General features: G+C 36.8%; 1 protein-coding gene and 1 pseudogene across 1 annotated transcript; one reads left to right on the top strand and one right to left on the bottom strand.

Moving 5' to 3' along the window:
* Positions 1 to 4,645: 4,645 nt before the first annotated feature.
* LOC101285322 (ALG10 alpha-1,2-glucosyltransferase) lies at positions 4,646 to 18,026 on the bottom strand. Its single transcript, XM_033415073.2, has 3 exons — positions 17,595 to 18,026; positions 16,206 to 16,403; positions 4,646 to 14,298 (listed from the first exon to the last, which is right to left on the bottom strand). Exons 1-3 carry the CDS (start codon positions 17,892 to 17,894, stop codon positions 13,243 to 13,245), a joined length of 1,554 nt encoding a protein of 517 aa, XP_033270964.1. The 5' UTR covers positions 17,895 to 18,026; the 3' UTR covers positions 4,646 to 13,242.
* Positions 18,027 to 36,101: 18,075 nt separating this feature from the next.
* On the top strand, positions 36,102 to 37,571 carry LOC101285056 (glyceraldehyde-3-phosphate dehydrogenase-like; annotated as a pseudogene).
* The last annotated feature ends 27,563 nt before the right edge of the window (positions 37,572 to 65,134 follow it).

The following is a 65,134-nucleotide window of genomic DNA, read 5'->3' as shown; positions in this document are numbered from 1 at the left end:
AGAGCTGCAATGAATATTTTGGTACATGATTCTTTTTGAATTATGGTTTTCTCAGGGTATATGCCCAGTAGTGGGATTGCTGGGTCATATGGTAGTTCTATTTGTAGTTTTTTTAGGAACCTCCATACTGTTCTCCATAGTGGCTGTATCAATTTACATTCCCACCAACAGTGCAAGAGTGTTCCCTTTTCTCCACACTTTGTCCAGCATTTGTTGTTTCTAGATTTTTTGATGATGGCCATTCTGACTGGTGTGACATGATATCTCATTGTAGTTTTGATTTGCATTTCTCTAATGATTAATGATGTTGAGCATTCTTTCATATGTTTGTTGGAAGTCTGTATATCTTCTTTGGAGAAATGTCTATTTATGTCTTCTGCCCATTCAGGATTGTGTTGTTTGTTATTTTGTTATTGAGCTGCATGAGCTGCTTATAAATTTTGGAGATTACTCCTTTGTCATTTGCTTCATTTGCAAATATTTTCTCCCATTCTGAGTGTTGTCTTTTGGTCTTGTTTATGGTTTCCTTTGCTGTGCAAAAGCTTTGAAGTTTCATTAGGTCCCATTTGTTTATTTTTGTTTTTATTTCCATTTCTCTAGGAGGTGGGTCAAAAAGGATCTTGCTGTGATTTATGTCATAGAGGTTCTGCCTATGTTTTCCTCTAAGAGTTTGATAGTGTCTCGCCTTACATTTAGGTCTTTAATCCATTTTGAGTTTATTTTTGTGTATGGTGTTAGATAGTGTTGTAATTTCATGCTTTTACATGTACCTGTCCAGTTCTCCCAGCACCACTTATTGAAAAGGCTGTCTTTTCTCCACTGTATATTCTTGCCTCCTTTATCAAAGATATGGTGACTATATGTGCATGGGTTTATCTCTGGGTTCATATGCTGAAAGCCCAGTCTTTAAGAAACTTTGTTCCTCTGGTGTGTAGGACTCATATTCACTTTCTGTATGGGAAAGAAAACTTCACCTGGATTTGAAAGGCCTTCACAATAGATATGCCGTTGGAACACAGAGCTTTGCTTAGCTTTCAAAATACCTCCCCAAAGGGCAGTCTCACAGGTCTCTTACACACACAGTGATAGTCCCTTCTTCGCACTTCAAGGATGCCTTCCACCGAGTGAAAAGACTCAGCGCGGAGTCGTTTTTTCTTAAGTACGGCAAGAAATAATGGGCCACATTCCTCACATGAGAAACATGCTTAACGATGCCGTCCTCATGCCTTTGCCTTCTAATAGATTTGGGCGCGCCTGGTTTAGCTCCACAGAGCATGGAAAACACAAAGGCTAGATTAACATGTCTTGGGAGCCAATCACTACATACGGCACACAAAAGGGATAAATTCCCTTCCCAGAAGGAGGACTGTTAGAGAAAATTTGTGCTGGTGCGAACGATCGCCTGCTGACTAAGGGGATACTTTTCCTTGTATACGTTTAGGGAGGACTTCGCTACTGTTACAGAGTCCAAGCTCGCTTTGCTTGCCGCACAACATGCCAATAAATTGTAGACGAGGCGTTGAGGCAAGGAATACGACTTTATTCAGAAAGCTGGCAGAGTGAGAAGCTTGCAGACTAATGTCTCAAAGTAACCATCTTATCAGGGTTTGGATTCCAGTTTTTATTATAGCCCAGAGAGTGGGAGGAAATGAGGAAGTAAAGTAAAATGGCCTTAAGTTTTGCAAATATCCCCTGGAATGGCCAGCCTCGGGGAGGGGATGTGTTAATTTCTTTCTTGTAGCCATCCACAGGTGGACAGGGTCTGGATGTTTCCCTGAACATAGGCACTTTGGTTTAACATTCAGGCAGAGGGGCAGGGTTCCACAAGGCAGGCTATTATGTATAAACAGTGTCTTTTTAGTGAACAACCGCAGTGGGAAGCAAATCTTAAAGTAAAATAAACAGATCCTACATGTAGTCAGATTTGGCTCTTCCCTGTTACACTACTATTCTCCATGAGGGATGCATTCTTGAAGAAAGCCTCAACATCACCTACCCCAACTCTAGTGGTTCTAGTCTGTGAAGCAAACCCCTCCCTGCTTCAGGCACTTCGGTTAAGTTCCAGGCATGGAAACCACTCTGTGCTCTCACCCAGCTTGTGAGCAACACAACCATTTCCTAAACGGGAGCCCAGCCTTTCCATGCAGTCGGGCAGGCCATCCCCTCCTATTTGGCTGTGGAACACAGAGCCTCCATCCAGCATTCCACTCGACGTGAGAACTCTTATTTGTTCATGGCTCTCTCGCACTGCATGAGGTACTCTAAATCCTCTGTCAATATCCCATTCCCTGAGAGCATCAGGGAGGTGACTCGTCCAGCATAGAAGGAACATGTACTTTTTCCTTATGGGAAAGAAGCCTTAGCCTGTACCTGAAATGCTTTCAATCTGCTTCACCTTTACAACTCAGAGCTTAACGTCCCTGGAATGTACATCTAGAAACAGCAGTATGACAGAGCTCTAAAACAAGATACCACAAGCTTCACCCTTCATGTACCTACCTCTTCCACTCAGTGAAAGAACAGATTCCATCCTTGTCCTATCTTATGTGAATAAACTGGTTAAATTTCATAGGTAAGAAACATGTTTCAATGGGCCCTCTCAAAGGCTTCGCCACCCAATTCCATGGAGTACCTTCGGCATAAGATCACCATCACATAAGAACGGCCAAAGCTAGGTTTAAAATTTTGCCGTACACATTGCTACTGACTATGGTTCACACACCAGTCCTCCTTTCCCTTCACAGAGAGAACCCTGTTAGAAACCTCGTGTGCCAGTTACTTTGTGGCAAAGAGATCTGATGGCAAAGGGGAAACTCGTCATTTTGTACGGGTTACTGGGTACATTGCTTGGATTCACTCGTGTGTACCTGTTTGGAAGAGTGACGCAGAGGCACCTGTACAAACACTCGTGTTACTAGCCTAAGAAATAAAACCTTAGGGGTTTCAGACAGAGGGTGAAGTCCAGGGCATTGCAACTTTGCTGTAGAGAAAAGTGCTCCCATGTAGCTTGTGAGATACATGTGTTTCCTAAATGGGAAACAAGCCTTCCCATACACTCTGAGAGGCTTTACTAATCTTGAGCTTTGGCACACAGTGCTACAGGAGTAGCTTTCCATGAACTGTCAGAAAGATTCCTTTTGCATGTCCCTCCCCCATTACCCTAGATACTCCTAACCCCTCGGGACAAGTTCCCCAGCTGCACGAACAATCAGTCCCTAGAAACCCACATCCCTCTACCTTGCAAGAAGCACATACATTTGCTGTCGGGGAAGGAAGTCTCATCTTTAGCTGAAAGACCAGGAATCCCTTTCACCTTTAGAAGACAGGAGCTAACCTACCATCAGGACCCTCTGGAAAGAGCAATATCCCAGAGCTCCTCAACAATATACCCCATGCTGCCACTTCCAGCACATCTTCCCCTGAGTGAAATCAGGCCATAAGAGTCGTTTCCTGAGGTAAGCAACAACAGTGTCCATTATCTATCTTGAAACACGTTTAACCATGCCATTGCAAAAGCTTTCCCTTCGAGTTGAAGGGAGCACACCTCGTTTAGCTCATCACCACGTGGGATGGTTCATGCTTGATTTACAAGTTAATGGACAGGTCATGCTACCTCTATATAGATGACACTCAAGTGAGAACTTCCTGTCACACAAAGAACACTGAAAGGCTCTGTGCTGGTGACTTGTTAAAAAGATCTTCTGGTGCATGCAGACAATCTTCATGGTATACAGGTGACAGAGGCCTGATTGCTTCCATTCTCATGTGGTTGTTTCTCCAACAGGTTTCAAAGCAGCCTATGCCAGCACTAGTGGTACTAGTCTGTGAAATGGTTATTGGACCGCTTAGAGTGCTCAGGTTGAAGACAGGGAGACATTCCAGACAGGGAAACAACCCCATGCCTAAAAGTTGTCTCATCCCAGCTTGTGAGAAACAGAACCATTTTCTAAACGTGATACTAGACTTTCCATGTCCTCTGATAAGGCTTCACTTCTCTCCATCCTCCAACCCGGAGAGAGCTCCACAGAGCTACTGGTAATATATACAATGGTAAGGGTGTGGGTCTCTCCCCCATTTAATGAGCTCCTTCACCTGTTTGGTATGTGACAAGTTCCATGCCCTGAAAGCCCAATCTCTTTGAAACTTTGTTCCTCTGGCTTGTAGGACACACATACATTTTCTCTATGTGAAAAAAGCCTTAACCTGTATTTGAAAGGCTTTTACATCCAATTCACCTTTCAAACACAGAGCTTCACTTGGCTTTCAAATACCTCTACAAAATGCAGTATCAGAGATCTGTAATACTTCCTGCTTCACACTTCATGGACACCTTCCACTTAGTGAATGGACATACTGTGGAGTAGTTTTTTTCTTATGTACCATAAGAAACACTCCTTACAGGAGACGCATGCTTAGCAATACCATCTACAAATCTTTAACTTCCAGTGGTTGTTGGCTCACGTTATTTAGCTCAACAGCACACTGGTAGTACAAGTGTCAGATTTACAGCTTTTGGGATCAAATCACTTCATACATCATAGAAAACGTTTAAATTCCCTTCACAAAAGGAACACTATTAGAGAAACTTTGTGTTTGTGGTATGTTGAAAGATCTTCTGCTGACTAAGGGGAAACTGTTGTATACATTTTTTTTTTGATGTGGACCATTTTTAGTCTTTATTGAATTTGTTACAATATTGCTTCTGTTTTTTATGTTTGGGGTTTTGGGCTGTGAGGCATGTGAGATCTTAGCTCCCCATCCAGGGATTGAATCTGTACCCCCTGCATTGTAAGACAAAGTCTTAACCACCGGACTGCCAGGGAAGTCCCTCGTTGTATACATTTTAATGAGGACTTTGCTACTACTATCCGTTAGCGACTCATTCTTGAAAAAAGACTCAACGTAGCTTACCCCAACTCTAGTGGTACTAGTCTGTGAAGTAACCCACGACCTGCTTCAGGTCCTTGGGTTAAGTCCCAGACATGGAAACAACCCTGTGCTCTCATCCATCTTGTGATAAACACTTTCATTTCCTAAAAGGGAAACCAGCCTTTCCATGCACTCTAGCAGGCCATTCCCTCCTATTTGGCCGTTGAACACAGAGCAACCATCCATCATTCCAATTGACGTGGGAAAGCTTTTTTTTCCAAAGACTTCTCAGTTGGAAGGTGAGCTCTTCTTGCCTGGAAGTCTGTTTCTTTTGTATTTCTTGATAACATTTTCACATAAGAGACCCTTAAAAGGTCATTGGATTTAATTACAAATACTATGATTTACTATATTAGAGGACTATATTAGAAGTCAATATTCTAAAAACTTACTGCCCCCACCTAAACTTATTTTAGGAACGCTTTTTTAGCTCTTCAAAAGTAACAACCCCAACTTCCTATACATAAACAGAGAGACTATACAACTATAATCAAGATGATTCCTAGGCAGGTAATGGCAGAGGAACTTTTATCATATTAACTGTTCCACAGATTGTTTAACTTAAAAAGAAAAAAAAGCGCTTCCCTGGTGGCACAGTGGTTGGGAGTCCGCCTGCCGATGCAGGGGACACGGGTTCGTGCCCTGGTCCGGGAGGATCCCACATGCTGCGGAGCGCCTGGGCCTGTGGGCCATGGCCGCTGAGCCTGCGCGTCCGGAGCCTGTGCTCCGCAACGGGAGGGGCCGCGACAGTGAGAGGCCCGCATACCACAAAAAAAAAAAAAAAAAAAAAAGTCTATTTAAAGGCCCTGAAGAACAAACAAAAGGAGTCAAGAACTGGACAGGATTTAATCACTGAAAGATCTCACTGGGTGCTATCCACATTTATAATGACTTTTCCCCTGAGGACACACCCTAGTCAGAAAACTGCAATATCATTGATTTGAGGTGTGAGAGAATGCAGTTTAGGGCTGTTAGAGTAGTTATAAATTAAGAAGGGAAATCCCAAGAAGGAGGGAGTCAAAGAGGAGAAACTCCCAAATCTGTGTGTAAGTCCTCAGCTGATCTCTGAGATGCATATAAGCAGCGGAAACTCCAAGAAGCCCAGTGGAAAGCAAGAGCTGGAAGTCTGAAAACAGAGCAGGGATCTCTTCTCCTTAACAGAAGGGATCAAAATTTGGGATTTCAGTCCTGCCAAGTTAAAAGTGTTTCGCAAACACTTTGAGCTTTCTACAGACCTGGACTAGAAGAAATACAAGCCTCCACATGTTCAAGATGATCAGCCAGTAATTTAACTGCCTTCCACTATTATTAGAATGAAGATAGTCATCCAGGTTAATGATGGGCACTTATTATACTTAAAAATATTATTCAGTGCTATTATTTCAAGAAGACTTATAAAGTGTGAAAAGAATCTAAAAAAGAATGAATATATGTATAACTGAATCATTTTTCTGTACACCTGAAACTAACACAACATGGTAAATCAAGTATACACCAATACAATTTAAAAAAAAAAAAAAGAAGACTTACAAAGCATAGAATTGGTAGGTGGTAGACAGGGTAAAATGGCTACTAGCACAGAGTGAATGAAAGAAAAAAGCCACTGGCACCCAGTCTAGAGTAAGAGAATGTGTTAAACAGACATAATAAGCTTTAAAATATTATAAAACATGAATTTATTTACAAACAAAATGAAACTATAATATTTGAACAAACTTTTTAAAAAGGTCTATCTTTCATTCTTATAAAGAACAGGATTACTTAAAAATCAGTTTTAAATGACATGAACCACAACATAATTTTAGAAGTAAAAAACATTTTACAGAATGGTATCTGACAAAAACAAAACTTAAAAGCATCTAGAATATATATTGATAGAGTTTTTTAAAAGATCAAACTTTTCCAGTCACATTGTTTTGAAAAATTCCGAAGTATGCCATGTTTAACCAACAGTTTGCTTCCAAATAGGAGTCTCCTTGGAGAAACTAAGTATCAATTTTCAAACAACTATGCTCCCCCATTTGGTTGCTGGAATCATTCCGATTAAAACACAGATCTTTACTTCAATGTAAATTAATATGGCTAAAGACGCCAATCCTGAGTTGTTTTCTTTTTTCTCCATTAAATTCACTAGTACACATACATATCACTTTGAAGCACCATCAAAAAGAGAAATGGAAGACACAATAGCAGATGGAAGATTATCTGCCTCTGGAAGAGCCAAAATTAACGCAGACTTCATTTTCCTGATCTATAAAGGAGTATAACCACATCCTCCATGATTATTTCTCTTTCTAAAATGCTACATATTTGAAGGCAGACTTTGTGCCCTTCCTCCTGTCCCCTACATCCCCCCACCAATTGATAGTAATTAACATGGATTCTGGAGTCGGCTTGCCCAGGTTTGAATCCCAGCTCAGCCAGTTATTTTGTGATCTTGGACAAAATACTTAAACTCTACTCAGTTTCCTAATGTGTAGAGTGGGGATATTAACAACAGTACTGATCCACAGAGTTGTTATGAGGCATAAACAAGATAATGTGGGTAAAGCACTTAAAACAGTGACTGATACAATGTATATAAGTTTTCAAATCTGTCTTCACCATCATTCACTGCTTATGGGAAGAGATCTTGACTATGCCATATGAAGAAAAGAATGTCATATGGGAAGATATATTAGGTTAAATCACCAAATATATGAATACAAAACACAAAAATTACTTTTTAAACATTTACCTTAGCTTCATACAATTCGGGAAACATTTTAAAAAATATTTTAATAAACAGACATGGATGCTATAAAATACTTTGTGGACCAAAACTTAAAACTCTAGAGAAAAGTTAACTCAGACAATAAGTTTAAGTACAAAAACACCTGGAAATGTAGCACAGTATCACCACCTAGTGGATACTGCATTAAAAAATCTTACAGATGGTGCTTGCCCTACTTATTTGTAAGGCGAAAAGCCTTTTCAAATAAAAGCACATTCTATTTACGAATGTAACGGGTATTACAAAATAGAAAATAAATTATTTTAATAGCAGTACTGTCCAGCACTATAGCTAAAATACCTCATACTAAGTCTGTATCTCGAATTTGTTTCTAAAACAAGGGAACAGAGTTAAAAGTAGTTTTTTTTTTCAGAAATTTAAAATGTCAGTCACCATACAAGCCACCAGATATACTTCACCATGACTTCGCAATTAATGCAGAAAATATTACCCATAAAAAACTTAGGAATTTCAAACCACAGTGTTGTAAGGTATCTTAAAAAGTCATTTTATTCTACCTACTTGCTATCTGAATCTCTTCTGAAGCATCCTTGATAAACAGAATCTTGGCTCCAGAAAGTATAGGTAAACTTACTTTTTTTCTGGGCCCGTTCCCCTGCAGAGACTAAACAATTAGAAAATGTATGTTTTTCATGAGTTGAAATCTGTTGGCCTTTGATTTACAGGTGTGAATAGTCCAATCCTTCCAAAGAATTATTCCTCAACTATGAGATCTTACAAAGTTATGGGATCTCTGCTCTTCCAAGTTAAACATCTATATATTCTTTTAGCTATTTCTCTTCAACAGAACTATAAACACTCATCATCTGTTCATGCTCCTTTAAACAGTTCTATCATTTCTAAAAATGACTGCATCCAATATAAAAAATAATATGCCATGAATGGTCTGGCTATTGAAGAGCAAGGACAGATTACCACCTCTCTCTCCATATTCTACTTCTCTTAAGGAAAAACTTTCATGGTGAGGCAGAGTAGCAGCCAAAAACTCAAGGCTTGGAAGTCAGACCAATCTGTGTTATTAAGTAGTTAACTGATGCAAGTTACCTGATGTGTTTGACTTTTAGTTTCTCCAGCAGTCAAACAGAAATCAACATCTGCCTCATATAAATAAGATCAAATGAGACAGCATTTGTAAATCAGCCAGTATAATGCCTAGCACACTATAGGTGTTCAATAAATAATAGCAATTATCATTATTACTTTTCCTCCCTCTTCTTCATTTTGCATATGCCATACACACACATATATGGTTCAACTGAACTGAAATGACTTAAGTTTCAGTGAAAAATCAATGCAATGTGTAATATTTTTCTCATCAGAAAAATACAGTATCTCTATTGGTCTGATGGTGGTGCAGAGTTCAAATTAAAGTAATATTAAATTCAACAAATGCTCATTTTTTTAAAAGCACAATATAAGGATATTTTGGATTACTTCACTGTGACAAAATTTCTTATCCTAGAAATAATTTCCAAATAGTAAAGAATTTAGTGTTGGATTTAGGAATATGTGTTAACAAATATATCCTCCATTTATCCATTTTTTATAATTTTCTCAGCTATACAGGTTTTAGTATATTGGAAATGTTGTCTTGTTGTCAACATTTAAATACATTAAAAAGTACCCTAAATAACAGTTATCCCTAAAGTAGCAAAATTCAGCATAAGTAAAACAACATAAACTATTCATAATTGGTTGAAATCTCTTTGCCCTTAAAAGTTTGATAATGATCAAGAATTCTGCTGCTATTATAATGGTAGATAGTAACTTATTTTTCTTATTTTAAATAAACAGCAATAGTTTTGAAATCACATCCTATTAGAAAAACAACACATATTTTCAAGTAAATACATGTGTAAGTATTAAACACTAGAGTAAATTAAAAATTTTAAAACTAGGTCAGGAAGCTTAGGCACAAAAGGGTTAGAATGTCTCATTATCAAATATGTGATTTATTTCCTGAAATTAGTTTATGGTTATATATCATACTTCTTCTAGGATGTTCACTTCATTCCATACTAAAAAAACTTCATTCAGCATACATTTACTTAATATTTATTATATGACATATTTATGAACTTTATGGATATACAGCAGGGGTTGAGTTCTTTTTGAAATAAGGCTAGATGGCACTGACTTAAGACAAATACTATTCTCATTTGAAGGGAGGACCAAAGGTTAAACCACTTGCTTTATCGATTCCAAAACCACAATCAAATACAGAACTCCTATGCTTTTTCTAGTCCATGGTTAAGTCATATTTAAATTTCCATTAAATAAAACTTATTCATATTATTTGCATGATGCTTCTTTCTTGTTTTTAACGAAATTCTAATTATTTTTAAAATAATAAATGCTCTCTAACCTAATGAACTTGCATTGATTTCTTTATAGAAATATTTTACTTGAAAGTGAGCCTAAAGTAATAGTCCACTATTTAGAGGGTACAGATAAAAATTGCGTATCTCTTTTCTTTTCCTTTCCTGGTCGTCAAACAATTATAAAGAAAAAGAAATGTCAAGCCCAGTGGCGGTTGAATTCAAACTAGAAATACACTATATTATTTATTTATTAGAAATAAACTGAATTAAGCCATTTTTATTAAGGTACGTTGTGACAGGCTAAGCACATTCCTGAAATAACTCTAAGAAGGAGGAAGAGACCAGAAAGCTAACATAATTTCTCTTGCCAAAATGACATGCTATGCTTAAACTGAGAAATGACTGTATCAATATTTCCAAATAATTTACATACATAGATGCATTAGAAAAGATTTCTAGGTATCCACTAAAAGAAAATATAAATGTGAGGAAACACAACACATTGGAACCTTCCTAATGCTATATAGAGATAATACTCTATATCTACAGAATTTCATACAAGGTAGAAAAAGTCCAAAAAGATGTATTACTGGGCCTAAAAAACTTACGGACCAAATCTTATGATATTCTTTAAAATAACCCCATTTAGGGCTTCCCTGGTGGCGCAGTGGTTGAGAGTTCGCCTGCCGATGCAGGGAACACGGGTTCATGCCCCGGTCCGGGAAGATCCCACATGCCGCGGAGCGGCTGGGCCCGTGAGCCATGGCCGCTGAGCCTGTGCGTCCGGAGCCTGTGCTCCGCAACGGGGGAGGCCACAACAGTGAGAGGCCCGCGTACCGCAAAAAACAAAAAACAAAAAAAACCCCAAAACCCATTTATAGACTTTAATAACAATAACTGCAAGGCCCCACAGGGTCTCTAGCTTATCAATACTTTTTTTTTTTTTTAAGAATTACCTTCTAATCATTAAGTCTAATTTTTTAAAAAATAATATCAAACATATCTATTTGGTAACTCTTGAAAAAGAGTCAAAACACATATAACTTCAGGATGTTTCTAAAAGCAGCTCTGTAGAGCACCTTTTAATTCACAGCATTCCAAAAGATCTCTTAAAAGGGCAGGGACTCAACACTTAAAAATGAATTAGAACAATGATTCCTTTAATACATGGAGTAGAATAGTTTCCTCCTTCTTGCCAGACTAGAGAGAAAAAGGTTTTTTTTTGTCTCAGAAATATGCCTAAAAAACAAAAGCCTTGCACCAATGGCATCAGATAAGAAATTTCTTTTTCCTAAATTGCACATTTGGGGGAGAATTTTGACTTCATATCTCCATTATAAAATAATTATTTGAGTGTGCTTTCTTGTCTAATTAAAGAAAAGTTTCGGTAAAAACATTTGTCCTACAGTCACTGTTATAACTAAAGAGTCAATCTACTTTCTAAGCACTAAATAGAGTACAGCTTGGCCCCAAAGAGTGTGTAAAACCAGACTTTGCATTTATTACTCAAGACTACACTTGTATTTTTACCTGTGCATAATTTTATATTGCAAATGAACAGTACCTTCCAAATCCACTCATTATTTAAAACCCAGAGAAAGCATAATCCAACACTTAAGACAGTTCACACAGTTATTGAAAAGTTTACAAATGTAAAACTGGATTAAAAAATGAATTCTAGTTACAGTTCTAAGTTTACATGTCAATGTTAGCATATCCAAATAATACTTCTCTATTAGGGAATGACAACCCAATGAATGTACTCCAAATAGCAGACACAGAATCCAAAATTAATCCCACCAAATCCTACCCAAGCATTTGTTCCCTAATCTACAAAATAAGACTAGATCAAATAATTTCTAAACTTCCTTTAAATTCTAACGTTTTTTGGATAATGGAATCAAATACCAGTTACTTTTAGTTTTATAATTATGTGACCCTGCAAGTCACTTGTTTTTAACCTCTCTGAAAAGATGCAATTTTATTTAAAATATCTCATCAAAAATTTATTTCCTACAAGTTTTATGAAATTTATTGTAAAATCTCCTTTGGTAACTTTGGTGGGTTAAAAAGTGCCCCACAAAAAGATAGGTCAACTTGGAACCTGTAAATATGACCTTATATGGAAAAAGAGTCTTTGTAGACATAATTAAGTTAAAGATCTGAACACACAATTATCCTGGATTAGGGTGGGCCCTAAATCCACAGACATTGTCCTTGTAAGAGAAAGAAGATGGGAGGAAGGCCATGTGAAGACAAAGGCAGATACTGGAGTGATACATCTATAAACCAAGGAACACCATGGACTGCAGAAGGTAGGAGAGAAGCATGGAATGGATTCTCTTTTACAGCCTCCAAAAGCAACCAACACTGCTGACATCTTAATTTTAGGCTTCCAGCCTCCAGAATTCTGAAATTTTTTTTAAGCCACCAAACTTGTGGTAATTTGTTACGGCAGCCAAAGGAAACTGATAAAGTAGTGTATTTCAGAAAGAAAAGCCCTTTTAAAAGGTATTATTATCAATACAATTTATCTTTGCTCATGATATATTTCATATTAGGAACGGTGAAAGGACTTCATCATTTCTAGATTTTTAATAAAAATCAACAATTTGATTCCTAGATAAACACAGAAAAGCCTCTATTTTACAACATTTACTATCTATGTGAGTCTATTTTACCTTATGATTGAAATTATATTTACTAAAATGCTAAACAACTTTTCAATCAATAATATTACCTAATCATTTGTAAATATTTTTCAAAGACTTTGCTACTTTTTCTGAAGAGAATTAATAAATAAACTTGTATACAAAAAAGTTTCCAAGCTTTTTGAGTGGCCAACAGTATCAAAGAAATATCATGAGATAGCTATGAATAATTTTACTTTCCCATCATTATTCAGGCTTATGGAGCAAGTCTTAAACTTTTCTCAGTTCTTTACCATTTAACTTCCTTGGGTCATAGATAGATAGATAGATAAATATACATATATATATATATATATGTATATATATATACATATTTCACATATATATATTTAAAATACATATTTCTGATATTTAAAGCACAAAAAATCTGATGTGATCTGCGGATCACCATGGTGCCTAAAAGAAATTTAAAAATTTCTACGTAGTTTTCATTATGGAAATAGTCTAAATAATAAGTCTATTTTTAGAGTTCAACATGTTTCTGATATTACCACATAAACCTCTGAATGTCCTGACTATTTGGCCACTGAAAAGTTTTATTCAGAAAGATATAAAAAGTTAGGAAATTCACAACTGCATAGCAACCCAGCTCACAAACAAGTCTGGATGTAGGTGGCAGAGGTATGTTAAGCCTATAAATAACATAGGGTAAAATGAAGTAACGAAATTCTAGCAGTTTCTGAGGTACTATAACGGTGAATAAGCATATGAAAAACATTAAATTCCAGAATATCGACTTTGATTTCAATGAGTCAGCGATACTCCAACCGGCAAATATATAAACTGGAACTAACAAATATTTCACAATTTCATATCTTTGAAAAACTCTTTTCCACACATAGAATGTATAATGTCTATTATCTGCTAGCAAGTATTTATGAGCATAAGTAAATTTCCAAACTAAAAATATGGAGACTAAAGTAATCACAAAAAACTGAATTCTCCGTTTCCAAACTAAGCAAAGAAAAGACCTGATTTTCTTAAGAGACAGTAGGTGAGGAAAGGAAAAAAAGAGAGTAAAAGAGAAAAAGTAGAATAGCTGAGGAAAGTGTAGGCAGGCTTCATGACTACTCCGGTCACCAATAACAATTCCACCATTAACTACCACAAAAGCACAAAACAGAAACATTAGAAGGATGTAGGGCCAAGTCAAAAGGAAAAGCATACTCAAGTTCTTAAAGGACATGGAATAAGCCAAAAGGAACTGAAGAATTTTCCTGAATTCTGAAAATGGTCCTTTAATAGAGGGAAGCTTCTCTTCTTTCTTCTTTTGTAGCTCGGTTTTCCAAGCTTCAGTCAACTTTTGTGCAATGACGTTTCCTGCGCAGAAGATAGCCCAGATGATATTTGTTTGACGAAACATGAAGCCACAAAATCCAAGCAAGGCTGAAGTTTTATGATTTCCATAAAGACACATCAAGTAGGCAAAAAGAGTAAAAAACATGGATCCTGCTTCTGTATAATAAAGGAAGTTAAAAAAATAGAGTGTGGGAAATACTGCTAATGTTAATGTTGACAAGATTCTCTGGATACTTGAGGCAGCCTACAAGAAGAGAAAACATAGTTCACAATAAAACAAATAGGCTGTTTCTGCTGAGCTAATGAACTAAAAAACAAAAAACTGCCTGACTCTTATTCAAAAAAAATATTCAACATTAATGTTATTTCTGGCTTTGCAAAAACACAGTATGTATTTATAAGGGCACTTTCTGATACTTTTTAGTTACACCTAGCAGTTTGGAAAGCAGTAAGACAATACATGTGTGTGTCAAAGCCTACAATACTTTGAATCATTCAACAAATAGTTAAGGAGTTATTGTGTGCAAGACAATGACCTCAGTTCTATGGGGAACACGGAGACAAATGGAACACAGTGCAGGTGGTTCCATTTCAGTGAGCTTATCTTCGTGCCTTCCATAAGCATTCACTTAGCCATCATCACCAATTTCTTTTAAAGATATCCCTTCAAAACTGTGCACTAGAGAGAATATAAATATGTATATAACATTTATACCACTATACACAATGATCTTACTATTTTATGATGAAATTACAGGGATCTTCCTGAAAATAGTGGGCCTAGTCTAAAGTTTTAGACATCTTCTTTTGGGCTGATAGTCTCAGGTAGAATTTGAAAGTATTCTTATCTCCTTGAATTCTATCATCCAGTTAATCTAAATCACCAAGCCAAACCATGCCATTACCTTGATTAAAATTAAGGGCTGTCCATCACCTATTAGATAAAGTTTAAAATGCTTTCCATGACATAAAAATATATTTGTGACTTCTCCCCTACCTTCTTCTACAGACTTCTGCAGCCTCACATCCCTGTACTTTATAATCTTATAATTCCAAATAGCAATTCCCTGCATCTTGTTGTTTAATGCCTTTCTACTTTTGCTTATGCTGTTAATCCTGTCAGGATTCATTCCCATCCTACAGTCCTATCTGTCATCAAGATTCAGCTCAGGTACCATCTTCTCTGTGAAGCCTTATCCAATGCCACCCACACCTCTCCCTCCCAGTCAGGGTGCAACAAGTGCTCCTCTGCTCCTTCTCTGTATCCTCATAGCGTTTTATAGCTATTGCTCTCTCATAATTTACACTATTGAAATCATCTCTTTAAGCTAAAAGTAACTATTATAATTAATATTTATTGATTCCTTACTATATACCAGGCAATATTCTAAGCACCTTCCATTTATTAAGCTCTTCTACTCTTTAGAACAGTCCTATGAGGCACAGTCTATATTTTTCCTATTTAACTGACGAAAACAAGGAGTCACTAAGGGGTAACCTGCAAAGTAACACAATTAGTAAGTGGATAGAATTCAAACCCAGGTAATCCACCTCCAAGGCTTGCATTCTTAAATCATAAAAAATTGCTTGGGGGCTTCCCTAGTGGCGCAGTGGTTGAGAGTCCGCCTGCCGATGCAGGGGACTCGGGTTCGTGCCCCGGTCTGGGAAGATCCCACATGCCGCGGAGCGGCTGGACCCGTGAGCCACGGCCACTGAGCCTGAGTGTCCGGAGTCTGTGCTCCGCAACGGGATAGGCCACAACAGTGAGAGGCCTGCGTATCGCAAAAAAAAAAATAAATAAAAAAAAATTGCTTGGTAACCTCTGTTTCCCCTAATGAAGATATAAGTTTTATAAGAAAAAGACTGTGTCATTTACCTCTGTAATCTCAGCGCTTAGCATACTGAGATATTTACTGAACTGGTTTAATTCATGAAAATTTATAGATTTTATAAATAAATAAGAGTAATTCAAGTATTTAAACACAAGTATCTTCTAAAATGGGGGTAGGGGACTTGCTTTATCTTTACAAAAGATACACAAATATTAAATGTTAAATACATTTTTCACCAAATTTCATAAAACAAATTCACCATAATTGTGGAATTGACTGTACATAAACTTAAATATAATAAATTATTTTGAAAACAAACCTTGTGCCTGGGTTGCACCTTGTGGAGAAGCAAATATAGTAAATAGAAGTTGCCAACACTGAAGAGAAGATTAACAAATCTGAGCATTCCAATGGAGCAGACAACGTGTTCTGACCATCCGAAGATCCAACTGGCAGGTTTGACCACTCCAACTGACAGCAGGTATAAGCCAGGTAATGTAGTAATCATGGGGTCCCACTTAAAAAAAAAGGTCAACAATGAAGCAAAGCAAGAGGTAATACTGATAGGACTGACACAGAGATGTCATCTTTACCAATAATCAGGCATTTTGGGAAGTTATCCTAAGTCACAGTTAAATGAGCAAATCAGATGCCTCCTCTAAAGAAAAGTTTATCTTATGTTTTGTCCCTGTACCTGCTTTGTGATTGTTAAGGTACAAGCAACCAGCAGACAACAACTTAAACTCAGTTTCTATTTTCCAAGATATACTCTTTGGAGGGCCTGTAATTTGGTGATTGAATTGCAAATGCTCCAGTTTTAAAAAGCCTGGAATCACCCTCTGGAACTCGGATGGATTTAGAGAAAAAAATGTTTAAAGAGATTAAAGCACAGGATCCATAATGACAACTACAATGTAGAGAGCCATGAATTGTGCTAAATCCTCTGTATATAATCCTGCAACAAGCTCTATAGTAGATACAATTTTACTGTCATTTTCAGATGAGTAACCTGAAACTCAGAAAATTTCCAAGCGACATGACTAGTAAATAACAGTGCCAAGATTTAAAATCAGGTCTTCTCTAACTATAGACTTTATATTTCTAACCACTACTCTACAATGACTTCACCAGAAGAGAAGGATATGTCTGTTTTTGTACCCATATCTACACAACTATGTAGCCAAATATATACTCAAACATGCTGGCACTTCACTGGTTGCCAGTTTATCTAGTTAACAGAAGGTTGCTAAAAACACCAAGGATGGAATTAATGTAACTTGTCACTTCTTAGTAGCTGAAGATTCCCCCCTCCCCCTCCTATCCGACTCCCAAAATACACAGTGAGATGCTTGACAGGTGAGCTAAAGTGAAATTTTCTGACATTTCCTAGAAGCAATCCAATGCCTCTAATCCCGGGACTGGCAAAGAAAAACTAGGATAGCTTTCATCATTAGCCAAAAAGAGGGGCAGTAACTCAGTTCCCCATTAGTTAATCTCCCAGAGCTTTTCTTGCTAGGAGACAGATCTGCTGTTTATTCATTCATTTAGCAAATATTTTACAGATCTCAGAGACAGGAACAAAAGATTACCCAGTTCCTTTCCTGTTTGGAGTGGAGGGAGCTAAGGATAAAGGTAGGAGAAATTAGAACTGGGGCCAGCTCTTCCCTTTCTAGCCTGTCCGAGGGTGCAGACAGGTTGAGGATCCCACCTGCGAGAGGGAGAAATGGCCCTCACAGTAGCGCTGTGCCTGCGGCAGGTGGAAGATCTCGTCCATGTAGGGCTCTCGCAGCGCCCGACTGAAAGCAGAGAAAAGGAGGCAGGACACTAAAAAGGTACAGCTCAGGGCTGCCGAGAAATAGTAACCCTCCAGCTGCGCCATTCCTGCCCGCATAGCCAAGAATCTAGTCCTGGAAAATATGTGCTGGATTCTCAGGTCCCCAAAGTCGAGTCTGACATTCGGGCTCGAAATGGGCGCGCAAGGAGGGACTGGCCGGAGGGAACTGAGCATAGCCGGAAGGCAAAGGATGCTGGGAAGAGCGGACCCTGAGCTTCCGGAAGGGTCGGGTCACTGTTTTCCGAGCGAGGAGTTTAGGTAACGCACCGGACCGTTGCCCTGTCAATCACGTTGCGCAGGGCGCACTGAGTGGTCAGAGCAGCCGGAAGGGGCAGACCTCGGGGTATCTGAGGGCGCTGGAGTTGCGCAGCTTGTTGCTTTGAAATGAAAGCAGCTGCTTATCCTGAAGGTCTTTGTTGGCTTTTTTCCTGCTGGTCCCATTTCTCACCAGAAGGTGGCGGCATTTCCACACGTTTGCAATCTCCAAGCTCTAAAAATTTGCACATTCCCCCGCCCAGGTTATTTTTTTCTCTCAAGTGATCTGAATTACTAAAACATTCAGTTCCAAGGCATTTGATTTCATCAACTTTGGAGGGTGGGAGGGGGAGCGTTGGTTGTGGAAGTTTCAGATTAAAACTTGAAGGTCCAGAGAGACCCTTTACTGATGAATGAACTTTACTAAGTCATTTTTAGATTAAAAGAGAGCTCTTTCAAAATGTCGGTACTCTGAACGAGGATTTATTTACATCATCACTCATAGTGCATTCGGATAGGCAGATCACAGTACTCTACGGCAGTTGAGGAAAGCAGTATTTTAGAAATTGGTGTGTTTTAGTTAAGGAAGGCGTCTCTGTGCCTGTAAGTTTGATTGTTCTTAACATCTCTATTGCAGCGTTCTGTTTTTCCTACTAAATAATAAGCATGAGCATCTTAATGGTTGGCACTATGTAGCATTTATATTTGTAGTCCCCAGAATGGCTTTCATATATTAGACACTTAAATTCGAAGACTTTTATAGTTTGCGTTGACTTCCCACAATTCCAATATTGGGGGTTGGAGGCTGGAGGTGAGAGAAAGTATTTGAAGAATGCTGGAGATAAATTATGTTTTGTAATTTTACCTTGTGCTAGCAGGCAATGTTTTGTAGAAAAATGATCTCTTGGATAACCTCAGTCACTGTTGTCTTTGGTGGGAATAAATAAAAATGAGTCAGGATATTTTTAGAGTTGCAAACCTCAGGGTTTTCAGTTCAACTCTTTCTCTGGGTCAAAGTTAATTCACACTCTCCAATTTAAGAAACTTTCTCAAATTAAGCTGACTGCCTCTCTATTCAGTCTCTGCAATTTCCTTATTAATAAGAGGGGTATGAAGTGAATATGTGGTGGAATAAGAACATGTATAAACCACTGGAATAAAATCATGTCAGGATCCTACTGTGATACATAGTTTTGTTTCCCCTATTCTCTCCCATTTTATTATTTAGTCCATGCTGTACTTAATCTATTTGAAATCATGTTCAGATGATCTAGGCTTCAAGAGGTTGATATGATCTACAAGTAACTGACTCCAGAACCCATGACTTTCTCAATTATGATATACATACTGTAGGGGCAGAAAAATATCTTTTTCCTCTACTCTTGTTACTGAACTCAGGTCTGGCTGCTTGCAGCCCCAAATCAATACTTGAGAGAAGACAAACGCTGGTAGAAAGGAAAGCTGTTTTTAATCAGAATGGTGGCAGTCTGGGGAGATGGTGGCCTCAGTGTCCCCCCAAAAGAATCTCCAAAGATTCTGCTTGGCCGTTAAAGTTTTTAGAGGGAAAAAAGGAAGTAAACTCATTTATCATTGAGATAGGGGGTCAGAGTCATCACCATCCCCCGCTGTGTGCAGGTTAAGGTGCAGGCTTGTCGACTTCTTGTGATTTTTCTTTAAATGCTATCTTGTTCACACAGTTAATTCACGAGTTTACTAAAGGGGAAGCTAGGGAAGAGAGCTGGTCATCTGTTAATTACTTATTCTTCATTTCCACTTCTTTGATCTATGGAAAGAACCAACATCTTAGCAAGGTATTGTGTGATCAAAAGATTTGAAAGGTGTGCTAGGGCCAGAGATGAGTAAAACATGGGGGTGCCTGCTTTATAGTTAGTGTCAAGACAAAAGGGGGCTCCTGCAGAGAGCTCCTTCCTGCCAAAAGCTGCTTACACTCTTCTAAGTTCTCAACTGGGACATCTGTAACAAAAGACAGATTGAGAAGAAAAAAGCATACAAATTTATTTAATATGTTTTATGTGATATGGGAGCCTTCATAAGGAAGCGAAGGTCTCAAGGAATAGTTTAAACCTGAACATTTTTGTGCTAGACTTGATGGAGAGCAGAAAATCATGGAAGGATATGATAGGGCAAAAAACATGAGGTAAGTGTATTAAGCTGAAGGAAACAGCAATGCTAGCTCATTCAGATTCCTCTGGGTCCCTTTGATAGGGACAGAGTAAAGGGACAAAGTGGGTGATTAAATAGTTAATCCCACTAGGGGATCGTAAGTAGAGAAAAAAGTATGGGATACCCCTGTAAGTTAATGATCACTCGAGAAAGCAGGTTTGCTTAACCACAAAACCAAGCAGGCTTGCTTAGCAACAAAACCATGCAACAGAAGCATGAGACATGCCCCCAAATAATAAAACAATGGTGGCATTAGACTAATATTCTGCCCAGTGAGTTCAGTAAGTTAATGATTCCTAGTACATGCTCCTCCGGGCAAACTAAAAACAAAAATATAAGGAAAGGGTGACATTATACTGAAACCTGAGATGATTTACCATTTTTAGTGTATGTTACTGCCTTTTTGTTCATTTCCATTGTGCCAGGACAGTCCTGGCTTGACCATGTAGGGACAAGAAAACTCCCCCACCTGACGTGGAGAAGGAACTGATGATGGAAGCGTGACGCCTACTCAAGAATGAGAAAGAAGGTGGTCTTTTCCCCCACTTCACTTTTCCTTTGATTACAAAACTGTAGTTCACTAAGTTCTTGGGGCGTGGCACCCTCTCCCCTGCCCACTTGTAAGCCTCACAAGCATCCTATTCTAATAAATCACTTCTTATTTATCACTTTGCCTCTTGCTGAATTCTTTCTGTGCTGAGACATAAAGAACTGGAGTTCCTCAGAGCCCCCCCGAGGTGCATTTCTGCAGTTTCACCTTCGTCTTCAGAAATAACGATGCTTCTTTCTTCTGAGTACAGGAAGGTCACCTCTCATGTGAGAGTTTTATGACCTACTTCAGGGGAAGGTAAGAATGTCCTTCCTAGGTTTTATAATCTGCTTCATTGGAAGGTCAGATAGTCCTTCCTGCACATCTATTTCTCAAATTCCTTACACTTGAAATATTCAATATGCCAAAGTGCCACATTTTGGACTAGCGTGTCCTGATCTCCTGTCAATACCTGAAAAACTACTGACCTTCCCCTGAAACAGTGGACATTCTTTGAAGGTAGAAGAACAAGGCCAGCCATTCATGCCATGTGTTTCTCTCTGTACTGATTGCCACCAAGATCTTACATTAAATATCTGATCCCACACATCCTTTTAAGATAATTGGAAAGTTTTAAGGAAATAAGGGGTTTTAGAAGTGTTAGTTTCATTAATAATTTACTTGCCTTCATTTTACAGAAGCTGAAGTTAAAATAAGTGGTTTACCTGAAATCATGTAGGAAGTTAGTGGCAGAGCCGTGAAATTAGAACATCAGACCAAAAGTAATAAAATAGCATCATAGACTTATGGCTTAAAATAATCTTCAATTTATACTGAACTGAATGTTTCATTAGTCCCATTAACCTTTTATTTACATTCTATTCCTTTGTGTTTCTATTCACCAAGTGAAAAATACAGGTTTCATTTTTTTTAAAAATTTCCATGGTGAAGACTAATTGCATCAAAATCTGCTGAGGAGCTTTGTGAAAAACTAGGTTCCAGGGTACTATCTCACACCTCTAAATAATAATTTTCACATAATAATCATCAGTGAAAAACATATTACTTAAGAATGCTAAGAAACACTAAAGGCCAAATAGAGGTCTTCATAGAATACTCCACTAGTTTGTTGGTGAATTACTTTTACTGTCTGCAAATTGATGAAGTTGTTGTCACTTGTCTACTTCAGGATTATGACATCTCTCATAACCTATTAATGCTTTTCCAAGGTCTGCCACTAAATCAAGACCTCACATTAACATAGCCATTTCTAGGGATTTTAATGAAGTAAGTTATGTTTTAGTAGATCTACATTTTAAAACTGATCACCATTAACATTCACCTTATATTCTCCATTTTCCATATGTCTTTATTTTGTGAAAAAGTCATCATTAGAATGTGTGGTCCTATCATCATAGATCCTCAATTAAACTTTTTATTTTGTCCTTGTCTTGAATTATGATATAACAAGTTATGGCAAAACGGGCAATTTCTTTTGGAGTTCTAAGGATAGGTAGTGTGTACAAGAAATAAATCTTTGTTGGTTTAAGCTATTAAGATTTTGCATTTATTACTGCCATAAAAATTCCCTAACAGTGAGTTTCCCCAAATGTTGTAATTCTGATAACTGAAAAATTTATGTAAGTACTATTACTTTGAAGTGATAGTCCAAGTACTATTCTTCTTCTTATTGAGAAGGATAGTACTTTTCCACTTTTTACTGAACTAAAATACTGACCACTTGATAGTCACAGTGATGGTTTACTCACTTTTTGGTGCCAATTTGTTCTAGCTATAGCTGTACCTTGGGCCAAAATCATAGATGGTAACCTCCAAAATGCAAGTATCCTTGAGGTCAATCTCAACATTCCAATTTTAAATAATGTTTAAAATTCATCAATTAATTCATCAATTAATTAAAAAGAAAACACAACACAAAATTTTGGTACTAAAGCTTTAGCCAATATTTTAGCTCTTTACTGAAAATATCTTGGAGATAAGCTGTAAGGTGACCAATCTTCCTGGCTTGCTGGAGACTTCCCAGTTTTAACTTTGCAAGTTACGGGAAATCCTTTGGTCTCAGACAAACAGGGTTGAGTCATCATCTGGAAAGTTATACCATACAACCCAAAGCAAAACTTCCTAAATATTCCTTATAATACTGGTTCTTAAAGTGTGGTCTCTGGACCAGCAGCATAGCATCACATGGGAACCTGTTAGAAGTGCAAATTATTAAGCCCTGTCTTAGACTACTTAAACAGAAGCTCTGGGGAGTGGAGCCTGGCAATCTGTGTTTTAATATTAATTTAATAATCAATTTATGATTCGCTTAAATTCCCAGGTGAACTTGATGCACATTAAAGTTTGAGAACACTGCAGTCCTCTCCTCTACATTGTCCTTGCTTTTCTGTCCACCCATACTGCATCATCCCCTCTCTAGGATTTTTTCTTTGTATTTTTTCATCCTTTTTTCTCATGGAGAAAATTTTGGCCTCTCCAATTCTTCACATCCAGGATTCCCCCTATGAAAAACACAATGTTCATTGCCAAGCAACATAGAGACTCCTTACTCCTCGGCGGTTAGAGTGAAGAAATTTAAATATTTACAATTTAATATTTTTCTATCATATATATTCATACTCAGAAACATGTAGTTTTTATTTTTAAAAATCTGTATGTGAAGAGGAACTGTCTCTTGTGAAAAAATGAGTAGCTGAAACAATTGTCCTATAGCTTTTGATGCCAGTTAAATGAGAAACATTCCAAGGAAAAGAAATTTCACAAAGGCCTTTGCCCATAAACTATATATAATTTAAGGTCATCATAAATTAATTATTAAAGGAATGGGGTTATTATATCAATAAAATTGCAGTACCATTAAATCAACCAAAGTGAAAAGTTAGAAAGGAAGACATTCACTTAATTTACAATATTAAACTTTTTTGTGTGTGTGTCGTACGCGGGCCTCTCACTGTTGTGGCCTCTCCCGCTGTGGAGCACAGGCTCCGGACGCGCAGGCTCAGCGGCCGTGGCTCACGGGCCTAGCTGCTCCGCGGCATGTAGGATCTTCCCGGACCAGGGCACGAACCCTTTTCCCATGCATCGGCAGGCGGACCCTCAACCACTGCGCCACTAGGGAAGCCCAATATTAAACTTTTAATAAACACAATAATATGATTTTACTAATTTTAAAATTTCAGAGTTTGGACTGAAATTTATGATACAAATGTCGTTATTGAAGAGATGCTCATCCAAGTTAATGTGAAATATTGAAGAGGGTTTCACTTTGCTTATTGGTTTTAGATTAGAGTGAGAGAAAGGCATGAGGGCTACCTTATGCTGACCATTTGATGCCCTGCACCAATTGGTAGTTTGGCATATGTTCAATATATTATTCCTCAATTATTTGCATAATATTAATTTAGTGAGAACAGAAAAATCTGAAATTTCATTAAGAAAATTTAAATACAGAAATGCTCATTTAATTCATTTTACTAGGAAAAGTAGAGATATTGTAGGTAGGGGTAGTTCCTGTTCTGTGGTCCCAGTTCTGCTTTCAGGGCTTTTTTTTGTTTTTGTTTTGTTTTTGGGTTCTTGTCTTGTTTTGTATTGCTTTTCTGAATGAGACAACAAACTATATGAAAGGATTTATAATTATTTAATACATTAAAATGAAATACTACATTGTTTATTACTGTCTCAAAATTTTAGTTTCTGTAACTGCCACATTTTGATGACTGATAATGCATCTGTGCAAACATATTTGAGGTAAGCCTATTTCAATAAGGAAGTGGTTTTTCAAAGTCTTCTTTCCACTAGAGGGTGCTGACAACTTCAGCAAAATCAGGACCAATTTGTTACCTTCCCTAAATTGATTCCAGTAATGTTTTAGCCCTCTTTATTGATTAGCACTCAAATATACGCCTAACAAAACTGTCACTCAGGATGGCTGTGTTTTTAAAGTTCATTATTTTCAATACTAATTCATTACTATTATTTTTGTTTTGAAGATATCTTACAATAATCATATGATCATGCAAGAAGTATTGGGGGCATGTGAGAGACTGGAGAGAGCTTGACAGAAATGCATGTGTGCAGAGGTGGATTGGCTGCCACTTGGGGACAAACAAAAAAAATCACACACTTTCCTGGACGCTTCAATTGAGTGAAGTGAAAGCCTTAGTCCTCAGGGGGAAGGTGAGGAGATGTTTGCATTCCAGAACCCAGGCAAAGCTCCATTGCTTCTGGGAAAGGGAGAAAAGGAAAAACTTGTTACTGATGGAGGGGGAAGAAGGACTTTGGGACCAATATCCTGCACTAATTCAAAGAAGAGGTCTGTTGCCACTAGGGGAGAGGCAGGAAACTCTCCTTCCCTCGAGGGCTACCACAAATTCAAGGCTACCATAACATGGAGGAACAGGAACAATGTGAAAGCTCACCCATAAGGCTATACAGGGCCTGCTTAACACTGAAGATGGATCGGGAATACTGAACTTACCTCCTCACTTCCCCCATGAGACTAGCACTGAGTGACAAAGCAGTCTGCTGCTGCAATGGGACAAAGGCATGGAGAGAGAAGCCTCTGAAGTGCAGGTTTGCAAAGACTGCTGAAAGTTGAGGGTAGAGCAGGAATATTGAGAGAAAACCTTTGACACCCATGGTCCAATACTCAGCACAAGGTAAAAGCAGACCTCTACTAGGATTGTAATTGCTGGTTCATAAATCTGCATATTTTATAGTTTAAATATTGAAAAAGTGTTTTCTAAAGTAGTCATACCAATTTATACTTCTTTAAGCAGTATTTAAGAGCTTTTCTTATTTCATAGTCTTGTCAAAACTTGGTATTTTTAAAATTTTACCAAGTGATGCATATGTAATGGTATCTAATTGCAGTTTAAATTTGCATTTCCCTAATGACTAATGAAAGTGAGTATGTTTTCATATGTTTATTGGTCATTTGAGTATTCTTATTTATGAAGATTTACTCAAGTCAATTGTCCATTTTTCTAAGTTGTATGTTTTTTAATTTTTTATTTATAGTGAACGCTTTGTTGTTTATATGGTTTGAAAATGTCTTTTCTCACTCTCTGTGACTTTTTTCCCTGCTTATAAAAATAGTGAAAACTACTAAATTAAAAAAAAATACTTTGTTTATTTATTTGGTTGCACCAGGTCTTAGTTGTGGCATGAGAACCCTTAGTTGTGGCATGTGGGATCTAGTTCCCTGACCAGGGATCAAACTTTGGCTCCCTGCATTGAGAGCATGGAGTCTTAACCACTGTACCACCAGGGAAGTCCCAAAACTACTAAATTTATGTATTCAGATTTAGCAGTCTTTTCCTTTATAGTAATTTCCATTTACACAGTTTCCATATATTCTGAGGTCAGGTCTTCTATAATGTTTTATAGAATCTCAATCATTTGCCCTTCAAACTTAGATCTACAATCCACCTATAATGGATTCTAGTGCATTATGCAAGATGTGAACCTAGTTGGTTTCCATAAAAATAAAAAATTGTCTTAGCAACATTTTAAAAGGCCATTTTATGTAAAATAGATAGCTAGTGGGAAGCAGCCGCATAGCACTGGGAGATCAGTTCGGTGTTTTGTGACCACCTAGAGGGATGGGATAGGGAGGGTGGGAGGGAGACGCAAGAGGGAGGAGATATGGGGATATATGTATACATATAGCTGATTCACTTTGTTATACAGCAGAAACTAACACAACATTGTAAAGCAATTATACTCCAATAAAGATGTTAATAAATAAATAAAAATAAAATGCCATTTTATTGCCACTTCTCTACAGTGACACTTATGTCAAATGAAGAAAAGAAACGTCCATATTTGCATGTGTCTCTTTCTAAACTCTCTATTCCATTGCTATATTTGTCTGTCATTATAATATTACACTATTTTACTACATCTTTAAAATATATCTTAGTAACTGGTAGAGCATTTTTTCCCACTATGTTCTTCTTTTTTGAGAGTATTTTGAATACTCTTGGATATTACATATCCATTTATATTTTATTAATTCCCACAAAAAGCCAGTTGCTGGGGACTTCCCTCGTGGTGCAGTGGTTAAGAATCCACCTGCCAATGCAGGGGACACAGGTTAGAGCCCTGATCCAGAAAGATCCCACATGCTGCAGAGCCGCTAAGCCTGTGCACCACAACTACTGAGCCTGTGCTCTAGAGCTCACGAGCCACAGCTACTGAGCCCACGTGCCACAACAACTGAAACCCACGTGCCTAGAACCCGTGCTCTGCAACAAGAGAAAACACCGCAATGAGAAGCCCGTGCACTGCAAGGAAGAGTAGCCCATGCGCAACAATGAAGACCCAACACAGTGAAAAATAAACAAACAAACAAATAAATAAATATTTTTAAAAACCAGCTGCTGTTTTAATTAGTATTGTATTGACTCTATTCAGCTATTTTGGGGAAAGAATTGACATTTTTACTGTATAAAGTAGTTCATTACGCTTTTAGTTAGTTTTTTTTTTTTTTTTTGCGGTATGTGGGCCTCTCACTGTTGTGGCCTCTACCGTTGCGGAGCACAGGCTCCAGACGCGCAGGCTCAGCAGCCATGGCTCATGGGCCCAGCCGCTCCACGGCATGCGGGATCTTCCCGGACCGGGGCACGAACCCGTGTCCCCCGCATCGGCAGGCGGACTCTCAACCACTGTGCCACCAGGGAAGCCCCGCTTTTAGTTTTTGATATTTGTTGTCATCCTCTTTTCAGTACGTCAGTCAGAGTCTCGCTTTTAAACAGTTCCATAAATTTAAACAAAAATTCTGGTAGACCTCTACTTGGAGGATGTGGGAAGAATATATAAGTGAAGGATGCAAGTAAACTATATCCTCATATTTCATAGTATCAAGTCAACTGAGAATGTCTAATATTGAAAAATCAAGAAGTAGTAATATAAGCATTTTATTTCAGTTTATAGAGCTAAATGTCAAAAGGAGCAGCTTGAAGAGTGGAAGATGGTTAAATCAGAGGAACAGGAATCAGGCTGGTAAGGATAGTGCCCATTTTTAAGGAAAATTTATAAGCCTTTGAATTTATTTTATTTTGAAAAACTCTTTGTACTTAAAAATGTGGTCTATCAACTGATGCCTGCCTGGATCCCCATACAACTGGATTATGACCAGATAAGTACAGAAATAGAAATAAATATTTAGAAATTTTTTAGCAGTGTCACAAAGTAATTGTATGTCTGTGGAGTACTGAAAAAGAAGACCTATGTCTTTTTTTCTTTCATTTCACTTTTCTAGTTTTTCATTTTTATTGTGTTTTATAAAATTATCAATTCATGATGGATTGGGATTCTTTTAAAAATGGATTTTTATCATATGTAGTTTGAGAAACACTCTATTACATTTTGACAAATGATTATTTAACTCAAAAATTTAAAAAAACAAAAATTTTGTGCTATGTCCAGAAGATACATAAGGTGACTTGTTTTCAACCTGGCAAATCAAGAAATTTAATGTAATAGATATCTAAATACAGTGTTTCCATCTGTCCAACATCATTTAATACAATGTTCAACACTCAGTCTAAAAATTTCTCTTTCTTTTATTTCTGATAATTTAGTGCTCTGTGAGTAAAAGGTTATTTATAAACCTAGCCTAAACTAATTTGGCTTTTCGGTAAGTAGCAGAATTTTTTTCTGTCATGTATATAGGTACTCTGCAATTGTAGGGAGAGGCTGGTGAGAGTTCTAGTTCTCCACCTCTGCAAACCCATCATCAGATGGTTCATTGCAGTGAAAGCAAGCTCTGACCAAATTTCTCAGAAAATGGACATCTACTGGCTCTAATGAGGCAGAAGCAGCCATAAAATCTGTTTGCAGATTGAAGGAGTTCCTTCTCTCTGCCATTTGGTAACCTGGCCAGCACTTTCATGCATGTCTGATTCGCAAGAAGATATGGTGCTATTCTTACAATACAATGGGCAAACCTTGTAACCAGCTTTTAGGCAGGATTTGTTTTTTAATGGATCATTATTCTGGACTTCTAATGCCATGGGACCAGTCATGTCAGTCCCAACTATTCACTTAATTTAACAACAATAATACTCGCAATCAATGAACTGTTTTATAAGACTTAACGTTAATTACTACAATCTAAAAATCTATGCAAATATAGAATCTTTTTTTGAAAATAAATCAGGTTTATTGAGATATAATTTATGCACAATGAAATTCACTCCTTTTAAGTGTATAGGTCTATGCATAATCCTTTATGAGCATACGTGCCTGTCTCCCAGATAGCCACTTCATAGCCAGATAGTCACTTTGGCTAATTGGCCAAACTCAAATAGTTGAATTAAAGATAAGTAACATGCTAAATGGTTGATCAAAATATTTTGCTTCAGCTTAACATATTCATAAACATATTATTTCTCAATCTTATATAAAATATAACATTGTTATTAACTATTACGCTTTTTCCATAATGTAAAATGTTCAACTATCACAAATGTGTTTGTGCCAATTGCTTGTGCAACTTTGTAATCAGTTTACATTCAGTGCCACAGAGATGAACAAGAAGCTCTGGAAATCTGAGAATTTTTGTGGAAGGATATTAGTTTTCCAACCTGGTTGTTCTTAGTTTCACTATTAGTTGTTGTCCTTTTTTTTCTGAATGTCTTCCATGAGTATAAGGCAGAGGTTGACAGACAGACATTGTTTGAAGATCCAGATAGTAACTATTTTCAGTGTTGTGGTACATATGGTCTCTTTTGTAACTAAACTCTGCCATTGTAGTGTGAGAGCAGCCACAGACAATACTTAAAGAAAAAAGCATGGCTGTATTCAGTAAAAATTTATCTATAAAACAAGTGTCAGGAAGCATTTGTTTCACAGATTATAATGCCAACTAAAGAATGTCACTGACCATCTGGTTCTACAAGAATTAAGTCAATAGCCACTGCAGTTGTTGACCTTGAACACACCCTGAAAGAGATTCAGAGTGGAGATCAGGAATGAGGCACTCTGTGCTCTGGGAAAACTGGCAGAACAGGCCTTCAGATAGTTAGATGTTTTCAGAAGAAAATTTTATGAACCGATTTCTTGCATCTTCCCATACTTAGAAAAGCATTAAAAGCATGAACTAAGATATCTGTGCTTTGTGACAGCAGTAACCTTCTATGGAGATGTGTGGTTGATTGCACATACTTCTTCTCCAAAATCACATATATGCTGACCTTCCCCCTTACCTCTTCAGAGCAATTCCACAGAGCTATCTGAGAGTCTGTCTCCTGGGCTATTAGTTTTCAGTAAGTCCTCAAATAAAATTGAAACTCACAGCTCTCATTTTGTGTGTTTTTATTTCAGTTGACTGACATTTCTGGCAACCATGAATGGACCCAGAGCAGACTATTCTCCTTCACCTGAACTCTACGAGGATCTGGAGCCTTGGTGACAGCAGGGCCCCTTATGCCCATCTGCCTACTCATGAGTCCAGAAGAATTTTATTATGCCTCTCGTGGTTCTTGTATTTCCTGATTATTGGTGATGATTCTGAGTTTTATTTGGCAGTGTATAACAGGTACCTGACCCCCACAGTTGAAAGATACTGGGGGAAGCCTAGTTGAAAGACACTAGGATTTGCTCAGTTGAAAGGCACTGAGAGGTCTGGACTGGGTGATTAGGTGGGAGGCTGGCTTAATGTCTTTTCTAAGTGAGGGGCATGGGAAAGCCACCCTCCAACTAACACCCAAGCCCATTTCTGTATGTATAAAAATTATATTTATAAGTATTTACTTGGGAATTAATGGAAATATTCTCCTGAAATTAGCTGAGATAGGGATCTTTTATTGCATACACACTTAGGTTAGAGAAAGCTGGCTTGATAAAAAATGTTTTCATAATTCTGACCCAAAAGGTCCTTCTAGGAGGAGCTTGCTTTTATCTCCATGTGTCTTTGAGATGTAAGTGTTCTATCAGGACTTTCAGAAGCTTATTTTACTCTTATCTAGACCATCTCCAATTCCTGAGACTGGGAGAAAAAAAGGGAAAAGAGACCTTTTTACCCTTAGCTTATTCTGTTATTTATAAACTAGTGAGTTCTGTATTGTAATACCTGATTCATGACTAACTTTTAAAAATGAAGCTATGAGATCTCTAGTTGTGTCTGTCTATATATCTGTGTGTACTTTATAGATATGATATATCTCAACCTGTGGATGGTATTACCAAAATTAACTTGTAAATGAGTTCTATTTAATTGACTTAAAAAAAATCAAGTGTTTATATAAATTCCCAGAAATATGAAAGAAACTAACCCAAATGAATTTCAGGTTCAAATGATCTGGGAAATATATAGTATTAAATTATCATTTGGTTTGAAAGTTAGTTGGTTTAATTAATACAGACATGTCTTTAAAGTCATCAGCATTAACTATAAAACTTTAATTGTACCTAGGTTTACTAGAAGTCAAATAAGAAGTTGTAAAATTTGTCAGCAAGAAAAATAACTTGGAATGATAAAAATTTTATAAGCAAATTAAATGTAGTTGAGATATGGCTTTTAGGTAAACTCTTTAGGAATAATCATGTTTTAGGAATGTCTACTTAAAAAATAGTCTCTCCAGATATTTGGTAACTTGAAACTTTAGAGTTTTGTTAAATTACGTTAAATGATGGCAGTTTATTAAATATCTAGTTCATTCCCAAATAAAATAAGATAGGGAACATTAATTACTGAACATAGGCTTCCTTTTACAGGGAAACTAGAGATATTTAGGACTATTAATAAATATGTTTGGTGCCACATCAAGCCATTTTCTTTAATAAAGCACATGCTTTTTAGAAATTATAAGTAGTATTTATAAGTTTGCCAATCTACAGAATGCTAATGTAAGAGACAAGTCATAAGTGTTTACTTCTTAATTATTGCTAGAAGTTATGTCATCTAACTAATATATGTAATTAAAACTACTAAGCTAATAAGCAAAATATTTTTGTATTCAAGAAAAAAAGAAGGTATAAGAAATAGAAATGCATTTTGTTAAGCATAAAGAAGGTAATTTTGTCCTAAAGCAAGTTATTTCTAAATGGGAAAGAAAATAAGGGACAAATTAATATGGATATAGAATGTTGTCGAAGATTTGTGAGAAAAAAAAATCTTTAGAGAGGAATTCTATGTGTGGTCAGGACTAAGATTAAAATAAATTTGAGCAAATTAATTTCAACATTAAATGTAAAGTGGTACAAAACCTGAATTGGGTTTTCTCTCTGTTAAGAGGACAAAGTTTTCCTGGAATATTGATTTGCTTTTTTCACAGGTTGTAAACTTTCTTTACCTTTTAAATCATTTTAAGTCTTTTGTCATTCATAGATAGTTGTTGTTTTACTCCAATGCCTTTGAAAAAATGCTTTATCTTCAAGAAGATTTATAGACAGAACTTTTTGACAAGTACAGGTTTCTGATAAATTTCAGGTCATACCACTAAGCTGGGTAAGAAATTAAAGAATTCTAATGGAAATCTTGGTGGCTTCATACAACTGTTAACAAAAGTTCAAGTATTAGTTACATAGGACTGAGTTAACTGATGAATTTGTTTATAAATTTTATGTGTTTCTTTTTTCGGTTTGAAATATTACTGGCTTTTAATCTGTGTTTTCCAGATGTAAGGAAAACTTCTCCCTGAAGCTAATTATGACATACAGCAATTTGGTAAGCAGAATTGAAATATTTAACTTTTCTCTCTACCTAATTGGAAGAGAAATTGGAAACTTTCAGGTTACCAGAAAGCAGACTCCTAAAAGGTGCAGGAACCTAAAGATACTTTTGGACCTAGAGAAGAGAGGAACTCACCTAAATCTTTAGATATCACAGGTGGGATCTGATGGCAAGTCCTTGCTGTGGCCTTCTGGCCTTGAGAGGCCTTTTAAAAATTAAATCTGAAATTCCTTATAAAATTTCCAGCAAAGCCAATTTAAAAACATCTTATATGTTCAATTATACTTATGTAAATAATCTGGCCAAGTTTATTGAAGCCACATTTATTTCTGCGAACAAATTACTCTTGATTTGGCTGTTTTTGATAGAAATGAAGGTAATTTTAGAGAGAAAAATTATGTTTCAGTGGATATTAAATTCTAGTTGTTAACTGAGGTCTGTATTTACTGCCTAAAACTCACTTCCTAGATAGCTCCTTGTTATTATGTTACATTATTGTAAATTTTAATTGAATTATTAAAAGGACACTCTGAGTTTGTTTCTGAAGCTTATCACAGTAATCTACCTTGAATGAAGATCAGATGCCCCATGACCTACAATTAGGATATTATGCATACTAGAAAAAGCATCATTTAAAGGACTATCTTCAATGTAGATGGAAGAAAACTTATCAGGTACTCTTAACCAGCTCATGCACAGAAGAACTGAAGGAAATTGACTTTTAGATTCATATTTACCACTTAGATAGGGTGCTGCACTGGACTGGTCTATAGAGAGGACTGCTGACCTCAAACTCCCCTTAAAACAATGCTCAGAGGAGAAACTACACTCACACCAGGACAAGAAGAAGAAAACAACAGAAGTAAACAGACCTGCCAAGATGCCGGAACTGAACTGTATGATTATTAATTTTTTTTTAATATCTTGGACTTTTGCAAGAAAATCAATGTTTTTCTATCATGGGCACAAATTCTATGCAGCGTTTAAAAATTAATTCAGTAGTTGGGTTTATGGTCATTACCTCTCTACCTTTGTGGATTTCTCCTCCTTAAGACTCTAACTGGATGGTCTTAGGAAATTTATCCTAGACTAAAGAAGTTACAGTTCTGTTTAGGCCACTACTGATATTATGAGATGAGACACCCTCACTTAGCCAATGAATCATACTTGCTCTGACCATGTCATGAATATGAATTTTCTTTTAAAGTTACTCAAGCTCAATCAGAACAATGAGCTAAATTTTGGTTAAAGAATATAACCTCCCTCAACTTGGGGCTGGATTCATATGGCTAATACCAGGTCATTTAAGTTTAAAGGCCCTTATGTTGGGAACAATTAAATCATACTAAGGATAATCAACCGAATAACATTAAGAAGTTCAACGTAATAACACTAAGAAATTGTGCTGGGTGCCTTATGAACAATACCAATATATAATTACCTTTAAGATAGCGATAAGACAGGGCCAGATGAGTTTGAGGTATACTCGGCCATACCTAATGGAAATGTGTATATAATTACTTTTAAGATAGTGACAGACAGGGCCAGATGAGTTTGAGGTATACTCGGCCATACCTAATGGAAATTCTTGGCTTAAATATTTACTTATAATACTATTATTAATGCTAGCTATAGTACTTATATTCTGCCTATTTTACAAGATTGTTGTTTCTTGAGGTGCCAAACATGTGACTGGGCTGCCAATAAAAATAATTGTAACTAGGTGGCTTGAAATGATTGACCAAATATATAGTTCCAAATAAGATCAATGATTGTAACAGTGTAAGTCTAGATATGGGAAGAAGCAACCAGAGGGAATCTTCTCCTCGACCATAACAGACTAGTAAGACAGGTGGTCCAGGAACTTCTGCTATCAATTAATAGGGCCTACTCTGGTAATAGCACATTGAGTAGCCTATCAACAAAATCCTGGCCTAAGAATGAGCATTCCTAGTACAATGGGACAAATGGTCATGTAATATCTTTCAAACCATTGTTGAGTTTTTGACCATGAGGGGGCACAACTAACAAAGAATGTCACTTGCCATCTGGTTCTGCAAGAATTAAGTCACTAGCCAGCACAGTTGCTGACCTTCAATACACCCTGAAGGAGATCAGAGTGGAGATCAGGAATAAGGCACTCTGTGCTCTGGGAAAACTTGTAGAACAGGCCTTCAGATAGTTACATGCTTTCAGGAGAAAATTTTATAAACCAATTTCTTGCATCTTAAAATCATTAACTAAGATACCTGTGCCTCGTGACAGCAGTAACCTTCTACAAAAATGTGTGCTTTATTGCACATACCTCTTCTCCAAAGTCACATATATGCTTACCTCCCCTTTCATCCCTTCAGAGAGATTCCTCAGAGCTATCCGAGAGGCTGTCTCCTGGGCTATAGTCCTAAGGAAGTCCTCACATAAAACTGAAACTCACAGCTCTCATGTTGTGTGCGTTTATTTCAGTTGACAATAATTTGACAATCCCTGGTATAAGCAATCAGTAATAAACCTAATGGCTTTCAACTTACTATTGGCTTGTATTAAGATATCAAAAAAAGTTTATAACACTGATATCAACAATAAAAAGATTACCAGGGCAGTATTGAAAACCTAAATATCCCATGAATACCAATGATATAATTTCAACTAAAATTAGCTTCTTTTTAAAAAGTTTTTGGCCACAACACCTGGCATGTGGGATCTTAGTTCTCCGACCAGGGGTCGAACCTTCACCCCTGCAGTGGAAATGTGGAGTCTTAACCACTGGACTGCCGGGGAAGTCCCAACTACTATTTATAGCCTGAGATAACATAAACTCATCTATTCTTCCCTCCGTCCCAGCAAGACCTCTATAACTATGCTACCTTAGGACAGTGAATCTACTGAGAGATAGTTTAAGGGCACCAACAATTCATCAATTCATTAAACCTCTCAATTACAGTTCTGTTTTAGAGAACAAATTTCTCGAAGTCACTGAATCTCTGGGTATTTTTTATTCAGAAGGAAAGGGCTGTTGCCTCTAAAAATAGATATTATGGCTCATACTTTTCAAAAGGAGATACAGCATGAAAAATAATCTTGCAGATGACAAAGCTTCTGCAGGTCAGGAGGATGTGCAAAAACTTAAAAAAAATACCTGCTAACTCTTATATAGGAGAAGGCCATGTGGAAGAGCAGATTTCCAATGATGGTGACGCTGACTTATTTTACAAGGATTTTGGCAAACATACATAATTCAAATGGCAGTTTGGTTGTCAAAAATGCTGTGACCAGAGGCTTGCAGGTCCCCTTGAAACAATAGTTCAGTAAGTGCTAACTCAGCATTCATGGTGACTTTGTAGAATGTAACTACTGGGAATAATGAGAATAATGAGAGTCACAGTAGCCAAACCACAACTACCTACAGGTAATATGAATGAAAAATAAATGTTTGAGGTTGTTATTGCTGTAAAGCTATGTAATATAGTGCACTTACCGTGTTGCTAAAATTATTTATCAGTGAAAATTTATCATGTAAATACTAGATAGCAGGTAACATGTTCTGTGAATGGATGAATGAATAAATAAAAGATAACTGGGATTTATCGTAGGATATAATATAACTTAAGTTTGTTTGAGAAGGAGAAAAGTAAAGTGATTGAGGCTCTATGTGCTGCTTTTTTCAACAGGCAGCCACATCTTTCTGCATGTCAAGCCATGACCCTGAGACACAATGATGAAGGTTGGAGTAAATGGATTTGACCAATAGGGCACCTGGTCACCAGGGCACTTTTAACTCTGGCAAAGTGAATATTGCTTGCCATCCGTGGCCCCTTCATTACCTTAATTACATATTCTACATGTTCCAGTATGATTCCACCCATGGCAATTTCAGTGGTAGAGTCAAGGCTGAGAACTGGAAGCATGTCTTCAATGGAAATATAACTTCCATCTTCCAAGAACAAGATTCTGCCAACATCAAATGAAGTGATTTTGGTGCTGATTATGTTGTAGAGTCCACTGGTGTCTTCACTAGCTTGGAGAAGACTAGGGCTCACGTTGAACCTAAGAGTCATCACCTCTTCTTCTTCTGCTAATGCCCCCATGTTTGTGATGGGCATGAACCATGGGAAGTATGACAGCTCTCTCAAGATTGTCAGCAATGCCTCCTGCATCACAAACTCCTTGGCCCTCTTGGTCAAAGTCATTTATGACAACTTTGGCATTGTGGAGGGACGCATGATCACAGTCCTTGCCATCACTGCTTCCCAGAAGAATGTAGATGGTACCTCTGAGAAACTGTGGTGTCATGACTGTGGGGAAGCCCAGGACATCATTCTTGCTTCTATTGGTGCTGCTGAGGCTGTGGGAAAGGTCTTCCTGAGCTGACTGGGAAGCTCACTGGCATGGCCTTCTGTGTCCCTTCCCCTAATGTTTCAGTGCTGGATCTGCTCTGCAGTGTGCAGAAAGCTTCTAAATATGATGACATCAAGAAGGCAGTGAAGCAGGCATTGGAGGAAGCCCTAAAGGATATCCTGGGCTACACTGAGGACTAGGTTGTTTCTTGCGACTTTAAAGGTGACACCCACTCTCCCACCTTTGTTGCTGGGACTGGTATTGCCTTCCATGACCACTTTGTCAAGCTCATTTTATGACAATGTATTTGGCTACAGCAATAAAGTGGTGGACCTTATGGTCCACATGACCTCTAAGGAGTGAGTCCCCTGGAACACCAGCCCCAGTGAGAACAGGAGAGGAATAAAGAGGTGCTTACTGCTGGGGAGTCCTTGCCCCAACTCAATCTTTGACCCAACTGGAGGATCTCCAGTTCTTGACACAGTTTCTATCCCAGACCCCTGAAGAAGAGGAAGGACTTAGGAAACTCTACCTTATCACTTGCCATCAATAAAGTGCACAGTACCCAGTCAAAAATAAATAAATAAAGTCATCAGGGACTGCTTGAAGAGATGGGAATAGATTGTGTTCTAGGAAATGTTGTGACGTTATTTGCCCAACTCTGTGCAAGAACATTTGCCCAAGAATCTATAACTAATTCAGTCTAGAAAACAGGTAGTTTAGCAAAGCTTGAGTAATAGGTCTTGTGCTTGACATGCTCCCAGTAAATATTTAATAGCTATCTGTTGATTGCAAAGCCATATTAAACAATATTTCATTAAAATATATCCTGTCATTAAAATAATGAATTCAGGGATACTCTGTCAAAGATTATAATACATCTTTGATTAACAAATGAGTGATTAAAAAATTCCTTGCTATACTAAATCAAGGGCACAGCCACACAAATTTACATTATTCATTTATTTTGAAGAATAAAATTTAGCTTTAGTTATTTATGACAGTTTTAAGTATGACCACAAGTTTATTGCCTTATTTAGAAAGTATAATTACATCTCTGCTTTGAGAGATTTATTAATGTATAAGAACAAATCTGAAAACACATTGTGAAAATGGGAACACTAATAGCTTAGTGTGTAGAATCATTTATTCCTAGTGTTAGAGAGAGCGTCCCAAAAGATGCTCAGGCTTAAAATAAAGAACAATATAGTTTTGTTAGATGTCAAAAACAAAGGGTGTGGGAGGAGGGAGAATATTCCACTTAGATATAGCAGCTTGTGAGAAAGTATGTACGAAAGTATGTATGAGAGCATGAATTTTGAAGCAGTGCATTTAAATTCTATTTTCAGAAGAAAACTATAGAGAAATACAAATATATTTATTTATTTGTTTGTTTATTAATTAATTATAGGCCATTTAAATTCCCATGGTAGCCAGAAATCTGCTTTAATATATCACTTTCTGCAAGGACATAAACATTAGTCCAGGCCCAAGACGAGTGAGAGGCATACCAGCTCTTTAAGAGTCATTGGTTCTCAAAAGTGTTTATATATTCCATGTTTTGTTGTCCACAGTCATGCCCACTTTACTGATCTTTCAAGGTAATTTACATCAAACTGTATCTGGCGAAAACTGATATAGTTAACAGAAATATACCCATTTCTTATACACATTTTGGAAGAACTTGCCCCCTATATAAGAAAAATTGAAACTTCTAAAAGAAGAGGACTGATTACTTCCAAGTCAACACTTAATTTTGTTTTTGAAAGTAAATCTGTGCTAATGGAAAACATCATTTTCCAGCATGAATTAAATTATTGTGTTCTATATTTCCTGCTGGGGAGAGTAGGTTCCTGGCAATATGGTGTTACATTTGCATTTTGATAGCACACAGCTTTGGGCTGTTCCCCTCAAATTCAGAGGAGCACAAATGTATTATATAAGATTATTCTCAAGAGAAATAAAAGTATTTCATTATGTTTCACAAGGCACATTCATGAGACTTCCAATAAAATCTGTAATTTTTGTAAATCAGTCAAATAATAAAATATTTTCCATAAATTTCCCTACTTCAGTAGGATACGTGTATTTATTTCATCGTTGATAAACTAATTTCACTTTTCCAGCAAGGACACCAATAATCTATCAGTTGTTTCTATCACAGGAGGATTTCTAAACGCCAACATGTGAAGCTTATACAATAAAATAAAGGTGAAATGTTTAGACTGTTGTTGATGTAGTCTTAAGAATAAACATTAAAAACAACATAAATTTACAGCACAAACAACATGGGATAACTTTTCAAATTACGTAATGATTTCACTCTGTGAAAAGAAAACAACTACAACAATAAAACAGAGTGAGTTTCTTTATATAACAAATACCCTAGCTCAATTAAAGAAGCCTTCAATTTTTAAAATTTCAATCTGTATATAACTTTTCAGAAATACATTGATTTGATGAGGATAGTAGTTATGCAAAGACATCCACATTAGTAACAAACATGTTTTGAACCCTTGATACTGTCCTAGGTTTCGAGAAGTTTGTTATTGTGACAGTGCCCATTCATTGAGAATAATAAATCAAAATAATCCTAAACTAATAATCGATGGTCATAAATCATAACATACCAATAATTAAAATTTTATTTTCTTTCAAATTTACATAGTGATTTCTTGTATAGTCTATAGTCCCTTTTAACAATAATGTGAGATATGATGTCACAAATAAGAGTGGAGTTTGGAGATATTAACTCAGTTACACAAAATGGCAGACTTTCTAACTTTAGCATTATTTATAATAAACATGGTGGAATGAGCTAATGTGAAAAGTACTAATCTTTAATACATTAACGTAAAGTTTGATAAACAAAAGATATATATATATATTATATAGCTGGATAGATTGATAGATCTAATCTCTTATCAGTATATTTACTCCAGCACACAACTTACTAGTTTTTTCTTCCAGTTTTATTGATATAATTTACATACAGCACTGTGTAAGTTTAAGGTCTGTAACATAATGATTTGACTTACATACGTCATGAAATGATTATCACAATATGTTTAGTGAATATCCATCATCTCATATAAATACAAAATTAAAGAAATAGAAATTTATTTTTCTTGCGATGAGAATTCAGGATTTATTCTCTTAACAATTTTCATAAATAACATACAGCAGTGTTAACTATATTTATCATGTTGTACATTACATCACTAGTACTCATTTCTCCTATAACTGGAAGTTTATACTTTTGACTGTCTTCATCCAATTTTCCATTCCCCCACACTCCACCTCTGTTAACCAAAAATCTGTTCTCTTTTTCTGAGTCTGTTTGTTTTTGAAGTATAATTAATTGTGTTAGTTCCTGGTATACAACACAGCGCTTCCATATTTCTATACATTTCAGATGGCCAACACAGTAAGTCCAGTTATGATACATCAGCATACAGATATTACATAAATATTGGCTATGTTCCCTACACTGTATATTTCATACCCATGACTCATTTATTTTGTAACTGGAAGTTTATATTAATACCTCTTAATCTCCCTCACCTATTTACTTTCTTCTTCCACCTCCCCTCCCCTATGGCAACCACCTGTTTGTTCTCTGTATCTATAACTCTGTTTCTGTCTGTTTTATTGTTTTTTCACTTGTTTTGTTTTCTAGATTCCAAATATAAGTGAAACCATGTGGTATTTGTCTCTGTCTGACTTATTTCACTTAGTATAATATCCTCTAGGCCCATCTATGTTGTGGCAAATGGAAAGATTTTATTCTTTCTATGGCTGAGTAATATTCCATTATATATATATATATATATATATATATATATATATATATATATGTCACATCTACTTTATTCATTTATCTATCAATGGGCACTTGAATTGCTTCCATATCGTGACTCTTGTAAATAATGCTGCAATGAACACAGTGGAGCATATATTTGCTAATCTCTTAAGTCCAAATGCATTTTGACAACGCTGAATTTTTACTCCTCTACCAAACATTTACTGACATCTTTTTGTTTTGCGTATCCCTTACCTACATATAGATGATTTTACTACTTTTGTCTTTTAACCTTCTTACTAGCTTTATATGCAATTGATTTATGCCTTTATTGTATATTTTTCTTTACTGATGAGATTTTTCCTTCCATAATTTTCATGTTTCTAGTTGTGGCCTTTTATTTTTCACTTAGAGAAGTCCCTGTAACATTTCTTGTAAAGCAGGTTTGGTGTTTTTTAACTCTTTTACCTTTTGCTTGTCTGTAAAACATTTGATCTCTCTATCAAATCTGAAAGAAAGCTTTGCCAGGTAGAGTATCTTGGTTGTAGGTTTTTTCCTTTCATTGCTTTAAATATGTTTGCTTGCAGATTTTCTGCTGAAAAGTTAGCTGATAGCCTTATGGGAGTTCCCTTCTATGTAACTTGTTGCTTTACCCATTCTGCTTTCAATACTCTCTCTTTATCCTTAATTTTTGCCTTTTTAATGATAACGTGCCTTGGTGTGACCCTCTTTGGGTTAATCCAGTTCAGGACTCTGTGATTTCAGGACTCTGTGATTTCTGGACCTGGATGTCTGTTTCCTTTCCCAGGTTAGGGAAGTTTTCAGCTATTCTTTCTTCAAATATGTTTCCTGCCCCTTTCTCTCTCTCTTCTCCTTCTGAGATACCTATAATGTGAATGTTAGTGGGCTTGATATTTTCCTAGGGTCTCTTAAATGGTCCTCATTCCTTTTTTTTTCTTTTTTTCTATTCAGTTTCAGTGATTTCCACTACTCTGTCTTCCAGCTGGCAGATCTGTTCCTCTGTATCATCTAATCTATTGTTGATTCCTTCTAGGTATTTTTGTTTTTTTGTTTTGTTTTGTTTTGTTTTTTTGCGGTACGTGGGCCTCTCACTGTTGTGGCCCCTCCCATTGTGGAGCACAGGCTCTGGATGCGCAGGCTCAGTGGCCATGGCTCACAGGCCCAGCAGCTCTGTGGCATGTGGGATCCTCCCAGACCGGCACGAACCCGTGTCCCCTGCATCGGCAGGCAGACTCTCAACCACTGCACTACCAGGGAAGCCCTCTTCTAGGTATTTTCATTTGCTATTATTATTATTTTTTAAATTGAAGTATACTTGATTTACAATGTTGTGTTAGTTTCTGGTGTACAGCAATGTGAATCAGTGAAACTGATTCAGATTCTTTTCCAAAATAGGTTATTACAAGGTAGTAAATATAGTTTCCTGTATTTTTAAATTTCAGTTATTGTATTCTTCATCTCTGTTTGATTTTTCTTTGTACTTTCTAGCACTTTGTTGAAAACTTCCAACTTCTTACTCTGTTCATCTAATCTTTTCTAAGTGTGTTTTTGTTTTTTAAAGTAGACAAATCTGCACCACTCAAAAGAGAATTCTGAGAATCCCCAACTTGAGATGGGTTTTTTGTTGCTCTATCATTGCTGAAAGTTCTCCACTCAGATCCCACATTGATAACCCGGTCAACTACAACCAGGTCACATTTAGGACAGATCATATCACCAGCTCTGTAGTCCTCCACTAGGATTGCATCTGGATGGTTTGGACTTGTGACTATTGGAAGAGCATCCAAATGTCTGGTAGATGCCATCCTCATGGCCACTGCAGTTCCAGCAACAAGCAATGGCAGAAGAACCATGAATCAGGAAGAGATTGGGGCCCCAAGTTCTTTGAACATCTTTAAGTCATTACATTGAACTCTTTATGGGGTAGATAGCCTATCTCCACTTAGTTCTTCTGGGGATTTATCTTGTTCCTTTATTTGGAACATATTCCTCAGTCTACTCATTTTGCCTAATTTGCCATTTTTATGTCTATGTATTTGGTAAATTGGTTATGTTTCTCAGCCTGGGACAAGTGGCTTTTTACAGGTTATATCCTATGTGTCCCACCAGTGCATAGCACACTGGACACCAAAGCTTTATACTCTTTATACCCTCAGTTTGGGTTGCTTAAGTCCTTTTGTTGTGGTGGGCTGACTACTGTGGGTGGTCAGATAGGCATGGTTGGCCTCTGATCTGGTTGGTCACTAGGCCCTACCTTGTGTGGGGCTGGTGGTTGCTGGTTGGCAGGACCAAGTCACAAGGCTGATGGCTACAGGGGCCCAGGGGTGTCCTGGGGTTAGTGCTGGCTCACTGGTGGGTGGAGCCAGGTTCTGGAGTGGGTGGTTGTGGGGCTGGGGATCCCAGATCTAGTGTCGGTGTCCTGGTGGGTGAAACTGGCTCCTGACATGACTGACTGTGGGGTCCACAGTGTCTCAAAATTGGTGTTGGCTCACTGGTGCAGGGGGCTGGATCCTGGGACAGCTGGCTTGGGGTCCAATGTGTCTTGGAACTGGTGTTGGTCTACTGAAAGATGGGGCTGGGGCCCAGAGCTTCACAGGGCTAGTGCTGGCTCACTGGCAAATGGAAATTTGTTCCTGGGTCTCTGGCTGCAATATTCTTGGGGTCCTAGAGCTGGTGTTGGCTTGCTCATGGGTAGGCTGTGTACTGATATGGCAGGCTGGTTGGGCTGCAGTGGTCCTGGGTCTGGTATCTGCTACTGGTAGTTAAGACTGGGGTCCACAGGTCTCAGGTCTGGTTCCTGTCCACTGGTGGGTGAGACAGAGTCCGTGGACTAGTGCCAGCCCAATATGGTGGGTAGATCTAGGTCCTGGGATCTCTGGCTTCAGGACCCAGGAGTCCCAAGGCTGATATCAGCCCATTGGTGGGTGAGGCTGCGTCCTGGAACTAATAAGCTACAGGGAGGATTCCAAAATGTTGCTTGCCAGCACTAAGTCCTTGTGGTAGAATGAGTCCCCAAAATGGCTGTTGCCATGTCTATGTCCCTAAAGTTATCTCCAGTTGCCTTATGCTTCTCTCCAAAATCAGAAGGTGGGGCTGACCCAGGGTCCTTTCAAATTACTGCTTCTTCTCTGGGTCCCAAAGAATGTGAAATTGTGTATGCATCCTTTAAAAGTGGACTCTATTTCTCTCAGCCTTTTGGCTGTCCTGAAAGTAGGACCCGCTGGCATTCAAAGCCAAACATTCTGAGGACTCATCTTTCCAGCTCAGGATGCCCAGACTGGGGAGCCCAATGTGTGCTCAACTACCTTCCCCCCATCCCCCTGCACTGCTCCTTGGGAGAACTTCTGCAATTGTCATTATCCTCCCATTTGTGTGTCACCCACCTAGGAATGTGAGTCTTGACTATGCTGCATCTCTGCCCCTCCTAACCATCTTGTTGTAGTTCTTTTTTATATCTTTCTTTCTCTCTCTTTCTTTCTTTCTTTTTCTTTCTTCCTTCCTTCCTTCCTTCCTTCCTTTCTCTTTCTTTCTTTCTTTCCTTCTTTCTTTCTTTCTTTCTTTCTTTCTTTCTTTCTTTCTTTCTTTCTTTCTTTCTTTCTTTCTTTCTTTCTCTTTCTTTCTTTCTCTCTCTCTCTTTCCTTCCTTCCTTCCTTCCCTCTGTATTGAGCTATAGTTGATTGATAATATTATATAACTTTCAGGTGTACGACATTCATAATTTTTAAAGATTTTACTCCATTTATGGTTGTTGTAAAATACTGGATATATTTCCTGTGCTGTACAATATATCCTTGTGGCTTATTTATTTTATACATAGTAATTTATACCTCTCAATCCCTTACCCCATCTTGTCCCTCCCCACTTCTCTCTGCCCACTGGTAACCACTAGTTTGTTCTCTGTGCCTGTGAATACATTTCTTTTTTTTGTTATAGTTACTAGTTTGTTTATTTTTTTAGACTCCACATATAAGAAATAACATACGGTATTTGTCTTTCTCTGTCTGACTTATTTCACTGAACATAATACCCTCCAAGGTCATCTATGTTTTTGCAAATGGCAACATTTTATTCAGTTTTATGGCTGAGTAGTGTTCTGTTTTGTGTGTGTGTGTGTATGTGTGTGTATACATATATATATATATATATACATATATATACATATATATATATGTATATATATAAAATCACATTTTTCTTTATCCACTCATCTGTTGATGGACACTTAGGAGGCATGTATCTTTTTGAATTGTGTTTTCATTTTCTTTGGATATATGCACAGGACTGGTATTGCTGGATTACATGGTAGTTCTATTTTTAGTTTTTTGAGGAACTGCTGTACTGTTCCACAGTGGCTGCACCAATTTACATTCCCAGCAACAGTGTACAACAGTTCCTTTTCTCCACATCCTTAGCCTTCTTTATATCTTTAGTTGTAGAATATCTTTTCTGCTAGTGTTCTGGTTTCTCTCATCAATAGTTTCTCTGTAAATTGTTGTAATTTTGGTGTGCTCATGAAAGGAGGTGAACCTAGAGTCTTCCTACTCCACAATCTTGGCCACTTCCCAGAAATTCTTAGTTTCTTTTTTCTACAACAACTTGATTAAAATGTGAGTGATGTATCATAAATTCACCCATATAAAGTGTATAATTAATGTCTTTTGGTATGTTCACTGATATGTGCAACCATCACAGTCAACTTTAGAACATTTTTGTCACTTGAAAAAGAAACTCCTTGCTCTTTACCTTATCCCCTCCCTGTACCCCCACTCCATTCCACCCTCAGCCCTAAGCAAATATTAATGTACTTTGTATCTGAAGATTAGCATGTTTTTAAGGTTCATACACAGTATATCATGTATCAGTATTTCATCCTTTTTTATGACCAAATAATATTCCATTGTTTATAATGGAATTATTATAATGGAATATTATAATAATATTCCAGTGTGGATATACCACATTTTATTTATCTATTCATCAGTTTATGGGTATTTTGCTTGTTTGTACTTTTTGGCTATTCTGATTAGTGCTGCTATAAACGTTCAGGTACAAGGTTTTCATTTCTCTTGGATATATAATTAGGAGTGCAATTGCTGAGTCATACAGTAACTCTGTTTAATCACTTGAGGAATTGCCTATTTCCCAAAGTGGCTGCACCATTTTACATTCCCACCAGCAGTGTATGAGGGTTATAGTTGCTCCATATCCTTACCAATACTTACTATTATTGTTAGACTTTTTGATTATAGCCATCTTACAGAGTGTGAAGGAAAAAATTTTTGAATAGTGAAGAAATTCATACATTTAAAACATAATTTATATTCATAGCTTTCTTTTTAAAATGGTGATTCAATCTTTCAACAAGTATTTATTAAGCACTAAGACTAGGGGGAAAGCAGTTAACATAATAGTAATAATCCTTCTACTCATGTCCTACTATCTACTATGGTCTCTTATCATTTACCATAGTGTCTTTCAACTCATTAGAGTTCTTGAATGTCTTTTAAGAGTAAAGGTTTTTCTATAAAAATTTTAAAATTGTTTTTTTTTAATTTTAACAATATTCTAAAAAAATATATAATTATATTCTAAACCAGTGCTTTCCACAGAACTTTCTATGATAATGAAAATGTTCAATATTTTGGTATCCAATATGGCAGCCACTAGCCATGTGTGGCTATTAAGTAATTTTTTCTTATTGGAGTATAATTGCTTTACAATGTTGTGTTCATTTCTGCTGTAAAATGAAGTGAATCAGCTATATGTATACATATATCCTCTCCCTATGGACCTCCCTTCCATACCCCCCCATCCCACCCATCTAGGTCATCACAGAGCACTGAGCTGAGCTCCCTGTGCTATACAGCAGGCTCCCACTAGCTATCTATTTTACAGATGGTAGTGTATATATGTCAACCCTAATCTCCCAGTTCATCCCAATCTCCTCTTCCCACCCTGTGTCTACCTGTCCATTCTCTACATCTGTGTCTCTATTCCTGCTCTGTAAATGGGTTCATCTGTACCATTTTTCTAGATTCCACATATATGCATTAATATACAATTTTTTTTCTCTTTCTGACTTACTTCACTCTGTATGACAGTCTCTAGGTTCATCCATGTCTCTACAAATGACCCAAATTTGTTCCTTTTTACTGCTGAGTAATAATCCATTATATGTATGTACCACAGCTTCTTCATCCATTCATCTGTCAATAGACATTTAGCTTGCTTCCATCTCCTGGCTATTGTAAATAGTGTTGCAATGAATATTGGGGTACATGTGTCTTTTGAATTATGGTTTTCTTAAGGTATATGCCCAGTAGTAGGATTGTGGGGTCATATGGTAGTTTTATTTTTAGTTTTATAAGGAACCTCCAGACTGGTCTCCATAGTGGCTGTATAAATTTACATTCCCACCAACAGAGCATGAGGGTTCCCTTTTCTCCACAACCTCTCCAGCATTTATTGTTTGTAGAGTTTTTGATGACAGCCATTCTGACTGGTGTGAAGTGATACCTCATTGTAGTTTCGATTTGCATTTCTCTGATAATTAGTGATGTTGAGCATCTTTTCATGTGCATCTTGGCCATCTGTATGTCTTCTTTGGGAAAATGTCTATTTAGGTCTTCCACCCATGTTTTGATTGGGTTAGTTGTTTTTTGATATTTTTGATATTGAGCTGCCTGAGATATTTATATATTCTGGTGATTAATCCTTTATCTGTTGCTTCATTTGAAAATAGTTTCTCCCATTTTGAGGGTCCTGTTTATGGTTTCCTTTGCTGTGCAAAATTTCATTAGGTCCTATTTGTTTATTTTTGTTTTTATTTTCATTACTCTAGGAAGTGGGTCAAAAAAAGATCTTGCTGTGATTTATGTCAAAGAGTGTTTTTCCTATGTTTTCCTCTAAGAGTTTTATAGTGTCCGGTCTTACCCTTAAGTCTTTAATCCATTTTGAGTTTATTTTTGTGTGTGGTATTAAGGAGTGTTCTAATTTCATTCTTTTACATGTAGCTGTCCAGTTTTTCCAGCACCACTTATTGAAGAGCCTGTCTTTTCTCCATTGTATATTCCTGCCCCCTTTGTCATAGACTAGTTGACCACAGGTGCGTGGATTTATCTCTGGGCTTTCTATCCTGTACCATTGATCTATATTTCTGATTTGTGTCAGTACCCTACTGTCTTGATTACTGTAGTTTTTTAGTATAGTTGAAGACAGGAAGTCTGATTCCTCTAGCTTCATCATTTTTTCTCAAGATTTCTTTGGCTATTCAGGGCCTTTGTGGTTCCATAGAAATTGTAAAATTTTTTGCTAATTCTGTGGAAAATGCCATTGGTAATTTGATAGGGATTACACTGAATCTGTAAATTGCTCTGGGGAGTATAGTCATTTTCACATTGTTGATTCTTCCCATCCAGGAACATGGTATTTCTCTCCATCTGTCTGTGTCATCTTTGATTTCTTTCGTCAGTGTTTTATAGCTTTCTGAGTACAAATCTTTTTCCTCCTCAGGTAGGTGTTTTCCTAGGTATTTTATTCTTTTTGTTGCAATGGTAAATGAGATTGTTTCCTTGATTTCCCTTTCTGATCTTTCATTGCTAGTGTACAGGAATGCTAGAGATCTCTGTGCATTAATTTTGTATTCTACAACTTTACCAAATTCATTAATTAGCTCTAGTAGTTTTCTGGTGGCATCTTTAGGATTTTCTATGTATAGTATCATGTCATCTGCAAAGAGTGACAGTTTTACTTCTTTTCCAATTTGTATTTCTTTAATTTTTCTTCTCTGATTGCCATGGCTAAGACTTCCAAAACTATGTTGAATAAGAGTGGCGAGAGAGAACATCCATCCTTGTCTTGTTCATGATCTTAGAGGAAATGTTTTTAGTTTTTCATCATTGTTAATGATGTTTGCTGTGAGTTTGTCATATATGGCCTTTATAATGATGAGGTAGGTTCCCTCTATGCCCATTGTCTGGAGAGCTTTTATCGTAAATGGGTGCTGAATTTTGTCAAAACTTTTTCTGCATCTATTGAGATGATCATATGGTTTTTATTCTTCAGTTTGTTAATATGGTGTATCACATTGATCGATTTGCATATATTGAAGAATCCTTGCATCCCTGGGATAAATCCCACTTGATCATGACATAGTCTCCTTTTAATGTATTGCTGGATTCAGTTTGCTAATATTTTGTTTAGGATTTTTGTGTCTATATTGGTATGTAATTTTCTTTTTTTGTGATATCTTTGTCTGGTTTTGGTATCAGGCTGATGGTGGCCTCATAGATTGAGCTTAGGAGTGTTCCTTCCTCGAAATTTTTTGGAAGAGTTTGAGAAGGATGGATGTTAGCTCTTCTATAAATGTTTGATAGAATTCTCCTGGGAAGCCATCAGGTCCTGGACTTTTCTTTGTTGGAAGGTTTTTAATTGAAGTTTTAATTTCATTACTTGTGACTGGTCTATTCATATTTTCTATTTCCTCCTGGTTCAGTCTTGGAAGGTTGCACCTTTCTAAGAATTTCTCCATTTCTTCTAGGATTTCCATTTATTGGCATATAGTTTCTTGTAGTAGTCTCTTAAGATCCTTTGTATTTCTGCAGTATCAGTTGTAGCTTCTCCTTTTTCATATTTTATTTTATTGATTCAAGCCCACTCTAATTTTCTTGATGAGTCTGGTTAAAGATTTATCAATTTTGTTTATCTTCTCAAAGAACCAGCTTTTAGTTTTATTGATCTTTTCTATTCTTTTCTTCATTTTTATTTCATTTATTTCTGGTCTCATCTTTTTTATTTCTTTCTTTCTACTAACTTTGAGTTTTGTTTGTTCTTCTTTCTCTAGTTGTTTAAGTGTAAGGTTAGATTGTTTATTTGAGATTTTTCTTGTTCCTTGAGGTGAGATTGAATTGCTCTAAACTTTCCTCTTAGAACTGCTTTTGCTGTGTCCCATAGGTTTTGGGTCATCTTGTTTTTGTTGTCATTGTTTCTATGCATTTTAAAATTTCCTCTCTGATTTCTTCAGTGATCTCTTGGTTATTTAGTAGTGAATTGTTTAGCCTCCATGTGTTGTGTTTCTTAAAGTTTTTTTTTTTTTCCTGTAATTGATTTCTAATCTCATAGTGTTGTGGGTCAGAAAAGATGTTTGATATGATTTCAATTTTCTTAAATTTACCAAGGCTTGATTTTGTGACCCAGGATCTGATCTATCCTGGAGAATATTTCGTGTGCAATTGAGAAGAAAGTGTAATCTGCCACTTTGGGGTGGAATGTACTGTAAATATCAGTAAAGTGTATCTGATCTATTTTGTCATTCAAAGCTTGTGTTTCCTTATTAATTTTTTGTCTGGATGATCTACCCATTGGTGTAAGTGGAGTGTTAAATTTCCCCACAATTACTGTGTTACTGTTGATTTCCCCTTTTATGGCTGTTAGTATTTACCTTATGTATTGAGGTGCTTTTATGTTGGGTGCATAAATATTTATATTTGTTATATATTCTTTTTGGATTGATCCCTTAATCATTAAGTAGTGTCCTTCCTGTCTCTTGCAACAGTATTTATTTTAAAATCTAGATTATCTGATAAGGGTATTGTTACTCCAGCTTTCTTTTCACCATTTTGATGGAATATCTTTTTCTGTCCCTTCACTTGCAGTCTGTATGTGTCTCTAGGTCTGAAGTGGGTCCCTTGTAGACAGCATATATATGGATCTTGTTTTTGTATCCATTCAGCCAGTCTGTGGCTTTTGGTTGAAGCATTTAATCAATTTACTTTCAATGTAATTAACAATATGTTTATTCCTGTTACCATTCTCTTAATTGTTTTGAGTTTGTTTTAGTGGGTCTTTTTCTTCTCTTGTGTTTCCTGCCTAGAGAATTTCCTTTAGCATTTGTTGTACAGCTGCTTTTGTGGTCCTGAATTCTCTTAGATTTTTCTTCTCTGAAAAGCTTTTGATTTCTCTGTTGAATCTGAATGAGATCCTTGCTGTGTAGAGTAATCTTGGTTGTAGGTTTTTCCCTTTCATCACTTTAAATATATCCTGTCACTCACTCCCTTCTGGTCTGCAGAGTTTCTGCTGAGAAATCCACTGATTACCTTATGGAGATTCCCTTGTATGCTATTTGTTGCTTTTCCCTGCCTTTAATATTTCTTCTTTGAATTTAGTTTTGTTAGTGCGATTAATATGTCTTGTGTTTCTCCTTGGGTTTATCCCGTATAGGACACTCTGCACTTCCTGGACTTGGGTGGTTATTTCCTTTCTCATGTTAGGGAAGTTTTTGACTATAATCTCTTCAAATATCTTCTGAGACCCTTTCTCTTTCTCTTCTTCCTTTGGGACCCCTATAATTCGAATGTTGGTGCATTTAATGTTTCCCAGAAGTCTCTGAGACTGTCCTCATTTCTTTTCATTCTTTTTTCTTTATTCTGCTCCTTGGCAGTTATTTCCAGCATTCTATCTTCCAAGTCAATTATTCCTTCTTCTGCCTCAAGTTATTCTACTGTTGATTTCTTTTAGTGTATTTTTCATTTCAGTTATTATGTTGTTCATCACTGTTTGTTTGTTCTTTAGTTCTTCTAGGTCATCGTTAAACATTTCTTGTATTTTTTTGATTTCTACCTCTATTCTTTTTCCGAGATTTTGGATCATGTTTACTATCATTACTCTGAATTCTTTTTCAGGTAAGTTGCTTATTTCTCTTCATATATTTGATCTTGTAGGTTTTTACCTTGCTTCATTGTCTGTAAAATTTTTTTTGATGGGTGTGGCTTTGTTCCTGTCTTACTGTTGTTAGGCCTGATGTATCCAGTACTGGAGTTTGCAGGCCATTGAGTGCATCTGGGTCTTTGTGCAGAGATGAGGAACTCTGGGAGAGCTCACACTGATTAATATCCCCTGAGGTATGAGGTATTCTGTTAGTCCAGCAGTTTAGACTCCGTGGTACCACCACAGTAACTCATGTTCAGCTACTGGCCTAGGAACCAAGACACTGCAGGCCACACAGTGGCCTGAAGTGCAACAAACAAAAAGGAATAGAACAATAACAAAGAATAAAAAATAAAATAAAATTAGAAAAATAAAATGTATTAGAAAAAATAAAAATAAAAATGAAACAACAACAACAAACCAAAACAGAGTCACAACAGCAAAAAAAAAAAAAAAAAAGAAAAAAAAAAACAAAGTGGAAAATGCCTTGGTGGTGGGGGTAGGTGGGGGGTAAGCATGGCTTAGACTAAGGACCTGTGCAGCTGGAAAAGAACTTTGCGTGGGGGTCGGGGTTTAGGCTCAGGACCCGCATGGCTGGAGGGGGCCCTAGTGGGTGGGGAGATGCTGGCCATATTCCCCTCAGATCCCCCAATCCCTCAAAAGTCTCTCCCTGTCCCCACTGATTCCCTCAGTGTGACTGGGCCCTTCTGAGTGTCAAAATCCCTTCCCCTGCTGCCCCTCAGAGCACCAGTCCCATCCCACCTCCACTTTCCATACACCTCCTTGCCCCCCATGTCCTACCCAGTCATGCGGAGATTCTTCCTATCCCTTAGATGTCTGAGATCCCCCACCAGCACTTGGTAGGTGCCCCACTTGTGAGAAGACGTGAACTCTGCATCCTTCTACTCCATCATCTTGACTCTGCCCCCACTATTAAGTATTAAAATAGAACTAGTGTGCCTGATGAACTGAGACTTTTAATTTTATTTTATTTGAAATACTTTGTTACAATTTAAATATTAAAAGTAAAATATGAAAATATTAAATATAAATAAATTAAATATGAATAAATGTGGTGAATAGCTACTATATTGGAAAGTGTATTTCTAGATGTTCTCAGAGTTGAACACTGCCATTTGAACTTTAGCACTTTTGTTTGTTTACACGTTTATAATCAGGTTTGACCATATGAAGCCTAAATGTTAAAATGGTCTCCAATTCTATTAATTAAAACTTCCAAATAATTAAAATTTTGAAAAACAGTAAGAGTTTTCAGGCATCATGAAGCTATCACAAATAAGAATGCCTTACCAAAAAGTGCCAATGCATAGTAGCAAGTATGTGATTCAGGTTACAATAGTTTTTAAATTTTTATTAAAATAGCATTAGTTCCCAAATTAAATTGGTATCAATAAGTTGAATTATATGAACTTTTAATATTTATTATTTAATTTGTATATTTGCTTTGTACATGTGTATGAGAGTTATAAGTAAGAGGAGTTTATCTAGCTTTACGGTGCACGTATTTTAATAAATGTAATTTATTTTTTATTACTTTAAAAGAATTAAAAAAACTATTTATTTATTTTTGGCTGTGTTGGGTCTTTGTTGCTGCACATGGGCTTTCTCTAGTTACGGTGAGCAGGGGCTACTCTTCATTGAGGTGTGTGCAGTCTCCTCATTGTGGTGGCTTCTCTTGTTGTGGAGCATGAGCCTTAGAGCCCAGGCTCAGTAGTTGTGGTGCATGGGCTTAGTTGTTATGTGGCATGTGAGATCTTCCCAGACCAGGGTTCAAATCTGTCCCCCTGCATTGGCAGGCAGATTCTTAACCACTGCACCACCAGGGAAGCCCAATAAATATAATTTAAATATTCTATCAATACTGAAGACACCATTTTTTTTTCCTGAAAAGGTATCATTAATTGCTTAAATTTTAGAAACACCAGTATAGAAAATTATCTCTGGTCAGTATGTCAAGCATTATCCAAATAGGTTTATGTATGTTCCTACTTTATTCCCACAAACACCCTATGAGGTAAATACAACTATGATCACAATTTTATAGCTTTGGAAGCAAAAGCTTACAACTTTAGCACCTATTTGAAATCTTATAATTAATAAATGGTGGATTCAACATATAAATCCATACAACTTTTCCTCCAGAATAGCATATCTGATGTGTTAGGCAGAATAATGGCTTCCCCCAAAGGTATCCCCTTCTTATTCTCTGAAACCTGTGATAATGTTGCCTTACATGGTACTTTGCAGATCTGATTAAGTTGGGGATTTTAAAATGGATCCTGGATTATATAGTAGGCCCAATGTAAACACAAAGGTTTTTATAAAAAGGAGGGAGGAAAGTCACAGTGGGACAAGGAAAGGTGATAAATGGAAGTAGAGTTCAGAGGGATGTAAGAAAGGAACAACAAGCCAAGTAACTCAGGTGGACTCTAGAAACTGGAAAAGTCAAGGGAATGGATTCTTTCCTAAAGTCCCCAGAAAGAATGAAATCCTGCTGACACCTTGATTTTAGCCCTGTGAAACCTATTTTAAACTTCTAAACTTCAAAATTGTAGGATAATTTGTTTATGTTGTCTTAAACCATTGTTTGTGGTAATTTATTTCAGCAGCATTAGGAAATCAATATAACAAGCTTATTTAAACAATGCCTGTAGAGAAAAGCATCCTTAATAGCTTAGGGTACTTTCACGCCCCTCAGCCCAACCACTTCCTTCCAGTGGCAATAAAGGAGAATTCCATTTAACCACATTTATGCTAAAAGAATTTCTGACAAATGTATTCTTCTCCCTCTCATTACATTTTCAGTGATGGTTGATGGCCAATTAATTAATAGGTTATTAATTAATATTAAATTATTATACTGTATGTACCCTTGAAAGCACTTAGTTTAACCATCCCACAATCTGGCTCAACATCCACTTAAGTTTCTATTAGACACTGGAACAAAATTAAATAAACACATTTGGTCTGGACAACCTAATATTTTTTAAAAAGAAGTGTTTTCAGAATTAAACACTGATGATATTTTTTTCTCTCCTTTACTAACACTGGAAATTCTTGTCATTTTCCACAAATTAATCAGTTTTACTTTGCAAAGCAGAGACTACAAAGTTCTGGGGTGGAAAGTGGAAGAAGCTAAAGAGAAGGGGTAGATTACTGTATTTAAAAAAATATACTTTGTGAAAGTGCTAAAAAAGGCAAAAACTGCTGATAGAAGGTACTATATTGGGCAAAGCTGTCATTCAGAATGAAGGAGAGATTGCCTTTTTCAGACAGTCAAAAGCAGAGGGAGTTCATCAACACTAGACCAGTCTTACAAGAAATGCTAAAGGGAGTCCTTCAAGTTGAAATGAAAGGACACTAATGAATAACATGAAAACATATGAAAGTATAAACTCATGGGTAATGGTAAGTATATAGTCACATTCAGGATACTCTAATATAATGGTGGCATATAAATTACAAATAACTCTAGTATAAAAATTAAGACAAAAGTGTTAAAATTACTATAGATGCAATACTTTTTAAATTTAATGTTTTTTATGTTATTGAAGTTATTATCAGTTTAACACAAAGTGTTATAGCTATCAGATATTTTATGTAAGTCTCAAGGTTGCCATGAGAAAAACCCTCTAGTAGTTACAGAAAGATAAAGAGAAAGAAATCAAAGCATACCACTACAAAAAATCATCAAATCACAAAGAAAGATAGCATGAAAGGAAAAATGGAAAAAGGAACTACTATAAAACAGGCAGAAAACAATTAATAAAATGGCAACAGTAAGTCCTTACCTGTCAAAAATTACTTTAAATATAAATGAATTAAATTCTCCAGCCATAAAACATAGAGTGGCTGAATGGATCAAAAAACAGACAAACAAGAAACAAGACCCAACAATATGCTGCCTACAGGGGCATACAGTATGGTGCTGGCATAAAAACAAGCATATAGACCAATGGAACAGAATCAAGAGCCCAGTAATAAATCCACACATCTATGGTCACCTGATTTTTGACAAGGCTATCAAGAACACACAGTGGATAATCCCTTTAATATGTGGTGTTGAGAAAAATGGATATCCACATGCAGAAGAATTAAATTTGACCCTTATGTTCCATCATACACAAAAATAAACTCAAAATGGATTAAAGTCTTAAATCTAATACAAGAAACTGTAAACCTATGGGAAGACAACATAAGAAAAGACTTGTTGATATTGGTCTGGACAAAGATTTTTTGGATATGACTCCAAAAGCACAGGCAACAAAAACAAAAATAAATGGGATTGCATCAAAGTAAAAATCTTCAAGGTGAATGAAGAGTATTGCTGAAGTATTGAAGCTAACTTACAGAATGGGAAGAAATATTTAAAAACCATTTATCTAATAAAGAACAGGTTAATATCAAAATGTATAAGGAACTCAAACAACTTAATAGAAAAAAACAAAATCAAACAGACAAAAACTTGATTAAAAATGGGTTAAGGACCAAATAGGTATTTCTCAAAAGAAGACATACAAATGGTCAGCAGGTATATTAAAAAGGTTCTCAACATCACTTATCATGAGGGGGAAGCAAATCAAGACCACAATGAGATATCACCTCATACTTGTTAGAATGGTTATTATCAAGAAGAGAAAAGAAAACAAGTGTTGGTGAGAATGTGGAGAAAAGAAAATGCTTGTTGGCACAAATGTAAAATTGTGCAGCTGTTATGGAAAACAACATGGAGGTTTCTCAAAAAGTTAGAGGTAGAAAAATCATATGATCCAGCAATCTCATTTCTGGGTATATACTCAAAAGAAATAAAATAGGTATTTTGACGAGATATCTGCACCCCCATGTTCATTTTAGAACTATTCACAATACCAAGATATGGAAACAACCTATATGTTTGTTGACAGATGAATGGATAAAGAAGATGTGAGATACACACACACACAATGGGATATAATGCAGCCTTTAAAAAGAAGGAAATCTTACCATTTGTGATACCATGGATAAAATTGGAAGATATTATGCTACGTGAAATAAGCCAAACACAGAAATTCAAATCTTGCCTGATAACACATATGTGGAATCTTAAAAAGTTGAATTCATAAAAGTAGAGAGTAGAATGTTAGAGCCAGGGGTTGGGAGGGTGGAGAAAATGGAGAGATGTTGGTCAAAGGGTTCAAAGTTTCATTTATGCAGGATGAATAATTTCTAGGGATCTAATGTACTAGGCTAATAGTAGAGTGGTCCCTCAATATCTGCAGGAGGATTGATTCCAGGATCCCCAGATAACAAAATCCATGGATGCTCAAGTTCTTTATATAAAATAGCAAAGTACCATGTGCTCTCTGTATTCATGAGTTATGCATATGGGGATATGGAGGACCAACTCTATTGTATTTTATACTTGAAATTTACTGAGAAATTTGATCTTAAATGTTCTCGCCACACACAAACACAAGAAATCATAACTTTGATAGGTGATGGAGGTGATGCTAATTACTTTGACTGTGGTAATAATTTCACAGTTTATATCAAAAGCTCATGTTGCACACCTTAAATATATCCAATAACAATTATTCATACCACTCATAAGTTGCTGTAGAATTTTAATGTTGATATAAGTACCATGGATAATGACACAATTATATATATGAAATGGTTAGAAAACAAACATTTTGGGCTTCCTTTGTGGCACAGTGGTTGAGAGTCCGCCTGCCGATGCAGGGGACACGGGTTCGTGACCCGGTCCAGGAAGATCCCACATGCCGCGGAACTGCTAGGCCTGTAAGCCATGGCCGCTGAGCCTGTGTGTCCGGAGCCTGTGCTCCGCAACGGGAGAGGCCACAATAGTGAGAGGCCCGCGTACCGCAAAAAACAACAACAACAAAACATTTAATACCCCCAAAGTAATGCTCTGTGCATCAAACATGCTAATTCATGTTTTATTGGGGTTGGGGAAGTGACATTTTCTGTCACATATATTTATCAATAGTTCAGCAAATGGTGTAATCACGCTATTTGTCTCATGATGGTGCTATTTTCTGTTTTTTAAGGATCAGGAGAGAAAAAGATAGGTGACTGCCTTTTCACAGACTCCAAATTTTAATTTGTCTCTAAGGTATAAGTTTTAAGAAAAGAAAAGAAATCTGGATTTATAAATTGTAAATATAACTACATATATAATCAAAAACTATCTTTATTTGAATGTATTCAAATAATCAGGGAAATAATAGAACTTATATATATGAAAGTCCCAAATTTACAAAGCTGAAGAGTATGGGTTTGATATTTACATAAAACCTGCACAGATTGGTACAGCAGCTATAGATGACCATCTTACAACTGGAAAAATTCGGTCTAGAAAGTTCAACATATAAAGTGATGCAGATGGTAAAGTGGAAAATCTATGAGTTGAACCTAGTTCTTGGCATTCCCTTCACCAAGATTGCTTTTCTGATTCATTAGTGAGTGAGTCTGTAAATGAAGTAGAGAAATAGCTGACTTCATTATAGAACTTTGGGTAGAATATTAGGGAAGGTTAGGGAAGGAAACTAACATTTATTGTGCTGGAACTTAGAGGTCATAAATATTAAGTTAGCATATAGATTAGTTTATTCATTAGATTGCTATTTCCATCATTAAATATTTTTCATATTTGAACTTTCTATATAACTTGTAACTGGCCATTCATTTTTATGTTTTGGAGTCCTTTCTGGCTACTGGTGACAGATGAATTGCCTAATATAATGCTTTGTGATGGGTGCTAGGCATTTGCATACTCTCTGATTTAATCTTTATAATACTCTGAGTTACATATTATTTTTCCTCAAGAATCCAAGACTCAGAGATCAAATACTTTGCCTAAGTTTATATTAAGTGGCCAAAAAGTTCGTTCAGGTTTTCCATAAGCTGGAAAAGCCTGAACGAACTTTTTGGCCAACCCCAAACAACAAAGAGGTGGTCCAATCACAGCTATTGTTTCCGCCATCATATTGCCTACCACTAAATTTGAATTGCATTGCAGACCTTCCTTGATGGCAGATCCCTGAAGATTGAGTAAAAGATCCCTTGGAGAGGGCATATATTATTTAGTTTCTGTAAAAGTCCCCTTTCTAAGTGATAGCTAGTGGCTGATGTGAATGATCTCTCCATGTGATAAGAGGTGGTAATAGCAGAATGTTTTAAGGGAGAACGGCGGAAGTCCTAGGGAAACTTTGACCAAAGCCATCAGAGTGGACAAAGGAAGGACCTAAAGTGACCCCGGTAGAGATGACTCCAAAGCCAGTCAATGAAGTCAAGAAGCCACTACAAACAAAACAGTGGATCCTGGTTAAACTGTCTCAAGCACTACTGACATACGGGAATTGGAAAAGAGAGTTTTGTTCCTGAGGAAGTTTCACGTTACAGTATGATTCTCAATGTGACATTGACAGGAGATTGAGACACAGTATTCCTGAAACCTGTTTCTTGAGATATGTTCCAGATACTTTGGGAGGCATCTCATTTACTTGATACGTTTGATTCCCAAAAGTAGCATACATGGATTCTTATTTCTGTACATCACTTGAAAGTAAAGGCCACAGTCACATAAAGTGAAGGATAGTTGTCTATTTTGTTCTTTGATCATATAGAACAGCTTCTGGCACTTTGTAGGCTCTCAGTAAATATTTGTTGAATGAATGAATCAGCAAATCACTGTATGTGGGTAGACTTGAGTATCACAAACTTGTCAGTGCATTTGTTTAACACATGAATGTAGGCACCTACTTTTAGTACAAATTGAAAAGGTTTTATAAATAATCTAGTCTAGCTTTATTTTATAAACAAAAATTAGGTCCAGAGAAAAGACATGGTTTAACCAAGGTTATGCAGAAGCCAGAAATCTAGGCAAAAATTGAAAAAAAGTATTCTCAACTCCCAAATAGGTGTTTCCCCCCTTTTTTCTTTCTTTCTTTTCTTCTTCTCCTCCTCCTCCTCCTCCTCCTCCTTCTCCTTCTTCTTCTTTTTCTTCTTCTTCTTCTTCTTCTTCTTCTTCTTCTTCTTCTTCTTCTTCTTCTTCTTCTTCTCCTTCTTCTTCTTCATCTCCTCCTCCTCCTCCTCCTCCTCCTCCTCCTCCTCCTCCTCCTCCTCCCCCTCCTCCTCCCCTCCTCCTCCTCCTCCTCCTCCTTCTTCTTCTTCTTCTCCTTCTACTCCTCCTTCTCCCCTTCCTTTATATCTATGACAAAACTTGACAACATCTATAAATTGCTTAAAGGAGATTTCTAGAAAAGAGGCAGAAACTAGTTCTTGTATAAAACTCAAGCCAAACTCGGGTTGTACTTTTCCCCCCCTAATGCCTAGGTTCAATGACTGATAGTTTACCTTATGTCTCTATACTTCTTCACTTGAATGCTACATCTTATATATGGGAATAGCATGCAATTATACATGCTTATGCTTATCATTTCCTATTTGTAAAGGAGTAGTACAAGGTAGATTGCCTTGATTTCTGAAATGAAATCGGGATTTACAGAAGGTAAGGTGGATATGTGAAGACTGTATTTGCACATATAAGACCTTCTGCTAGAGACTGAGAACTCACTTCTTTGTCTCAGAAGTAGTCAGATGCTGTTGAATGGAGCTGAAAGCCGTATATATTCCCAAACTGTACTTAGCCTGTTTGTCTGATTTGTTTGTTTTTTGCCTGATCTTATTTGTATAAGCCTCCTGTACTGAGGTGAAGTTGATTAAATCCCCAGAAAAATCCTAAAGCATATCTTTGTTCTGTTACTCACAGTATACATTCAGGGTGATTGCAAAGTTCCATTAAATCATACTATGGAGCTAGAATAACATAGTGGTTAAAAGTGTAGGTTTTGGACTTAGACAAACCTGGGCTTGAATCCTATCTCTAGCACTTCTTCAGCATATATAAGTAAAATTAGAACAATAATATAGACTCCTAGAAGTTGTTATACATTTAAATAAAATGACATGCATAAAGTACCTAGCACATTGTGTCTATGTACTCTGCTGTCTTTTAAAGTTATTATTGTCCAACTTTTCTATTTTATGTAACAAAAAGTGAAAATCAAGGAGCCACCTTACACACATGACTAGAGAGTCTAGGTCTAGGCACTAGCTTTCTGATTTCTATAGATTATCAGTAATTTGCACCTTATCATTGTTCCATGTTGCTTTGTCCAAAGGGGGTGTAGAACAAATGGAAGTGTGCTGCCAGCTTCTTTCCTTTCATTTCACTCTCTTTTGTGTGCTTGGGTTTTTAGGGAAAGGGACTGACTCTGGCCCTTTAGCATCATCCATCTCTTTATGCTTTGTCTTGTTGTCGGTGACTGTAGACCCTCCACAGTTTAGAAATTAGTATGCAGGGAATATCTGTCACCCTATGAAAAATGGTATTGACAAATAACACTGCATGGAAACAAAGAGGGAAAATATTGCCCATAATTAATTTATGCATGGGTTTATGCGTATTGCCACTTTAAATAGAGGTAAAGAGGCTTTGTACAATAAAATATTCTTCTGACACTGATTATGCAAGATAGAACTAAAATTACTGTTACCTAAAAATCAACATTACTGCCTTCTTGTTAGATGGGGAAACATTGTACATCATTGTTTACATAAGGAAAGACACTAGTTGCAACACCAAATCGATGAAAATTGATGGTGCTTCATAAAATAGATTCACAGATTGTTCTGCATTTGTTTCAGGCTCAAAAAATGCTTGCAGCAGCGCTGAGATAGCTTAGAATTAAATTCTAATTCTGACTAGGCCACTAACCTGCTATGAGTTTTAGCAAGTCACCAAACATCCCCAGGCCTTGGTTTTCTTGTTTTTATAATTAGACTGCCAAACTTCAAAACTGCTAAAATCTCTTTCCATTCTAAAAAGTGTTTTGTCAACAGAGAGCTAGATTCAACTAAAGTTTCCATTATGTTCTTCAGTTCAATTTCACAAGCATTTATTGAATACTATATTAGGTACAAACCTAAAAAAGATGAAAAAAAAGCTGCCCATGGTTATTTACAGACATGTAAACAACTATATTGTACTCTATGATAAGTATTATTTTTAAAATTTCATACAAAGTACAAGATTATGATCAAGTATGAAGTAATTAACTTTAGAGGAGAAGCTGTCACCAGGAGGAAGTAATATTTGAACTGGACTTTAGAAGGATGAATTAGAGTTCCCTAGGAGAAAATTATGGAGAAAGACAATCCAGGCAGATGAAATAGGTTGTACAAAAAAGACAGAGGTATAAAATTGCCTGAAACACTCCAGAAACAATAGATATCTCAATATTCCTGAAACGTTGTAGGAGGGGCTAATATGCATGTCAAGAAATGAGTTTTGACAAGTAAGCCAGAGACAAAATTTGAAGAGCCTTTTAACATAGACTAAAAATGCTGGTTTTCATCTTGTAGTTTTCAGATAATTTAATTTTAATGGGTATTCTTATGCCTACCAATACAAAATATGCTACAAAAGGGGTCAACATTATTACAAATGTAGACATGGTGATTAAATACAGTTGACAGAAAAACAAAGGTTTGAACAGTGTAGGTCCACTAATACATGGATATTTTTCAATAAATATATTGGAAAAATATTTTAGAGATTTACTACAATTTGAAAAAACTCAAAGATGAATCACAAAGCCTAAAAATACTGAAAAAAAAGAAAAATATATAAAAGTGTAAGATATATGTAGATACTAGTCTATTTTATCATTCACTACCATGAAATATACACAGATCTAGTATAAAAAGTTAAAATTTATCAAAATTTATGCTCACAAACACAGACTATAAATGGTGCCATTTGCAGTAGAGAGAAATATAAACAAATGTAAAGATGTAGTATTAAATAATAACTCCATAAAATTAACTATACTAATACTGTATTAATTTCATAGCCACTTCCTGTTGCTATTTCAGTGAGCTCAACATTGGGGGCATCCACTTAAAACACTTTGTGATTCTAATCATCTTCACATGAGCTCTTCATCTTTCCAGTAAATTGCGTATTTCAGTGAAAAGTGATCTACTGTAGTTCTCACATATTTTTTATTGTGTTTAGTGTAATACCATAAACCTTAAACAACACCATTGAAGTGCCATTAGAGATGTTGGAAGTGCTCTCAAGAAGCAGAGAAAAGTCATGATGTTACAAGAAAAAGTTGAGTTGCTCCATATGTACCATAGATTGACGTCTGCAGCTGTGGTTGTCTGTCATTTCAAGATAAATGAATCCAGTGTAAGGACAATTGAAACAAAGATAAGGAAATTCATGAAGCCATTGCTGCAGCTATGTCAGCAGGCATGAAAACCTTGCAATTTTTGTGAAATACTTTATCTCATATTGAAAAAGCAGCTTTTATGTGGATGAATGATTGCTGTAAGAAAGTCATACCTATACAACAGCCAAGACATGGAAACAACATAAATGTCCATCTACAGATGAATGGAAAATGAAGATGTGGCATACATATATATATATGATCAGCCAGAAAAAGAATGAAATAATGCTATTGCCAGCAACATGGATGGACCTAGAGATTATCATATTAAGTGAAGTAAGTCAGACAAAGAAAGACAAATATATGATATTACTTATATATGAAGTCTAAAAAAAGATACAAATGAACTTATTTACAAAAAGTTCATATATATATAAAATAAACAGTATATATAGTATATATAAAATAAACAACAAAGACCTACATTATAGAACAGGAACTATATTATATATATATATATAAACTGAATATTTTATATATGTATATATATATATAACTGAATCCCTCTGTTGTACACCTGAACTAGCATAACATTGTAAATTAACTATACTTCAATTAAAAAATGGTTAAAAAAAGAAAGGCCTACCTATAGACTAATATAATTTGAGAAAAAGTGAAGTCATTATATGACAACTTAAAGCAAAATGAAGGTGAAAAATATAAAGCTGGAGAATTTATGCCAACAAAAAATAGTTTGATAATTTTAGAAAGATATTTGGCTTAAAAAATGTCAAGATAGGGAGGGAGGAGTCAAGATGGTGGAATAGGAGGATGCAGAATTCTTCTCTCATCACAAGTATATCAAGAATACATCTACAAATAGAACAACTCTCACAGAGCACCCACTGAACAATAGTGGAATACTTCAGACACCTAAAAGGACAGGAAAAATCCCCTCACAACTGGGTAGGATGAAAGAAAGAAAAAAAGAGGAATCAAAAAAGGGATCAGGAACCCTGGAGGGAAGCTGAAAGTGAGGAGAGGTTACTGCACTCAGAAAAAAACCCTCATGGTGGGAAAGTCAGCTGGGACAGAAAGGAACCTTTGGGGGATTGAAGGAAAAAACAGCGGACGGTCTGTGGAAGGCAGGACAAAGCAAATACTGCACACGTGGTCTGTGCCACAGCCTTGTGTACCCCAGCCTGAGTCATATGTCTCCTGTTGTGGAAGGGAGCTGGGTTCTGAAAAGTGGGGTTTGGAGTGCAGAACCAGGGAAGGACAGATGTTGGCGGTACAAAGACAGCCTGAAAAGACAGGAGTAAGGAGCTCCATAACTGGGAAAGTTTGTGGAAGAAGCCTCGGACACCACAAAAACAAGGCATCATTGTTGAGTGGTGTGCAGGGGGTGGGGCCACTATTGCAAGCACTTTCCCCATCCACCGGCTTCAGCCTCTGCAGGCACTGGGAAGGACACCCATCTAAGCAGGCTCACCTGTCCCTCAAGCCAAGGCCTCCTCCACCTGTTTAAGCTCTGGGGTTCTGAGGGCTGCCTATGCCAAAACCTCTTCAGGAACAGCTCTGGGAGCTCCTTCCTAAGACAGGAATATGCCAGTGTTGGTGGGGGCTGAGCGCTAAAACATGGGGTTAAGAGAGTGGATCCAGGGAGAGAACCACTGTTGGCTGCATGGATGCAAAAGAGGGGATGGGAATGAGGGGCTCTGTGGCTAGGAGTGCCTTTAGAGGAAACGTGGTCTACCTAGGAAATGAGGTGCCATTGTTGAGTGGCATGCAAGGGTCGAGGCTGCCACCACCCCCACATGCCAGCCCCTGCCTCTGCAGGCACTGGGAGGGACTCCCACCAGAATGAGCATGTCTCAGTCTGTGGCAAATGCCTGCTGGTCTCCACCACTGTAGCCACTTTGCACACATTCCAGTTGTGGCCATGTACCCCTCCCTGGCCTGAGAAAGTGTGCCCCAATCAGCCTCTGTTTTTCACTACCTCTCACCTGGGTGGGGAACTGCCTGAGCGTGGTGCTCACACAGAGGCTGGGACAAAACCAAAGCTGAGCCCCATTGGCAGTGCAACTAATGAAGAGGAATGGAAATCTCTCCATGCAGCTATACGGGCCATGGATTAAATACCCACAATCAATTTGGTAAATCTTGCATCTGTGGAATATCTGAATAAACAGTGAGTGTTTCCACAACTGAGACTGGTCCAGCTTTAGCAACAGTGGACTTTGGGGCCAAGTACATGCAGAAGTTGTTCCAGGTCAGAGTCTGAACAGGCCTCACAGTATAGTGTTGTTTCTTGAGAGAGGATTGTATTGTTACATGCTTCCCACTTAGAACTGCTTTTGATGCATCTTGTAGGTTTTGGGTCATCATGTTTTCATTGTCATTTGTTTCTAGGTAGTTTTTGATTTCCTCTTTTATTTCTTCAGTGATCTCTTGGTTATTTACTGGCGTACTTTTAACCTCCATGTGTTTGTATTTTTTACAGTTTTTTACCTGTAATTGATATCTTGTCTCATAGCATTGTGGTCGGAAAAGATACTTGATATGAGTTCAGCATTCTTAAATTTACCAAGGCTTGATTTGTGAACCAAGATATGATCT

This window comes from Orcinus orca, chromosome 11, assembly GCF_937001465.1.
Source record: "Orcinus orca chromosome 11, mOrcOrc1.1, whole genome shotgun sequence".
NCBI classification, from domain to species: Eukaryota; Metazoa; Chordata; class Mammalia; order Artiodactyla; family Delphinidae; genus Orcinus; species Orcinus orca.
Note: the sequence above shows the minus strand (reverse complement) of the source record. Positions and strands in the feature narration are given on the sequence as shown.

Bases quoted from the DNA above. Each gene is read 5' to 3' on its own strand.
- LOC101285322 (XM_033415073.2), bottom strand. From the start codon at position 17,894: ATGCTCAGTTCCCTCCGGCCAGTCCCTCCTTGCGCGCCCATTTCGAGC. The intron at 16,404-17,594 runs GTGGGATCCTCA...TTTTTTTTTAAG, and splicing joins GCCATTTCTCCCTCTCGCAG to TGGGACCCCATGATTACTAC. The intron at 14,299-16,205 runs GTTTGTTTTCAA...CTCTTCTTGTAG, and splicing joins AGGTGCAACCCAGGCACAAG to GCTGCCTCAAGTATCCAGAG.